We start from the raw sequence: 72089 nt of genomic DNA, 5'->3' as shown, positions 1-72089 counted from the left end.
ATTTTAAAATAATCTTTTATCCTCAAAGTCCAATAAACTCTCTATGACTATAGTGAGTTGAGATTTTTGAGGGATAGGGTACGCCATTTCAATCTGTAGTTTCAAGTCTCCCTATATATCCAAGAGAGGTTTTTGAGATACATCTTTAAACGTTCTCTTCCTTTATTCATGCTGTCTTCTTTAGGTCCTCTTATTTTTTTGTGCACTGAATTGTCTACTCCTGCTTTTATATTTATAAATTTCTCCCTGGGTACCTTTGCTTGTATTTAAATTTTGTTTTGTACCTTTTTTCTCACTTCTGAGCCCTAATAGTCCATAGTATGTATTTTTTTAAAATTTATTTTTAAGCAATCTCTACACTCATTGTGGGGCTTGAACTCCCATCCCCGAGATCAAGAGTCACACTCTCAATGGACTGAGCCAGCCAGGAGCCCCCCATACTGTATTTTTACCCTTGCCCTGCTGTCAGTTTTGCATACATCTCTCAATGGTTTTCTTTTTTCTTTTTCTTTCACTTCTTTCCTCTGTCAGCTTATATTTTATCTCCCTTAGTCATATCACCCCCACTTCTCTGAGTTGTTGTTTCTTTGTTTTGTCTTTTCTCTGGGAACAGTGGCTTTGTTATATTAAAAAAATTTTTTTAAAGATTTTATTTATTCATGAGAGACACCGCGAGAGAGGCAGAGACACAGACAGAGGGAGAAGCAGGCTCCCTGTGGGGAGCTCGATGTGGGACTTGATCCCAGGACCCCAGGATCACACCCTGAGCGGGAAGGCAGATGCTCAACCACTAAGCCACCCAGGTGCCCACACTTTTAAAAATTTTAAGACAAAATGTATGTTCAACATTTTCATCTGCTCTGAGGTAGACATTTTCATGGTGACTTTTCATTTGCATTTGTTTTTCATTTTTGTCTTTATGCCTTTGTTGGTTCCCCTTTATATTGCTCATCTCTGAATAAGGAGAGTTTTTCCTAGATTCACTATTTACAGGACGTTTGTTAGTCCCACTGCCTCTGCTACTAATAACCAAACCTGGTTCAGGGAAACTCATGCTACCAGCTTACACATTTGTATTACATAGCTAGGGCTGACATAACAAAGTACCACTGACTAGGTGGCTTCAAACAAATATTTTCTCTCCCAGTTCTGGAGGCTAGAAGTTCAAAGGCAAAGTGTTGGCAGGTTGGTTCCTTCTAGAAACTCTGAGTGAGAATCTGTTCCATGCCTCCATCCTAGCTCCTCGTGGCTGCTGACAACCTTGGAGTTTCTTGTCTGGTAAATGTATTACTCCAACCTCTGTCTCCATCTTCATATGGTCTTTTCCTCTCTGTATCTCCCATGTGCAGATTTCTGTCTTTTTTATGAAGACACGAGTCATTCCATTCGGCCCCACACTAAGCCAGTATGACCTCATTTTATTTTGATTCCATCTGCATACTCTATTTCCAAATGAGGTCAGAGGTACCAGGGGTTAGGACTTCAACACATCCTTTCAGGGGACACAATTCAACTGATAATACCACCTCATTCTCGTTGTTGTACAAACAGAACTATTGATTTTTTCATCTCAGTATATGCATCTCATGAGATATGTAGCCTTGGGTGCCCTCTCTCAGCTCCCATCCATGCCTTTGCTCAAACTCCACTGCTTTTGGTATTCCTTTTACCTGTTCTATGGTTAAGAGCCTCACTTGTTCTAAACTTTTTATTGAAGATGAGGTTTTTATTCCTGTCCCTGTTTCCTTTGTTTTTTGTTAGGTGGTTTCTGAGAGATGACGGAAATGCCAATTTTATGTGACATCTTCAAACTGGAAATGCCTTGGGTGTCCCTCATTCTTTAGGGGTCAGCGACACATTGAGTTGAACAAGAAAAGAATGTATGCTATTTTTAGTATTCATTTAATCAAAATAACCTTTTAGTCTCAGTCTAGCATGCCAATTCTACCAACATTGCCTCATAGATAGGAATTAATAATATTTACTTATGTCAAGACTTACAAGTATTTCATAAGGATCATATTGAGCAGATATACAATTGTAATTATTTTTTACTTTTATGTAACAGTGTTACACACTTCTTTAATTATATGATAGCCAGTTAGGAAGTTAATATTTATTTTTCTCAGTGTATAAAAACTCTGTGTTGTATCTTTAGAACTATATAGTGTTGAAAGGTTTTTTTTTTTAAGGTTTAGATTATTTTTACTCTAGTTGAACCTTTCTAAAAATAAACATTTTAAGAAATCTAAAACTATTCTGTCAACTTAAGGGATTCATTTCCAGGAATAGCCACTTACTTATATATAGAATACTTTAAAGATTCTAAGCTCCAAAATATTGCTGGAATCTGCTGATTTATTGAGATTTATTCTTGTAATACTTTCTACTAAGTCTACTAAATATTTGATTCCATTAAATGCTAATAACAGGCCTGACTTTTCAAGTCTCTCCAAGCTTGTCAATTTTGAATTATTACTACTTCAGCTTCGTGTGATTCTTCTGAATGGCTATGTCAGCAGTTACATTCTGTTAGGTAATGGAGGCACTCAACATACAGAACTGCTCAGAATTACAGAACACAAAGCAGCTCATTTTAACCGTTTGTCTGCTCAGGACTAGGAGAGGTATAATGTAGTTACACAAGTGATTTTTACCAGAGTTGGCATTTGGTGAAAACATTTGCTTTTTGACTAACAACACTCTTTGCCTACCATTAACCTAATCATGTGAGAGCTAAATTTAGCACAGTATTTAAGGATGTAGACTTGGAGCCCCACTAGCAGGGTTCAGATATTGGCCCTCAAAGCTGTGTTAACTTGGGCAAGTTTCTTAACCTCTCTGTGCCTCAGTTTCTTTGCCTGTAAAATGAGGACTGGTGTTGCATTAAATGGATTAACATATGGTTATGTATAACATATATACATATGTATATACATATATACATGTATATATATACATATGTGTATATATATATATATGTATAACATAATATATATATTACAGCACTTTGAACTGTGCCTGGCCCACCTTGGGCGCTGTATGTTAGCTATCGAGACAAACATTAGTTATTGTCTTCATTTTCTCCCCGGAGCTGCAGCCAAACCAGGAGTGTAACAGCTACTGATGAACTACACTGACAATCATTAGCCTAGTTATTAGTAGGTGTTCAGAAACCACGGTTGAAACAAGTCGCTGACTGGAGGAGTTGTGTGTGAAAGAGGGATACCAAGCTTGAACGCTCCCCTCAGTATCTGCCAGACAGGGAGTTGCATTCAAGAAGTGAAGTGCCTCAAATCCCCAAGAACAGTGTGTGGTACCTGGGTGCTCTGTAGCTGTCAGGGGATCTGAAGAGTTAATGATCCTGTTTCAAAGTGGGAATGTTTAAGCCCCTCATTCCAACTACAGGGAAGGAAGGGTAAGGTACTGAGCACCCAGGAATGGATAATTTCTAGAGGAAAGAAAGAAACTCGTGACTCTGCAAGCATAGAAAAATTGTTAGTCCAGGAAATAAGCAACCAGATAAGATGAAAGAGATTAAGTAATAAGATTAAATTGCCCTATCTGCTCTGTTCTGTATTTCACCTCTTGTGGGTAAAACTTTTTCCTTTTAATTCTACGAACTTAAGACTTTTTAGCAATTAAAGTTCTGGGCAAGGTGTTTGGCTTCCATTTCCATCTGTGTAGAGAAGGCTAATATATGGCAGTTGTGACTGTCTATCTCCTCTATATCCCCAATCCCTCCCACAGACCTCACCTCGTTGCTCCTTGTGAGATATTTCAGTTTTCTTGGGAGAGGACAAAGACCTGTAAAGCTTTGTTGGTACAAGTAATAGGAGGTCTGGGGATCAGATGGAAAATAAAAGCCCAGGTCTTATAGGTCCTTTAATAGGCCAGGTGGTATTATAAGAACAAAGGTTTTGGAGTTATAGGTTGAGCTTCCAATCCAGGCTCCAGGATTTACAAACTGGTGATTTCAGGCAAGTTATTTAACCCTTTTTAAAAAGAAATTAATTAGTTACTTTATTTATTTATTTATTTATTTATTTATTTATTTATTTATTTATTTATTTATTTTAAGTAAGCTCTACACCCAATGTGGGGCTTGAACTCATAACTCTGAGATGAAGAATCACATGCTCTACTGACTCATCCAGCCAGGCACCCCTCAAGTTACTCCATCCTTTTGAACCACATTTTCCCTATCTGAAAAATGGGGTTAGTATTATCTTCTGAGGCTGTGCTAAGGATGAAAGATAATCTCTGTAAAATGGTAGGTGCAAAATAGGCCCTCAACTAATAGTGTTTCTCATTATTAACTGAAGACAGAAGCATCTGACCTGATCATATTTGAGCCAGCTTGGTATTTTCTGTCTCCTGCAGTGAGGTGCAAACTAGAAATAAGTTTTTTTTTTAATATACATATTCTATCCACGATCTCTGTGCATTAGAGAATGATGGAGGAGCTATATTTTTAGAATATTATCCACTATAGCAAAGGATTAGCAATATTAGCATCCACGGTTGCTCACAATGAAACAAATGAATTTTGATGTTAGCTGCTTAGTGGTATGAAGTAAGATTTAGGTTCTGTGGGCGGAAACTATCTTCTTCAGGATTCCCGGAAACAGCTGCTCTCGTGTGGGGTACACAGGAAGTGCTGAAAAATGCTTGTGAAGTATTTTATTAAAGTGTACTTTATACATATTTATACACACATACATTTTTATAACTCATTTCTGTACCTTTGAGAATGAATCTTAAAAGAAAAAATGTAGTCAGGCAAAGCTTTTGCACAGATTGCCAAGACTAGGCTTGAACATCGATTCATCCTTTCTCATTGTCAAGAATTCCTAGTGCTTACAAAACAAGCTAGCCTGGGTAGCAAAAAAAAGGGAAGGAGGTAAACAATGTTAACTGCCTGGACTTCAAGTAAGTTTTTTTTACCTATGTTTTGATTTTAATGAACATATTACTTTTACAGTTTTAAAACTCTGATTTTTCTCCTCCAATCATGGACATATAAACATGGGTTTGTTCCTACCTCTCCAATATACATACTCTCTTTTTACAGCTACATTCTTGGCTAGGCTGAAGCTAAACTAAACTAAACATTAAATATAGAACTAAGGACTAAATGCAAGGATCCTTGTTCTCTTGAGATTTAAGTACTGATGTGCTAGGGCTAAAGCAATTTGGTTCTTATATATCCTTTATGTGTGTTACACACATCCTTATATAAAGGATGGATTTAGAACCCGTCCTTTTGTCCATAATCTTAAATTTTTATGTTGGTTGAGGAGTCCAAAAAAAATCATCGTTCAATAGATTAGGATTTTTAAAATCAAAGTTGTATGAGTATATAGTATAGTGTGAAATCATTTTTGATGCCATTATCTATGGCTGCATAACAAATTACCCTAAAATTCAATGGCTTAAAACCATGATAAACATGTATTATCTCACTATCTGTGGGCCAAGAATTTGAGACGAGCTTATTTCTGGCAGGTCTGGCGTCTTTCAGGGTCCTTCATGAGGTTGTAGTCAAGGTATTGACCATGGCTACAGACATCTGAAAGCTTGTCTGAAGCAGGAGGATCTACTTCCAAAGTGGCTCATTCTCATGGTTGGCAAGTTGGTGCTGGATATTGGCAGGAAGTCTCAGTTACTCCCCTGTGGACTTCTCCATAGGGCTGCTGGTGTATCTTCACACATGATGATTGGCCTCTCTCAGATCAACTGAGCAGGGCGGAAGCCGCAACGTCCATTATGACTGAGCCTCAGAAGTCACATTTCACACAATGTTCTAATGATTACACAAGTCAGGCCTATTCATTGTAGAAGGGGATGACAACAGACAAGGATTTTCAGGATCACCTTGGAGGCTGGCTACCAGAGTTCTACAAAGTTTGATACATCCCCATACAAATCTCTCACATCTGTGGAGTGGAGGTGGGGTTGAGGGAGTGTGTGTTGGCGGAGGGCAGATTTCTTCCTCTCCTGAGATAATTTTTTAAAAAACACTTTATTCATTTTTATTTGAGTGACTGAGAGATAGAGAGAAAATGAGTGAGTAGGGGGAGAGGTAGAGAGAGAGAGGGAAAGAAACCTAAGCAGATTCCACGCTGCATTTGGAGCCCACTTTGGGGCTCAATCCCATGACCCTGAGATCACAACCTGAGCCGAAACCAAGAGTTGGATGCTCAACCAACAGAGCCACCCAGGCACCCTTGAGATAATAATTTTTTATTTTTAGCTGATTTTTTTGGTATGCTTACTTTTGGTATAGATTTTCTCTCTTCAATTTTTTCACCACCCACTCCATGTATCTATTTCTAAGATGCTCTCTCTACTCTTCTCATTCATATTCTAATCTACTTGGATTTGCAAGCAAATAAAAGGTATGGGGTGCTGATAAAGGGACTGAGGTGCTCTTCTCTGAGTGAAACATTTAAATTTCAGGGAAAGATTTCTCTGCAATGATATTTAAAACAAAACACTTACAAATTGGACTGGTGCTTAAAATGAGGATGTACAACTCGTTCACCACAGAAAGAAGTAAAATTCATTCTCTGTATAATAAAGACGTTTTGGTATCAAAGACATCATGAAGTTAGATTTATTAGTTGTGATTCCTGGCCTCAACACCACTGACTACGGAAGAGCCAAGAGGAATTTAGATATTTGTGAAGACAGTTTGATGATTGCATATTCATTAAAAGTATATATCTACTTAGTTCCCATGTAAGCTTTTTGGTAGATTTACATTTGCCAACTCTACGGGGCTGTGTGCCATCTCTAGTGCCCTGGAAGACCCACTTCATGTGAAGATATCATCCTGCAGAGTTCATAGAAGGAGAGCTCCTTATTCTGAGGGCTGTCTGTGAATCAATGAAGAGCCATGGGAAGGGTGGACTCTGGACACCTCGAGAGTTCCCATGTCTTCCATTAACTGTTTCCAGGCTCCTTCTAACTCTACCAATTATCTCTCACGACTTCCTGAGGTCAGCTTTCACCTCACAGTTGCTTCCAAGTTTTTATTCCTTCAGAATTACTGTGGACCAGGAAGCAAAATAATCAAGCAGTATTTGATTTGAGTCTAAAAATTAGTATTAATACAATTAATAAAAGGAGACATTTAATGTTGCTCAGTCAGGGACCACCCGGGATCCAGCTGTAGGTTGGAGGGAATCCAGTGCTGGGTAGCTCAGAGTAGCCAAACTGTGAGCTAAACCAGGGAAAATTCTGACCTCCTAGTTTGGGTTACTGGTGCAGAGCAGCTGCAAAGGCAGCCTCACTGGGGCATTTCCAAGAGGGCAAATGTCTGGTCCCTAGTGTGTGGGTGGGGGAAGGGGTAATAAGAAGGGCCTTTGAACCTAGTCAGCGCAGTTGCTTCAGCTTACTAGCTGTGTGACCTTGAGCAGATGATTGATTGTACCTCTTGAAGTCTTAACATCACTTCTTAAAAATGGGAGATAAAGGGGATCCCTGGGTGGCGCAGTGGTTTGGCGCCTGCCTTTGGCCCAGGGCGCGATCCTGGAGACCCTGGATCGAGTCCCACGTCGGGCTCCCGGTGCATGGAGCCTGCTTCTCCCTCTGCCTGTGTCTCTGCCTCTCTCTCTCTCACTGTGTGCCTATCATAAATAAATAAAAATTAAAAAAAATATTTAAAAAAATGGGAGATAAAAAGTACCTAGCATGTAAGGATATTGTCAGAATCAATGAAAAACGTGTAAGGTGCTTAGCACACGGCCTGTCATATGATTAACATTCAAATATTAGCGTTTGTTAAAAAACACATATATGCACCTTGGATCCTCACTGTATTTTCCCCTTGGGAGCCCGTTTTTAATAGGTAGGACATTTTAAAATGAGGATCCTCTTTTGTTTTTCAACATTTGAAACTTTTTGGTTATGGGGCGCCTGGGTGGTTCAATTGGTTAAACATCTGCCTTCAGCTCAGGTCATGATCCCAGGGTCCTGGGATGGAGTCCCGTATTGGGCTCCCTGCTCAATGGGGAGTCTGCTTTCCTCTCTCCCCTCTGCTCATGCTCTCCCTCTCGCTCTCTCTCTCAAATAAATAAAATCTTAAAAAAAAAATACTTCTTGGTTAAAGAGCAATGTTAGAGCAAAAATAGGTCTTATGGAATAGCACTTGGGTTGTGATTATGGGATGGAAGGCATCCACATATGCATACATTGAAGATGCTAGGTCTTTGGAAGGCATGAGTTACTATAGGAAGGGTCTCTCTAAGAGTTAGTTTTTGACCTGAGTTTAAAGGGCTGGTGGGGAGAGTATGGAAAATTTTATACAAAGACCAAAAAAGGGCAGCCCAGGTGGCGCAGTGGTTTAGGGCTGCCTTCAGCCCAGGGTGTGATCCTGGAGACCCAGGATCGAGTCCCACGTCGGGCTCCTGCATGGAGCCTGCTTCTCCCTCTGCCTGTGTCTCTGCCTCTCTCTCTCTCTCTGTCTCTCATGAATAAATAAATAAAAATCTTAAAAAAAGACCACCAAAAAGAACCAAAAAGAAGGAAGATAATCATCTAAGTAAGTTAAGCAGAAGCTGAGAAGGGGATGAGGTTAGGTGTTCATTAGTAGGGAAGCTTTCAGGGAAAGAACCATATCCTATGTAGCTTAAGCCTAAGCAGGACTTGATTAGTTTAGCTCACGGAAGTGAAATCCAGGCTAATCTTGCTTGGCTCCAGCCAGGGCTGGATCCAGGGCTCAAATGATGTGGCATGGGAGGGCCCCTACCTCTACCTGTTGGACAGATTCTCTGTAAGTGGTGAGGAAGACTCATATTCTTTAAACTCAGTGACTCAGGAGAAAGCCTTTTCTGAGAACCCAGATTTCAAAGAGGTCTCTGGCTTGACATGGGTCGCTGATCCAACTCTCTCCGAGTGGCTGTGGTTACAGAGCAATTGGGGTACAGTGGGGAGGGTCAGCTGACTGAACCACATGGATGGGTTCACCACCACCAGAAGAGTTTTGCTTCCAGAAGACAGGGCAAAGGATGCTGGGTAGGCAAGAGGAACACAGCCAGCCACAGCAGGTAGTGCCATGCCTAGCCTCCCACACCATCTGCCCTTGTCTCATGGGCATACATACTTTCTGTTTCAGCTTGACACCAGCCCCCTGAGCCAATGGGACCCCCTGAGATGATTGTGGAGTCATGTGATCACATGGGTTCCTGGAAATCCCATCTTATAGCCATTAGTTGTTAAGAGGACTGGGTGTAGAAGGTTCTTTCGTTCCAAGGGATTTGGAGCTATGACAGGATTCACTGCATACAAAGCCAGCAGAGTGAAGAGTGGACTGACACTATTTCTCAGGAGGTATTAAGTGAATGCAGCCACGAGGACATTTGGGATCTGGCTGTAGGTTGGATGGAGTCTAATGCTGAGAGGGTCATAGTGGAAGAGTTGTGACTTAACCCAGGTAACATGTGACCTACTAGTATTGAGTTACTTTGTACAGCTTCATTTCCAGTGTCCTTTCAATGTGCCATATGTGATTTTAAGTTCAATAGAATATTATTCTTTCTCCCTAGTAGAGAAATCTCATGAGCAGTTTTAGAGAATTGTTTATTTACAGTAGGAATCAGCACACATCCTGTGCTTGATATGCATGCTTCAAAGACTTTTGGGTGAGGAGGTACATGGGGCCAGGGCATACATCAATGGCAAGAACAAGCACAGATTACTAGAATGCTTTAGAAAGCCTTTTCTGCTTCAGATAAGTGGCTAATTAAATTTGGGGTTGGCTATTGGAAAAGTGCCAATTATGGAAACGAGCATCTGTTGATCACACTTTGCCTCAAACGTTTGGCTCCTTACTAGAGCGCTGTTGGAGAGAGAGCAGGGAACCGCTGCTAGCACCACGAGAGGAAAACATGGTAGGAGGAGTGATTCATCATATTTACTTTCAGGCATTCATCTTGTAACAAGATTAATTCAGTAGAATTCAACTTCCAGAGAAAAATGGACCGTTTATTGTTTTAGATTCAGGCTTAGGCATAGCAGGTGGATTTTCCAAATTGCCTCATCTGACATTTCCTAGAAATATAAGCTAACATTATTCCATTTTTTGGCAACTGTAAAGTTATATTTGAACATGCTACAAGTCAGTTGGCAGGACTGGGAATTTCGAGCACTTAACTATCACTCTTGAGCTTGAGCTTGATTTTTGTCAAGTGATTTTCAACCGTGAGTGAGACAGGCCTTTTTTAAATCTGGAAATCATCTCAGAAAATTTAAGTCATTTGCCAAAGGTCACTGAATAATATACAGATTAGAGCTGGGAACTGATGAATATTGATTGTAAGCCAGTTCTCTTATGTCTCAGAGTCACTTGCAGCAAGTGACTGTAACTCATGATGTATATAACTTTGTTTGCCGTATGGAATCAGTGAAGATTTCTGACATCCATCTTCTTCTGGTGCTTCGAGGGCTTGCTTATTGTGATGTCTGCTCTTGTCACAAGTGAGAATGGAAAGCTGTATATCATGTTTATTCTTCTTCTGGAAGCAAACTTTCCTGCTGTGTTGGGCAGACCCAACAGGCAAATCCACTTTGCTAGCAGTGATACCATAGTCCAGGTAATGATGTCTTTTGGTCTCTTTAATTGCAAATGGTAGGCCTAAGCAAATTGAATCCAAGCAAGTATGATCAGTTAATGACTTCTTAATTGTTAGACATGTCTGATCTTCGTCAGTTGTCTCATCACTTTAATTCACTATTTTAATATATTCTTCTACTCCTTTGGTGTTTCTCTATTCAATAATCCTTTAGGTTATTCTTCATCATTTTTGCTTGTTTGTTTTATGGGTGTCACAGATTCCACCCATATTAATCTGCATTTTTGTGGTTATTTACGATAACTGTAGTCTTTTCTTGCTTATAGATTTCCGATATTTGAAAATAACTCTTAGCTTAATAAGATGCAGGCATTTGCCAGAGGTGGGGTTTGGGGTATAAGATGGAGTTGATGAGTTTGGATTTAGAAGTGTTGATATAGGTGCTTCCAGTACACCGGGCCAGATGTTGCCACTATGCTCTTATAAATGGTTTGGAATTCAGAAGAGAGCTCAGGGCTAAAGATCTTTGGAATAATGGGTTTATAAGTAACATGTGAAGCTGTGAGAACAGATGTGAATATCCAGAGGGAAAAAAGCTAGTGTTAAGAGCAGCCAGGTGAGGTGTGAATGGTGAAGAGAGAGAGGCCAGGGGAGTGTTCAGGACAGGGAGTGTTGCCAGTGTTTCTTAGGGAGAAGAGGAATAGGGAGAGCTATGGCAAGGGAGAAACTGAAGAACGAAGAGAATAGGGCCTGTTGATGACTTGAGGTTTCAGGATGGTAGGGTCAGGATCAGGAAGACTGTGGTGGGCCTTGCAGAGGGGCACGTGTTCCTGTAGCTGAAAGGCTGGAGGTGAGTGAGACTCTAAGTTAGGAAGTTGCAAGTAGAGAAGTTGAAAGAGTGATTAGTCCTGGTGCCCTTCCCCTTCTCAACAAGGTGGGAGGGGAGTCTGCTGAGTGCGAAAGGAGCATTATTAGTGGAGTTTGGGAGCATCTTTATAAATAAAAATATGATATGCCTAGATTTGGCAAAACTCATAGATTATATTTCCATATTGGAATCTGAGTCATTTTTCACTTCTTCTGAGAGCTAAAACATCATGATCAGAAGTCAATAACTTATACCAAAAGCCATGGAAGTATGAGGGTCTCCATCATGGATTGTAAAACTCATCCTGGGAATTTCTGACCAGCCCAAGGCTTGCCTTCAGATGCAGCCTGGTGTAATATGGCAAGTCTGTGCAGAGCTAAGCAGATCTGAGATGTAGAGATGGATGGCTGAGTAATTTACTCCTTAACTAACTCGATAAATTGACTTACTCTTTGAGAATGTTATATCTTCTTTGCAGATAGAGTAAAAACTCCAGGGGGTAGGGAGGTTCTCTGAGAAATGTTAGTGTTCCTGAAGTAATAATAGGCTGGAAGGCCTTTTATTATGGATGAGTGTGACAGCTAAGAAATGGAAAGAAATAAATGTGAGTCATAGAAAAGCCTTATTTTGTGACCTTCAACCCTTGTCAATCATATTTAGGAAGATATTGTAAAGAATATTAATATTTTATATTTTACCTAATACTTATAAATGCTATATACTTAAGCTTCACCTCTGATGAAGAATGAGACAATTATGTAGTTTTACTTTCTTCCTCTGTTTTAACAGTCTTGCTGCTGTGTGAGGTAGAAGCTTCTTTAGAAGACTGATCAACCATGAGGAAAGGAACCCGGAGGAGACGGAGGCTCTTGCGGCTTATTGGAGCCTTAGAATTTTAAAATTTGCTTATTTCTCTTTGGGACTTCTTACTTTGGCCTCAGGTTTCTCATTTCGGAGCTTAAGCTGGAGTATACCCAGAGCAGGCTCACCCCACACATCCACAGAACTCAGTAGCAGCATGCCTGTTCTTGTCCAGGCTTCACACAGTACCTCAGGGCTGAGTACAAAGTAGCTTTCAAAACCTCCTCAGGTACAGCCGCCAGAACCTGTTTATTCTTGGCCAGTGGCCAATGTTGAGGCCACTGGTTCCTGTGTCTATCAAGGTCCTGCTAACTGGCACAGTCAGTTACACACTGGCTGGGGACAGGGCAGGGAGGCACAGCCTAGGGGGGCTTTGTTCTTCCTTTGGCCAAGCTAACAGCACGAGACCCTTGAATATAGAGTGAACAAAGTGACAAAGTTAAGGAAAATTAATACAAGAAGCATTGGAAAGATTTTATCTTTAATTAAAATTTCCAACCTTTTTCTTTGTTCTTTATTTTTTTTAATATTATTTATTTGTTTATTTGACAGAGAGAGAGAGAGTGAGAGAGAGCAAAAGAGCATAAGTGGGGGAGCAGGGGGGATGGGGATTGGAGAGAGAATCTCAAGTAGGCTCCATGCTGGGCATGGAACCCAATGTAGGGCTTGATCTCACAACCCTGATATCATGACCTGAGCCAAAACCAAGTCAGGTGCTTAACTGACTGAGCCACCCAGATGCCCCCAAACTTCCTCTTTTTTAAAGAAAATTAGTTAATAAGCATTGATTGTACATTGATCATTTATGGCTTGTAAATACTTTCTAAGACTTTGTAACACTCAAAACTTACTAAGACTTTGTAAACTACAGCACAGCTGTAAGCTTTAATGTGCCCTTAGACCTCATCTATTTTTTCCCTTTCAGAACATTTGTCTCCTCTGTCCTGTCCTAGATCCTGATGAACCTCTAGGAAAAAAGGAGGTTCTTTTGTGAGACACAGATCCTGAGGCTTTTCCTTCAGTGCTGTTAGATATAAGAGAGGACTCCTTTCTTGTCTCCACCTATAGCACCGGCTCTGTCCACTCACTATGTCCATTGCCCAAAGCTGGAGAAGCAGCAAGGAGCATCACAGATATCAGAATGATATCTTGGCCATTGTCATGATACCTTGAATATCTTCATCCTGGGCCCATGAATAGATTTGGAAACAGTTTGTGAAACATCATTTGTCTTGTTTTTATAAAGAGTTATTAGCAGTCCGGGTGGCTTAGCAGTTTAGCGCCGCCTTCAGCCCAGGGCGTGATCCTGGAGACGAGTCCCCCATCAGGCTCTGTGCATGGAGCCTGCCTCTCTCTGTGTGTGTCTCTCATGAATAAATAAATAAAATCTTAAAAAAAAAAACAAAAAACAAAAAAGAGGTCCCTGTTTTCTTCTGACTCTTCAAACACATCTTGTGTCTTACTATTTGATGTATCAAGGATAGCGTTTTCCTGCTTCTGAAGAGCTTAAAAAACAAACCATATTTCTATTTTTCTGAGAGTTTAGTTCTTCTAAATGTAAGGAGATGAAAATACTTCCTAGGTCTATAGTCCTTCAGTTTATCTTCCCTCCTCAGCTTTCCCAGGAAGCCAACAAGACCCATGTGCCTCAGGGTGGAGGTAAGAGGTGAAAGGTAAAGTGAAAAGATTATTCTGAACTTAGGTGTCTGCCAAGCATTTCGGTCCCTGAGCCTGGAGGATTGCTACAGTAATCTAAAATCAACAGAAGAAGGAATCCAGGGCCAATGAGCAAGGCCAAGTGCATGGCAGAAATCAGGGTCATGAGTGACAAATTGATCTAGGAGTGAAATTATGAGCCTGCATAAAGCTTTTACAGGGCTTGATTCCAGGAAATAAAGGGAACACATTTCTAAGGTAGTTAACTTAAGGCTGGAGTTTTCAGAACTCTTAACATCCTTTCGTTTTCCCTGTTTGGGAATGTGGTGGGCACTCATCCATATTATTTTCTGCTCTGGAGGGAGGTCCCCATTGCATGTAGTATTGGAGAGGTGCAATGCTCTACATTGTATTAAGGGTGATCCCCCTCTCCCTAGCTCAGACATCCAGGGTAATGGTACAGGATCTAGGCTCAGCCAGTCAGACCCTCCTCTCTGGAATTTTGAATATCAAGGGAATGAAGCAAAGATTCAAAGATTCAAGAATAGTTCAGAAGCCACTTGTGGTGACAGTGTCATCCTGTGGACAGGAGTGGGTGTGTACACTGTCCTGTGGCATGACCTTGGCTGTGGTCCTTACTGCTCATTCTCTCTTGACTTCCAGCCCATTTCCTGAACCTTGTTCTCCAGCCCTCCTATCCATCCTGTGAACTATTCAACATCCTTCCACTATGTTCCAGCTTAGATAAATTTCACTAGGGTTTGCTTCTGTTGCCTGCAACCAAGAGTTAGATTGGGCCATCTGCTGTTCTTGCCTTCAAATCCAAAGGATTCTTCCTCTGTTCCTAGTTGGTCTCTGTTTGGAATGGTCTGGAAGTAAGCCTGCTATCCCCCTTTACATAAGAGTAGCTGTATGTAGAGATTTTAAGACAAACCTAGAGTCAAGGGTTTGGGGTATGTTCCCAGAGTGGATACAGGTAACTTAGTGTAGAGAGAAATTTTGTCAAGAATGGACTCTAAAAAAAAAAAAAAAAAAAGAAAGAAAAGAAAAGAAAAAAAAAAAAACAGAATGGGCTCTAAATACTCAGTGTTTGCAGGTGTGAATCCCAGGTCACAAATCTAGGAGGCAAGAGATACTGAGTTTTTTTCATATAGTTAAATCAACTTCATTTCAACTTCACATTTTCCTAAGCAGCAAGAAGGAAATGTACTCCCAGGCACAGTTGACTTTCTCTAGCGCTCCTTCACTCCAAGGGTGGTTTAGAAGCCCAGGGCCTCAGATAGACAAGATATGGGGGGAGGCCTTCTGGCAATCAGTCATTGACCTGTATGGGTGACTGCTGAGACACCCATTGTCTTGGCCAGTGCAGTCCCTTCGATCGTGCTGTTTCTGTTTTCTCCCTGAGACACTTGAAGCATGGGGATCTTTGGCATGGCTGCTACCTAGCTAGGGTCCTGTCTCCTCAGGTGTGCCACAAAGGTAAGCCATTGAAGATTTGGTCACCTCCTTGGGGCACTGGTATGGAGATGGCTCTGGTCCCTGATGCTTGAGGAATGCATAGAACTCTGTCCCTCTCCCTTACCTTCCAGAATGTTTTAGTGTGATGAGCATTCCATTCTCTTCATGTTTCCCTTATAGGACCCCCCAACCCCAATACCCGAATCAAAGGCTTCAACTTTTGAAAACAAAAGGCAAGAAGGGAACCATCTGACCAAAAACTTATGCTTTCTGCCCTGCCACAAACCTCCTCTGAGATAAGGAAGTACGGAACCTTTTCTTTGCTCAAATAAGAGAAGGGACAGGGGTCACCACATGGTATGGGAGGAGAATAAAAACCAAATTCATAGATTAAGAAAAAGCCTTGTCAATAACATTTAAAATTAATAAGGGGAAAAATAAAATAGAAGAGCTAGAATGCTATCTGCTGCCAAAGAGAAGGGTTAATTGTATTTGTGCTTGGTGTCACTGTCTTCTATGATTTCTTAAAGTTTCATAAAAGATGCAATCTCATCTCTGAGCTATTCTGGTATGAATAATATCACTCCTTCCTTTCCCATTCCAATTTTTTAGAGTCAGGAATGAGGAGTGTTTCTTGTCTATATTCTGTAAACCACATCAGCAATTCCAGCTCTAATTAATATGGGACTTCCACTCCAGCTGGAAGCAAATATTTGTGTTACAAGTGAAGTAGTGTGTAATCCATAACCAAGTTTCTTACCAAGTCCCATGTCCCTGCTTCTTTGAATGGAATCCACTTACTATAGGCTTTCCAACCTTGGATAATAAAGTGGCATAGGTGAAGTATCTCTGGTGGTATGTGAACCTAGTAATTCACCAATACATTTAAAATAAGCATATGCTAAACATTAATAACAGAAATATCATATGATCCAATAATTCTACTACTGGATATTTACCCAAAGAAAATGAAAATGCTAATTTGAAAAGATATGTGCATCCTTGTGTTTATTGCAGCATTATTTACAACAGCCAAGATATGGAAGCAACCCAAGTGTCCATCCATAGATGAACGGATAAGGAAAATGTAGATGTGATGAAATTTACACAGCCATTAAAAGGATGAGATCTTGCCATTTGGGACAACATGGATGGACCTAGAGGGTATTATGCTAAGTGAAATAAGTCAGGTTGAGACAGATACCATATGATTTCATTCATATGTGGAATCCTAAAAACCAAAACAAAATGGATAAATAAACAAAAAGCAGAATCAAACCTATAAGCACAGAGAACAAACTGATGGCTTCCAGAGGGGAGGCAGGTGGGAGGATGGGCAAAATGGCTAAAAGGAAGATACAGGCTTCCAGCTATAGAATGAATAAGTCATAGAAAAGTGCACAAAAAAAAAAAGAAAAGAAAAGAAAGAAAGAAACTAAGTGCACAGCATGGGGAATATGGTCAGTGATAATGCAATAGCATCGTATGGTGACAGACCGTGGCTACGCTTGTGGTGATAGCATAGCATATAGACAAGCTAAATCATCCTGTGGTACATCTAAAGATAATGTAACATCGTGTATTGACTATACCCCCAAAATCATAAAAAATAAAATAGTGTATGTTAATTAAAAAATTCATTAAACATGCTGATTCCAAGAAGCAAAGAATCCACATTTTGGGGAATTTGCAGGTCTAGTTCGCTCTCTAAAGATGAAGGCTGGATTCTGGTAAATTTGGTAAATCACTGGAAAAGGGAAGGTCACATCTTCATAAGCCCATCACCACTTCCTGATTATCATGTATCCAATAAAACAATATGTCTTCAGTGCCTGCTCTGGGCCTGAGCTGCTATAGTCCAGGGTGTAGAGTGGTGAACAAGCAGCGGAGTCCCAGCTCCCAGGGAGCCTGCGTTCCTGTGAGAGTGCTGTATCAGATATGAGTGAGGAGTCCTCTCAGCTGGAGCTGATTGCCTGTGTCTGCTCTTCTAGAACTTACATTGCCTACATAATGAAGATACAGCATTTGCTACAGGCAGAGCATTGTTCTACATGCTTAACGCATAATAACTCATTTACTCTTCACAACACCTCTCTGTGAGGTTAGGAAACTTACCATGGGTTACAAAGCTGGTAAGTGATGAGTCTGCTTCCTTGAAAGCCAGGAAAGTAAAATTTTTAACACATTCTGTTTGGGGCAAACATAAAATATTTAAACTTAAAATAATGTGAGTTCTATTACATCTATTTTTCAATGTTCAATATTTTCTCAACTACATTAATGTCCTGGGGAAAAATTGACCTTTAAAAAATACGCTGAAACATGTATATGGGGATGCACATTTTTTTCTTTTGCCTCAGGCTCCAATATGACTTGGCATAGCATTTTTGGAGTCTGTCTGTATTTAAACTTCTGCTATTTTGTGCATCATGAATTTTTAAAATATTGCATTTAAATACTATTTATCTTGATTACAGAGGGGATTATTTTTGGGCATCCTTTTAAATTCTGTGCCCCAGGTGAGTGCTTCACTCTAATCCTGGCCTGAGTGGCAGAGCTGGGATTAGAACCAAGGTAATCTGGCTTCAGGATTGTATTCTTGACCATTACAGTACTCAAGTCCTAAAATTATTGATTTTTTTTTCTTTTAGAGAAGTGGGGTGGACGACCAGAGGGAGAGGGAGACAGAGAATCTTAAGCAGGCTTCACATCCATCACAGAAGCTGACATCAGGCTTCATCTCACCATCCTGAGAGCCTGACCTGAACTGAAATCAAGAGTTGGATGCTTAACTGACTGAGCCACCCAGGCACCCCTGGAATTGTTGATATTTATATCTACATCTTTACATCATTGCTTTTTCTAATTAAACTAAAATACCCCTTGAGGGCACAGACCATTTATTATGCTGCCTTCTTGTATCCACAAAGTATCCAGCATGGTGTCTGTTTGGCCCATTAGGGTGCTTGGCTAAGAGAAATCAAAAGAGACTTTTCTAGTGTGCTGAAATTTACCATCATCACCAGCTACTTTTACCACAATTTATAGTTTTGCTTTAATTTCCCTCTTATATGTTGCATTTTAATTTTATGAAAATCATTAACTGAATAACTCATCTCACATAAAAATGATGAATGAACACATATAAATAAAAACATTATGAAAACAAAATGCTTTCTTCAACCCAGTGTTCTCTTTTTAAGTGAAACTCTACATTTTTTTTGGAAATCTATGGCCTCTGGGGAAAAATCCTAGAAGTTTTAGTTTTGTAAGTGAACAGACCAGTGTAATAAAAAGAAGGTGGCATGTACATTGACATAATTATCAACTCTTTGGTTACAGCCTGGGAGTTTCTGAAGTACAACAGTTATGTGACTTATGCTTCCCTTCAAGCTGGGAGCTCTGCTCCTCACTCCCACACCCGGCTGTGAAATCCTCCTCACCTGTGGGTGCACCCATCTCAGTTTAGTAATGTCATGCCTGGTTGGTTCTATTTTCTCCTAGCACTACTTCTGAGAATGACAGGAGGGGGTGAGCATTTTCTCTCCTGCCACTGAACTACTAGAAATGTGGCTTTTTTTAGGAAATGGGATCAATGTGGAATGCCAAGATTACTTCAAGATGCATTATACAAAACCCTTTGAGAGCTCTCCTCAGGGTGGGAGTCTTGAAGACAAAATAAAGGAAATGAGTAGCACTAGGGAACATTTATAGCAGGTGACTTCTCTGAGGGCTCCTCCTGCAGAGCAATGTCATTGTCAAAGGTTCCTAAGGTGCCTGTGTGGCTCAGTTGGTTAAGCATCTGACTCATGATTTAGGCTCAGGTCATGATCTCTGGGGTTGTGAGATCAAGCCCCAGCCTCAGGCTTTGCACTGGGCATGGAGCTTCCTTAAGATTCTCTCTCTCCCTCTCCTTCTGCCCCTCCCCCCACTCTAAAAAAAAAAAAAGGTTTTCTAAGTCAAAGATTCCTACCCCCTTCTTGCCAATCCAGTCCTGGGCTGGGTTGAAAAATATACAAATCACTTTGATTTGTTTGTCTGCATGTTAAAATCCTCTGAGCAGGTTTTTGCTCCTCTTGAGTTTTATTTTTAAGTATTCTATACTTACTAGTTTATTTACTCATTTTACAAAAGAGAATAGAGCCAGGCAAACTGTCACTTGCTTGAAATTTGGGAATCATATGGATGCTCCCTTATGCTCTTAGGTTCTGCAGGGAACAAAATACCACACTCAGTCTAATTCCAAAATCATATTATTATAGGATATAGTGTGAAGCATTGTGTATGGGTTATAGTGTGAAGCATTGTGTAAGCATGCAAACTGCAGCTATTAAAACTTATGTAAGGTGTTTTTCGCTATGAAGACATGGGGTGTAAGGGACACTGGTTAGAATTGTTAGTTTGCTCAAAAGATAGCTTTCTGAACATCACCCCATCAGATTTGTACCCTGAAAGCCCTGCTCCAACCCTGATGCAAACACAACTTCATGTATTTGGGGGGAAGAAGAAATGCTCCTGGAGAGCATATTATTTTCTTGGTGCTGTCATTAGCTACTGTGGGGACACCTCTATATTCATCACCTGGACCACTGTAGATTGTCATGGGGTGGCAAAAAGCTTAAGCTTAACCAAGATTCCACTCCACTGTAATTTCTGTTTTAATAATCTGAGAAGAGAAAATGGTCAATTAGGTCCATCCAAGTGAGGGTAAACTGGTGAGACTCTCCAAATACATGAAGGAGAGTAACATAAAAAAGTTGATACAAAGTGAGGAAAAAAGTTGCAAAGGGTGAACAGTGGCAGGGCCCAGGGCCAAGTGTTGGTACTGCCTGTCACCTCTCTGAGTTCTCAGGGAAGGCAAGAACAGTTTGAAAATAAGGCAGCCAGAACTCCATCTGTGGTAAGCCACACATAGACAGGGACACAGCAGAAGTCAGTAAGCATCTACTCATCTACCAGAGTCAAGGCTGGTTCTAAGCACAGTAGCAGAGTGCTTGACATTTAAAGACACAGGTCTTAAAAATAAATAAATAAATAAATAAATATATATATATATATATATATATATATATATATATAGAGAGAGAGAGAGAGAGAGAGAGAGAGAGAGAGAGATAGGTCTTAAAGGTGATAGCTAATTTTAGATTTAGATATCAAAAGATGAAGAAAATCACAAATGGGGACATCTGGAAGGCTGTGATTCAAGGAGTGTGAGTTGAAAGCCAGGCCTGGGACCAGGGCTGCAGACACAGACTCTTAGTTAGACATAATGCTGCCCTTACAGAGCTATGCTGTCTCCAGAGTCATGTGTCTCATACTCCAGCCCACAACAGGTTTCTGAGATTGAATGGTGTTAGATAAATTGCAAGTACGCTTTCAGAATCATATACTAATACGTATGGAAATTATTGGTAGAAAGATCTGCAATGATAGGATTCCCTTCACTTCCCTCACTTTAGTGGTATTGCCCACACTTCCAAATATTTTTGTATTTGTATTTTAATATTTTGTATTAAAGATCTCCCATGCAGTGTTTCTCCAATACCTGCCTTAACTTTTCTCCTGCTGAGTTCTGCTCTACCATACATTTGCTTCCCCAGAGAGTTGATTATAAGCCTGTATTTTACTTACAACAAAAGCTTGTGTCAAAAAGCAGCACATACCTATATAGAAATTTCAAAAAGTGTAATTCCAGAACAGTGATGAAGCAATGCTCTTGAATATGTTTGCCATCCAAGTGGTGGTTCAAAGAAGTTGAAATAGGTCTGGTCAGGTCTGTGCTGGCCACGTGGCTGCCTAATAAGTATTTATTGAGAATAACCATCATGATGATGTAATGACCTGTTACAAGCCTGTTTGGGACATTTTCTATTTATATGAAGAGGGAGAGAATCTCTGCATTCATCAAGAGCAGAGCTTGGGTTGCAGCAGCCTTGTGGGTAAGTTCACACCTTTACAGACCCATAAAGGTTTTCACCAGCCCTTCTCTATCTAAGAAATAATGTTTCTGATATAGCCGTGGCTTAGAATATTTGAACGTTGGGCATTACAATTTGGATTTTTAATCATAGCCTTTCTTGCTAATGTTACGATTTCTTTTAGGTCTTCTGAGCCAATTCTGATTTTCTGGGATGCTATTCTCACTACCTCTTCTCCATTTCACGGAGTAGAAGGTGGAAGGGGTGGGGGGAGTAGACATAGGAACAGTATAAGTGTTTATTTACCTACATCTTGGATTTTGAAGAGGAAACTCAGACCTCTTTATCATCTATTCCTGGTCTAGATTTCTGTAGAGATGCGCCTCCCCTTAATTCAAAACAAACAAAATCTCTTTTTGGAGCTTGCATGCACTTTCACATTTATAGATGGAAATATTCGTGGGACTAAAAATCTTCAAAATATCTGCCTTATTGCAGATCCTTAGTTTCTGTGGGATTATGTAAAACCTCGTGTCGCTAAAAACCCTCCTTCTGTCTTCCTTCCATCTTGAAGCAGGGTTGAGCAGTTTATGAAATTGACAGCAGAGGAATGTTTTACCTGCTTGACTTGTTCTTCCAATCTTATTCGAGTTTCAGTCAAATGTTTCTACTCTGTGCTGGGCGTGGGAGGCCATGACTCACCAGGAGAGGACACGGTTTTCGAGCACGTCCAGGGTGCTGCAGAATGATTGAGGGACTTTGCATTTGGGCTTCATGCCATTCTGTTCCTTCCCTTGTTCTCTCTTGGATATTTGCTTGCCACTTGTTCCCAAGGAGAACCAGTCAGTTGAGTATTCAAATATTAAATTAATTCCTCTTTCTGCACAAGTGGCCAAGCAAGTTTTTACTGGAAATGGATACCAGTGCCTGAGGAAAAACGGGGGTGGGGAGGGGAGAGATTGAGTATAAAAGGCAAAGGGACCTACAGAAAATTGCTTTTCTGTCTAATTACAAGTTTTATGACGCTTTTCCATTGTCTGTGATTTTTGTGCACGAGTAGACAAAAAAAAATGTTTCAGTGAGAGCAACCTTACATTAATCAGCTTGTGTCAAGAGGCTTCCTCTTTCCTGTTGGCACCATCTGCTTCGCACATTAGAGCTCCAAGAGGGACCTGACCCCTGGCCATCTGATCCCATGAGTCACATTTTGTACATAATACCTCCTCCTTTCACCCTTTTTCAGACTAAGGACTTGCCCGGAATTCTAGTGGCTATATACTTGGTGCGACTGCGGGGAGTAGCTGGCTGAGTTGAAGCAGCCTCGGTCAGGGAAGGCTAGAAGCTACACATCAGGGTACCCTGGTTCCTCCCCAGGCTGTGATGCCCTCCTCACCCTTAGAGGCTTGCTCACCCTGAGTCCCATTTCCCTCCCGCCCTCCCATTTCCCAAGTGGGCACTTCTGGCGCTAGGTAGCATTGTCATGTTTCTTGGTTATGTTTCTCCTTTTGAAAGCCTCATGTTGCTAGTTTGTCAAGAGTTAATATCCAAAAGGTATTCCAATTAGGTATTTTGGGTTACTGGTTCCAAACACAACTGTATATCATGGGAAGCAGGGAGAGGGGAGAGAAGCTGCCTTAGAAACACACAATTCTAGGGCCAGATGGCTTTTGTGGTGCATTCTACCAAAAATTTAAAGAATAATTAACAAGAATTCTTCTCAAGTTCTTCCCAAAAATTGAAGAGGAGAGGACATTTCCTAATTAATTCTATAGGCCAACTTTACTCTAAAACAAAAGCCATAAAAAGATGCCACAAGGAAAGACAACTACTGAACAGGGTCTGTTATGAATACAAATTCAAAATCCTCAACAAAATATTGGCAAATCAAAATATTGGCAAATCAAACTCAGCAACATATTAAAAGGATTATATACAATTACCAAAGGGATTTATTCCCAGAATGCAAAGGTGGATCAACATATGAAAATCAATCAATGAGGGATGCCTGGGTGGTTCACGGGTTGAGTGTCTACCTTTGGCTCAGGTTGTGATCCCAGGGTCTTGGGATTGGGTCCTGCAGTGGGCTGCCCACAGGGAACCTGCGTCTCCCTCTGCCTATATCTCTGCCTCTCTCTGTGTCTCTCATGAATTAATAAGTGAAATCTTAAAAGAAACCAATGTAATACATCACACTAATAGAATGAAAGGGGAAGAAAAACCCCACAAGATCATTTCAACTAATGCAGAAAAAGCATTTGATAAAATTCAACACTCAGTGAACTTGGTTCAGGTTGAAGGAAATTCCCTCAACCTAATAAAGGGCATATAAAAAACCCTCACAGCTAACAGTTGTGAAGGTCTGAAAGCTTTTCTCTCTCTTTTTTTTTTTTAATTTTTATTTATTTATGATAGTCACACACAGAGAGAGAGGCAGAGACACAGGCAGAGGGAGAAGCAGGCTCCATGCACCGGGAGCCCGACGTGGGATTCGATTCCGGGTCTCCAGGATCGCGCCCTGGGCCAAGGTAGGCGCCAAACCGCTGCGCCACCCAGGGATCCCTGACAGCTTTTCTCTTGGGCAGCCCCGGTGGCGCAGTGGTTTAGCGCCTGCCTTCAGCCCCGGGGTGTGATCCTGGATCGAGTCCCACGTCAGGCTCCCTGCATGGAGCCTGCTTCCCCTCTGCCTGTGTCTCTGCGTCTCTCTCTCTCTCTCTCTCTCTGTGTGTGTGTGTGTCTCTCATGAATAAATAAAATCTTTAAAAAAAAATGAAAGCTTTTCTCTTAAGATCAGGAATAAGACGAGGATGTCCACTTCTATTAAACCTAACATTGGAAGTTCCAGCCAGCACAGCGAAGCAATAGAAAGAAATAAAAGGCATTCAAATTGGAAAAGAAGGAATAAAATGATCTCTGGTCACAGATGATGTGATCTTATATGTAGAAAATCCCAAGGATTACACACAGAGAGACGCAAAAACATCTCAAGGTAATAAACAAATACAAAGGTTGCAGGATACAAGATGGCACACCGAAATCAGTTGCATTCCTATACAGTGGCAATGAAAACTCTGCAGTGACGGCTCCTGGTTGGCTCAGTCAGTAGATCAGGGATGAGACTCTTGATCTTGGGGTTGGGGGTTTGTGCCCTACTTTGGGTGTAGAGGCTATTTTAAAAAATAAATTTTTTTAAAAATAAAATCTTTAAAAAAAAGGAAAGAAAAGAAAACTCTGAGAGGAAATTAAGAAAATAATTCCATTTACCATGATATCAAAAAGAATAAAATACTTAGGAATAAATTTTTAACCAAGGAGGCTAAAGACTCATACACTGAAAATTATAAATCATTGCTGAAATGAATTAAAGAAGATATAAATAAATGAAAAGCGATCCTGTGCTCATGTATTGGAGGACCTAACATTGTTAAGATGAAAATACTAGCCAGATTGCTCTACATAGTCAATGCAAACTCTATCAGAATCCCACTTTTTTGTAGAATAGAAAAACTCATTCTAAGATTCATATGGAATCTCAAAGGATTCTCAATAGTTAAAACAATCTTGGGGCAGCCCCGGTGGCCTAGCGGTTTAGCACTGCCTTCTGCCCGGGGTGTGATCCTTGGGACCTGGGATCGAGTTCTGTGTCCGGCTCCCTGCATGGAGCCTGCTTCTCCCTCTGCCTGTGTCTCTGCCTCTCTCTCTCTCTCCTTGTCTGTCATGAATAAATAAATAAATAATCTAAAAAAAATCTTGTAAAAAAAAGAACAAAATTGGAGGTCTCATACTTCCTGATTCCAAAGCTTACTATGAAACTACAGTAATCAAAGCAGCACGGTACTGGCATGAAGACAGACAATATAGACTGATGGAATAGAGTAGAGAGCCTAGAAGCAAATCCTTGCATATAGGGTCAAATGATTTTTGACAAAGTTGCCAAGAGCACTCAATGGGGGAAAGGACAATCTTTCTGACAAATGATGTTAGAAAACCTGGACATCCACATGCAAAGGAATGAAATTGGGCCCTTACGTTATAATTTTATATAACTCAAAATGGACCAAAGGGCTAAACTTAGGAGTTAAACTATAAAACTCAAAGAAGAAAACATAGAAAATCTTTATGACACTGGATTCGATAATTTCTTATACATGACACCAGAAGTACAAGAAAGAAAAAAATAAAACAACTGGGCTTCAACAAAATTAAAAACTTTAGGGAACTGAAAGATACTAGCAAGAGAGTGAGAAGGCAACCCACAGAGTGGAAGAAAATATTTGCGAATCATATATCTGGTAAGGGATAAATATCTAGAATACATTAAAAACTTTTATATCTCAACAACCAAAACCCAAAACAACCTAATCAAAGAGTGGACAGAAGAGGGACACCTGGGTTGAGCGTCTGTCTTTGGCTCAGGTTGTGATCCTGGGGTTCTGGGAATGAGTCCCACATCAGGCTCCCTGCATGGAGCCTGCTTCTCCCTCTGCCTATGTCTCTGCCTCTCTTGCTGTGTCTCATTAATAAATAAATAAATAAATAAATAAATAAATAAATAAATAAATAAATAAAATCTTTTTAAAAAAGTGGACAAAGGACTTGGATAGACATTTCTCCAAAGAAGATATACATTTGCCAATAAGCAACATGAATAGATGCTCAAGATCGTTGATTGTTAGGGAAATACAATTCAAAACCACAATGAGATATCTCTTCACACTCCTTAGGATGACTATTCCAAAAACCAAAATGCACCCAAACAACCCCCCCACCCTGTGCCAAACAGAAAATGACAAATATTCGTGGAGAAATTGGAACTCTTGTGAATTGTTGGTGGAAAAGTAAAATGGTACAGCTGTTGTGAAACAGTTTGGTGTTCCCTCAAAAGATTAAATATAGAATTACTATATGATCCAGTAATTTTACCCCAAAGAATTGAAAGCAGGTACTGAAACTGGTATTTGTACATCAGTGTTCATAGCAGCCTATTCACAAAAAACAAAGGTAGAAACAACCCAACTGTCCACCAATAGATGAATGGATAAACAAATTGTGATACATACGTACAATGGAATATTACTCAGCTATAAGAGGAATAAAATCCATTACATTTTATGACATATATGAACCTTAAAAACTTATGGTAAGTGAAATAAGCCAAACACAAAAGGGCAAATATTGGTGATTCTATTTTATGAGGTACTTAGAAAGCCCCACAGAGGTTACTAGGAGCTTTGGGGAAGGAAGGTGGGGAATTATTTAATGGGTACAGAACTCCTATTTGGGATGATGAAAAAGTTCTAGAAATGGATAGGGATGATGATGGCTCCTCATTGTGAATGTACTTAACGCTACCAAATCATAGACTTCAAAACAGTTGAAATCACAAATTTTATACTGTGTATATTTTACCACAGCAAGAAAAAATATGCTTAATACACATCTCGGGCCCTATTAATGAGGCCAAGAGCCTTATATAGTAAATACGAGTTGGGAACCTGGAATGTGAATTTTTTTTTTTAAGATTTTATTTATATGTTCATCAGAGAGAGAGAGAGAGGCAGAGACACAGGCAGAGGGAGAAGCAGGCTCCATGCAGGGAGCCCGATGTGGGACTCAATCTCACGTCTCCAGGATCACATCCTGGGCTGAAGGCGGCGCTAAACTGCTGAGCCTCCAGGGCTGCCCTGGAATCTGAATTTTTAAAAAAGATTTTATTTATTTATTTGAGAGAGAGTGTGAGTGAGTGAGCAGAGGGAGAGGAAGAGAGAATCTGAGGCAGACTCCCCACTGAGTGCAAGACTGATATGGGCCTGGATCCCACAACCAGGAGATCATGACCTGAGCCAAAACCAAAGTCTGTCACCCAACCAACTGAGCCACCCAGGCTCCTCTAGATTCTTTTTTTTTTTTTTTAAATGCCTTCCTGTCTTTGACAGGCATAGCCAGGCTTAGAAATTTATGATTTAGTATTTGCCTGTTCTTTCCAAGGGGACTGGTGCCAGTCTCTGAGGAAATGTTCACCAGTCCATGTGAAATATGTGTGTATTATTCGTAAAACTGAGTGTATTAAATTTAAAGTGCTGTTTTGGAATCTGAGATCACCATGATCACATTGTTTTGGTGTTCAGATGTCTACTCATTTATGAAGTGATGGGGATAATCGTTCAGGTTGTTTTTAAAATGCTTATACATGGCAAAGTATAAAGATGAATAATCCAGGGGTGCCTGGCTGGCTCAGTCAGTAGAGCATGAGACTCTTGAGCTCAGGGTCCTGAGTTCAAGCCCCAGGGTTGGCCCTGGAGCCTACTTAAAAAAAAAAAAAAAAGGAATCCTGTGTTAGTCTTCTCAAAATTTTTTGAAATTTTAAGGGCTTGTTAAAATTCCAAAGTCTGGGAACCTTTGCAACCACTTGAAAATAGTGTAGCAGAGACTGTTCCTGATATTAACTCATTTGTACAATAAGAAATGGAAAGGATCTATGCATTTTCCTATTGTCCATAGGATCCTTGGACAAAAGATGGCAGAATTGAAATTGACAGTATTAAGATGTTATTTCTCCTGCTGCCTGTTGCACGGTTCTTCCTCAGAAGAGGGAGGAGGCTGGTCGAGGTGAGGCCAGGACAGTAAAGAATGGTAGAACTCTTCTGGAGAACATACTGTAAGAGGAAGTTGTTGGCCTGTCCTAGGTGGTGCGCTGAAGGCCCTCCCCACCTTGCAGAGTTTGGGGGCTGAGGTAGGACAGGGGCTGAGGAACACCCATTTCTAGAGGATGCCTTTGCATTCCAGAGGAGGGCAGCTGGCAGCAGGGAGTGCCCAGTCTGTGGGAGCAACGCCTGCCTCGCCCTTTAGGCGGATTAGTTAGTTATTGAAAAGTGCTTTGGAAGCACAAAGGTCTGGAGAGACTCCATGTGCTGTTGCTCAGGCCTGTGTGGGAGCTGGCATTTCTGAGATGCTGAGGCTCTTCTAGGAGGCTGTGGGACAAGAAACGGTTCTTTCCTGTTGTGGTGCAGTCCTCAGGATGCAGAGACAGTTCTAGAAACTTCTTATGCAGTGCATTCTGTCTCAAGAGAGAAGTTCACTTTGTGGTGGGATTTGTAAGACATTTAGATAAATGAACCACATCAGATTTCAATTCTGTTTTCATGTTTAAATCTTTTTGTTTATATTCAAGTCATTTATATATATAAACAAGATCGTTTAACATGTTATATTCTGTGACATACTTTTTTTTTTTTTTTTTTTGCTTAACGATATTCCCTGGAGATCTTTCTGTGATAGTGCATTTAGGCTTCCCCATTTTCTTTTCTTTTCTTTCTTTTTTTTTTTTTCAATTTTATTTATTCATGAGAGACACAGAAAGAGACAAAGACATAGGCAGAGGGAGAAGCAGGCTTCCCCTGGGGACCCTGATGCGGGATTTGATCCTAGGACTCCAGGATCATGACCTGAGCCAAAGGTAGCCACTCAACCACTGAGCTATCCAGGGGCCCAGCCCCCGCCATTTTTTAAAATGGGTATATTGCTTCCAAAGTGTATGGCCCATATTATAGTTTCTTTACCTGCTGTAGGACACATAGGTGGTCTGCTGTTCTTCCCCATTACAAACAGTACTACAGCAAACATTCTTGTACAAAAATTTGTGTGCTTATGTATAAATATTTTTGAAAGATGTATTTCTAGAAGTGGAATTTCTGGACCAAAGGGTATGCAAATTTCAGTTTTTGGTAAATAATACAGAGGTTGTCTCTGAAAATTCTGGTCTGATTTATGTAGCTACTATAATGATCATCAACACTGGACATAATCAATTTTTTAAATGATTGTCAGCATCAAGTGTGGAAAAAGTACTGCCATTTAAAATTGCATTTCTCTGGTTTACAAGTTAGGCTATGTATCTTTTCACCTAGCGACCATTTGGGGTTTTTTGAACTTTTCTCTTGAAGTACAAAATTACAAAAAAGGTACACAAGTCATAAGTGCACTGCCGAATGAATTAACACAAGGTGAACTCTTCTTATATCCACCCCCCATGTCAAGAAATGGAATGTTATCAGACCTTTTCCCAACACCCCAAAATTAATCACTATCCTGATGTCTAACCCATTTGGATTAGTTGTGCCTGTTTTTGGATTTCATACAAATGGAATTATAAAATATGCACTTTTACATCTAACTTCCTTCAGTCAGCATTATGTTTCTGAGTCATTCAGTCATTCATTGCTTGTAGCTATAATATACTCATTTACATTACTTATTATATTTCATTATATGAATACACCACAATTTGTTTATCAATGGACATTTGGGTTATTTTTAACTTTTAGCCATTTGCAAATAATGATCCTGTGAACACTGCTTATGCATGTCTTTTAGAATACATGTGCATACATTTTTGTATATATCTAGGGATGAAATTTTGGGGTCACAAGCCATGTTCTGTAGCTTCACCAATTATATTTGTGAATTTCCTATGAATATTCCTTGCACATTAGTTATTGCATGGTTTGTGTTTTATTATTGATTTGTATGTGTTCTATTTATCCTGGATGTTTATTCTGTGTTATTCTATTGGAAATATTTTCTCTTGGTTTTTATTTATATTGCTTTTTATTTCACAAAGTTTAAAATCCTTACACAGTTGAATATGTAAATCTTTTTACAGCTTTTGGTTTTTTAAAAATATACATTTTATTTATTTATTCATGAGAGACACACACAGAGAGAGGCAGAAACAGGTTCCATGCAGGGAGCCTGATGTGGGACTCGATCCCGGGTCTCCAGGACCACAGCCTGGGCTGAAAGCAAGCACCAAACCACTGAACCACCCAGGCGTCCCATCTTTTGGGTATTTTATCTTGCTTAGAAAGTCCTTCCCTATCTCAAGATTATAAATATTCTCTTATGTTTCCTTCTAAAACTCATTTTGATTTTTACACAGGCTTTATAATTGGTCTGAAACTTAATTTATTTAATTTATTTTTATTTTTTTAAGTAGTCTCCCCACCCAGCATGGAGCCCAAGGCGCAGCTTGAACTCATGACTCTGAGATCAAGACCAGAACTGAGATCAAGAGTCAGACGCTCAACCAACTAAGCCTCCCAGGTGCCCCAATCAGTCTGAAATTTTAATCAGTCTGAACTCACCCTTTGTAAGAGCGAGAGACAGAGGCTAATTCATTATCTAACACTTAGGGAGATGAATAAAGTTATACCATTTGCTGCCTTGATTTTTTAAAAAATATTTTATTTATTCATTCATAAGAGACATAGAGAGAGAGGCAGAGACACAGACAGAGGGAGAAACAGACTCCCTGTGGGGAGCCCCATGTGGAACTGGATCCCAGGACCCTGGGATCACGCCCTGAGCTGAAAGCAGATGCTCAACTGCTGAGCCACCCAGGCATCCCTGTTGCCTTGATTTTTTAATATTTATTTTCAAAATAGGCAATAACATTAAAGAACTAAGAAAAGGTCAAAAAGAAATGTATTTATTTTACTTTGGAATAGTCTCCTTTAAGTTAAGCCTGAGTTAGATTCTAAATGGAGCTAATGTTCTAAGTCGATGGTTGCCATCCCAAATGCCAGGCATATTAATGGTCAATGACTATTTATTCATATACTGTGTATTTATGGGATTTTAAAGTGATATTCTTATGGACTTATGGTCCAATGAGGAGGAAGAAAGACCCCATTCTGACATCCTCAAGATAGCCTGACTGCACACTGGATACAGAATCTTGGGTCAGGAAATCCATGGCAGCTTTTTTCCTCTGAAGGCCTCCCTCCGAATCTCTGTAGATGCCCCACAGTGGATTATGTGCTCTGAGCCCATCCCCAGTATAAACAGAGGCCCAACTCCAACTTTATTGCAACTCTCCAAGGTCAGCTTCTGCTTACAGACATGACTTCCCCAGTCAAGCTGGCCACTTGATGAAAACCACTTTCTTGGCTGGCCAGGTGATTAGTATAGGATCACATAATAGGAGAAGGGGGTTTGAACCTGTGGGACTAGCAGTGTTCAGTACTCAGCATGGATTTTTTTGGTTGTGGGCTGCCTCTCTGGTTGCTCAGTGAGAAGTAGTTTTATTCTGCTTGTTCCTCTTCTTTCCTTCTTCCTCACACATTTTTGGGAAGGCCAATAACTTGTGATTTAGTTAACATGTTATAGGACTGGAGCTTGCGCAAGGGTAAAGAGAAGCAACATCCCCCTTAGCTTGACAGGGAGCTTGGTTTTAGGCTGGTGAGCTGAGCATGCAGCTGTGAACTGTCTGAGCTGGTTTGCTTGGAAATTGCTCTGCTGGCCAAGCTCCAGAAATGCAATCAAAAGTGGCCTAAAATCACAAGTTTTTTTTTTTTTTTTTTTTTTTTTTTGCTTTCATTCTGGGTTTCACAATTTAGGGAGTTGGCAGGTGCCTGTCCTAAAAGCATGGAATTTTCTACCTTTGTAACAGATGATTTGTGTGTGCATGTGTGTGTGTATGCATGTGCAGTGAACATGGGCTTGTCTGCACAAGGCATGTTTTACAGCTAAACCGTTTATACCTACAGGCAGGGAATGATTAAAGAACACAATGTATGGCAGATTTTCTTTGATTTCAAGCATCAAATATCTGGATTGCAGGCTAGTGTCTTTGAAGAAATGCCATGGAGAATCTTGTGTATAAGTACAACTGATCCATTAGGTACAGGACCTTACCTCAGAAATACCCGAGGATAATTTACTTAGGAGAATTCAGGGTGCCATTTTTGGAGGAACAGGTGTATTTGGCCACACATGGGGGGAAGTGAAGACCTGAGCTTTGAGGAAGTCAAGTTTGAGGCCATCGGAGGCTGTTATTTATATCAGAGTGATGTGTATTGAAAGCCGAAGACTTTCATTCCACCACTGTCACGGAACTAGTTTAGAGAAGAGGAAGGGCATGCATTTTTGCCTTGTTAAATATCTACTACACTAAGAGCTTCTGGTGTGGTTCAGAGTTTTGGTAACTTGTACTCAGGCTCTGCTATGGACAAAAGGTGCTTACACTCTCTTCCTCCAGTCTACTTTGTGGATAAAATGGCTCATTTATGATTGGTTGATAGATGTGTGACTTGATTCCTGCCCCCTTTCCCAAGATGCGAGGAGCCTGGTTTGTGTGTTTTGGGGGAGTGGAGGAACCTTGCATCTCTAAGCTCAAGATGAAGACATGGACTCTAATAACCAATGAAAACAGTACATTAGGGACTTTTGTGTTTGCTATTATAATACGTGAAGTCTCACATAACTCGCTTCTATTTTTAGATCTTTTGAGTTCTAAAGACTCCCTCCACCCCTCAGCACACCACAAGGCTCTTTGGTTATGGGAAATGAGTGTGTTTTGGGACAAACATGTCAGAATTATGAGGCAGAAACTTGGCAGGGGAGCAAACCATGTGATATGCTTGACAAGAATTGAGAAACAATACATCTCAGATTTTCTCTATCTGTCTTTAATTTTTGGTTCAGAAATATGACCAAAAAGCCACAGAAAGGGAAGCCCCATTGCAGCCCCATTAGAGCAGTTAGTTTTTCCTAAGGAGCCAACAGAGGGTATTTCTTCACAGAAAGATCAGGTATCTATCTGTAGGAGAACTTAGTCCAGGGGTAGGTGGAAATTGAAAAGAAAAAAAAAAAGACTTATGGGTTCTTGCTCTAAATAAAATCGGGAAATATATTTCCAAAAAGCAGAATATCCAGAGTGGCCCCAATAAGGAAGTGGTAGGTAGCGGGAAACAAGAACACGTTTTCATAATGGTTGAGATTTTTCTGGGCTTGCCTAATCCCAGTCCTTTGGAGTTGGCCTTTTACGAGGGTAAACATGGTTTAATAGTAAGCAAATATTAGTTCACGTAATTAAAACCTGTTGAGTGGAACAGGAAACATTCAAGGGGAATCTGCAGGTGCCTGCAAGCAAGGGTGACACTAGAAAGATCTTGGTATGTCAGCTCCTTCTCCCCCAAGGGGAGTGGCCCTGGAATGAAGCCACCAACGACAGGAGAGGAAACATACGGCTTGCAAAAAATAGGAGCAGGGTGGCAAGATTCTGAACTTATTAATAATCTGCTAGCCCCGGGGAGAGTGTAAAAGGCATCTGGGGTATTTGCATTTTTGTTTATTGAAGGCGGAGAGGCACTTCACAACTCTCTCTCTCAAATTTATCCAGGAAGGAAATTTCTGAGTTGACTGCCATCTTAGGGTTGAGCTGTTTTGAGCTCACTCCGGGTTCCAGTGTGACTTAAAAAAGAAAAGCCAGCCTGACTCTCACAATCCGGTTTTTGCATCGTGGATGCGTTTTCCTCCTTTCCTGCCATGTGATCTCTCCCCTTCTCACCATCCTGCATTCTTTTCATTCTGAGGCCTGGTCACATCAGGACAGAAGCCCTCATCCTCAAGCTCCCGGTGATGAATGGGAGGCGTGCCCCACTCTGGCTCTGCCTTAAGAGTGGAGACAAACGGGTGTGTAACTCAAAATAATCTGTGGTAAGATATGAGCCCGACCATGAGAGAAGAGTAAACAATGTGCTGATGGAAAATGAATCTTATTAGGGGAGATTTATTTGTGGTGACATCTGAAACGAGCCTGGAAAACTAGTAGGATTTTGATAGGTGGTAAAGAAGGTCACTAGTATTATTATGGTATTCATGTCCAATAATAGCTCCAATAATAGCTCAATGATAGCTGAATGAATCTGTGTCTGTTTAGGACATTTGGAGCTTTTGTGAGCCCTGGCCTCTGCACAGTGTTCTGCTGGCAGGAATACCCCAGCTATCCTTTGGAGGATCACCTTTCTCTCCCTCTCAACCTAAGTGATTGAATGGGGCTGACCCCACCCCCTGGGTCCCTTAGGCATGTGACCCAGACTAGCTAACATGAAAACCATATTCCCTTTACCACAGTGATGGGTTCCAGGGTGTGTGTGTGACCCAAGTTGGACCAGTTCTGGAGCTTTTTCTGGAACCACAGCCTAAGAAGCATTTTCTTTCTGCTGGTAGGTAGTAATTTAGGAGCTGCAAGGGTCCTGTTTTCTTACTGCAGAGAAGAACTGGAGAGACGGAGAGATTCCTGAGCACCTGGATCCAGCCATGCCTGAAACTCTACTGTTGGAGGTTTTAGTCAGTCAAGCCAGTAAATTCACTTTTTTTTGCATTTATTGAATTTAAAGCCATTTTGTGCTCTTGCAAACAAAAGAAGTCCTAACTGATCCAGAAGTTTTAAGTAATCGCTTAAGCAAACACAACCCGTGGGGGTAGGAGGTTTGCAGATTCACAGAAAAGTTTCTAGCAAAAAGAAATCTTTCTGTTTCTAACATTTTCCAGGTCAGCTTTCTAGATTCTGGTAACTAAGACATTGGAAACTTTATTCTTAAACCTCCTGGTCTGAGGCTTCTCACCAATCTAGCTGACTCCTGTGTGCTGGATATTTTTCCATGAATCAGAAGTGAAATATGCAGAGCTGTTGCCACAAAGGAATGAAAACAGTTCATTTGCCTTTTGTATCTCTCCAAGCTTTGTTTTTTCTGGGTCACACGTTGTAAGTGAAGAGTCATAATGATAATGCTGTTTGGATTTATGAACAGTTGAACAGACTATTGAGAAAAGACTCATTAATCAGCAGAAGCAAATTCCCTGTGGAAGAATTGCAGACAGTGGGACAACTACCTTGAGCCAACTAATTTTCTGCTCCTTTAGGGAAAACTGTTGGATGTTTAAGTGCCACATCTGCAAATCTGAGAAAAAGAATTATTTTTATTGTGTTCTTACTATGTCCTTGGTACTAAGAACAGTATTTTGCCTACATTTCTCTCTTAATTTCATCAAGGTGAGGTTGGTCCCTGTTTTGGGACATGAGCGAATTAGGCAGACCCTACCAGTTGCTACCCAACATTCATCCTTTCCATGTCTCCTATGGGACAACTCCAAGCAGTTACTGTTTCTTGTTCAAAGTTCAGGCTCTCTGGGCAATTACTGCAGGTATTTATCATTTTGCAAACATTTTTTCATTTCTGCCCTGCAGCCATGGATAGCCATGTGATAGTGTTCTGGCCAGTGAGTTTTGAATAGATGTCTTCTGAGGATTTCTGCAAAAGTGTTGCTCTCCTGATTTGGGCATTGCCCCTTCCTCCTTGTTCATTTGTTCATTCTTCCTTTCTTAAATATTTTATTTATTTATTCATGAGAGACACAGAGAGAGAGAGAGGCAGAGACCCAGGCAGAGGGAGAAGCAGGCTCCCTGTGGGAGCCTGATGTGGGACTCGATCCCAGGACCCCGGGATCATGACCTGGGCCAAAGGCAGATGCTCAACCACTCAGCCACCCAGGTGTCCCCTGTTGTTCTTTCCTTCTCCCTGCTTGGAATGTGGGTGCAAGGCAGGTGGTAAAGTAGCCATATTGTGACCTCAAGGCAACCATGGGGAGGACAGCCATATTCTGAGGGTAATAGAGCAAGAAGATAAAAGGAAACTAGAATATCCTGGTGTTGCAAAACCAATGTTTCTGTCCTGGAAGTCCTACTTTCAGATTTGTTATATGAAAAAAGACAAAAAGCAAAAAACCACAACCATTATTTGGTTAACTCAGTGAGGTTGTCTTTCTATTACAACTGAATGTACTCCCTAAATGACACAGGGAAACTGAACTAAAGGAGTTTAAGGACTTACTTGCATTTCCATATAAAGTGATGCCTCAAAGCTGAATAAGACAGAATCACCCTTAAATAGTTGAAGCCTAGTTTGGGAGGCAGAGCATAAAGAAACAGTTGCCATGTAATGTTGTTAACTCAATGATAGTGATTTGTCTAAAGTATCATCGTGCTTAGGAAAAAAAGAAAATGAGACAAAAGTGGAACAAAAGTTAGCCAGGCAGAGGAGATAGGTGGGAAAAGAGATTATGGCTTGAATAAAGGCATGGAAGTGAGACACAGCATAGTAGGTGCAGAAAGCCACAGGCTGGTCTGACTTGTTCAGCATAAAGTATAAGGCAGGTGGTGGTGAGCCATGCAGCAGGGGAGGTGTTTCATGTAGCTTGTGCTGCAAGGTCAGCCCCAAAACTTAGTGGCTAAAAACTATAATACTTTATCCCTTCTCATAACTGTACAATATGAGTTTAGCTGGGTGATTCTTCTGTTCATAGAGTATCTGTTGGGGTTGAAACATCCAAGAAAACTTCCTAACTCCAATGTTTGGTGCTTGAGCTAGGATAAATTGAACAGCTGGAGCTGGCTGGGCATTTCTCTCTCTCTCTCTCTTCTTTTCTTTCCATTCGAGTAGCTAGGATTTCCTTGTAGTGTGATAATCTCAGAGTAGTTGGACCTCTTACATAGTTGATGGTTTCTAATTAAGAAGAAGAGGAAGCTGCCAGCGCCTTTAAGATGTAGGCTCAAAAGTACCTGAACATCATCACTTCTACTGCACTTGGTTGATCAAAGCAAGTCACAAGGCCCATCCTGAGTCAGGGAGACAAAGTAGCTTCTACCTCTTGATGGGAGAAGCAGTATGCACATACAGGAAGAAATGAATTAATAGTGATAATCTTTGGAGACTGCCTACCACAAAGATAAGAAGGGTGCAGATGAAGGACAAACTTGTCTGCTTGTCAGGTAGGTTGATGTGAACACCGGACCTGGGGGATATGCCCTGCTTCATATCTGGGATTGGAAAAGAGAATGCCTCTCAGATTGACCTGACCCATCTCAGTAAAACAGACCAAGAAGACTGATTAGGCAGAGAAAGGGCTGGCATTTGGCTTCTCTGAACCTTCTTCTGTTTCCATTTGGCATGGACAGGACTCAGAGGTTCCCATAGGTCATGGGAGATTGTTGAGTTGAGAGTCAGAGGGTTTACTCTGGAATCTGCAATGGTGAAGGACCAGGTGAGCCCATAGCAAAGGCTGAGTGGACCACTTAGGCCACAGGCTGGAGGGGAGACAGGCAGAGAGCCCCTGGGGTTAGAATGGTAGAGGAAGCTGAGTAGGGTGACTGAGCCCTGGCTAAGCCGAGAGACCAGGGGAGGAGTTCCCAGCCACCCTGTAGCAGAAACCAGTGAGGATCTGGAAGACATGTTATGGTTTTGAACACCTTGTCTTCTACCCTCTCAGCCTCTAGTTATAAGGTCGTAAAGGACAGCACCTCTCCCACCCAGTGAATTACCCGGACACCATGTTAGAGAGCAACAAGGGGGAAGAAGAGACAACAAGGAATGTGCCCAAAGAGACTCCGTATTTCAATGAGATCATCATAGTGTTTCCTGGACTGTACCAAAACCAAAATTTACCCAGCAGAAGACATTCACAAGGAAGAATAAGTTACAAGGAAATAAAGAAGCCATGTTAAGTAAAATTACAAAGAAATAATAGGAATAATGACAATGCAGGATAGCAGTCACTCCTGTGGGAGAGGAGGGGCATGTGGGAGTCACCCAAAGCTTTGGCTGTTCTAGTAAGGTTTTGTCTCTAAAGTGAGGGGATGGGTACATGTGTGTTGCTATATTCCTTCTTCCTTTTTGTGGGCTTTAAACAGTTTGTAATATAACTTTGTAAAAAGCTGCACTTCTGAATAGAATTGTGAGCTCCCAACACCAGGTTTAGGTCTTGAACGTGTTATATGGGGATGGGGGGATAGAGAAAGAGGCTTAAAATAAGTCAGATTTGTGTGTTAGGAAAATTACCTTGGCTGGATTTGAGGAAGACAAAAGTAGAGAAAGGGAGGAGGCTGCCATACTAATCCCGTGAGAGGTGATAGTAACCTGGCAGTGGTTGGTGTTGCTTAGGAGTTAAGTTGGCAGAACTTGGTAATTGGCAAGATGGGGTTGGGAGGGTGGGCAAGGTCACCCATTTGAGTGAGCTGGTGCATGTGAACCCCTCCATTGACTGAGATGAGAGAACGCAAATGGAGGGTGTATTTCATTATATATTTATTTATTTTTAATTTTTTTTTAGATTTTTAAAAAAATTATTTATCCATGAGAGACAGACAGAGGCAGAGACACAGGCTGAGTGAAAAGCAGACTCCCTGTGCGGAGCCTGATGCAGGACTTGATCCCAGGACCCCAGGATCATGCCCTGAGCCAAAGGCAGATTCTCAACCACTGAACCACCAAATGGGGAGTGTATTTAGTTGGAATGGCAAAGGGTTCAGTTAGGACAGGTTGGGTTTGAAGGGCCTGTAGGATGTCCTTGTGGGGATGACTGGCTAGAGGGTGTGAGTCTGAGCCCCAGAGAAGAGATCTGGGAAACCTCAACATTGATGCAAATTGGAGCTGTAGAAGTAGGTGAGATGCCCTGAGGAAAACTGAGTAGGAGAGGAAAAAAGAGGACCCAGGACAGACCAGATGCAGCATCCCCTCAGCCACAGAAAGGGAAGCTCTAGCTGTCCCTGGCTCTGTAGACACCCACTTGCCATCTCTTCTGGTAAGTGGAAAGAAACACCATCCACCACTCCCTACCACACTCACCACCACCCCTGCCATGAGTGCCCTCCTCTGGCCTCTCCTGTGATGGTCCTTCCCTGCCCCTGCCAAAGTGCTGTCTAGGTTTGCCTGCCTGCATGGGGGGCCTGCTTTCCTTTCTCTCCAGAATTATTAAAAGACACAGAGAGGAAGGCTTCCCTCCACAACCCCATGAGGTCCTTACCCAGGAAACAGAAGACCCAACAACCCCACAGAGTCCAGTGAGACCCCAGATATGGGAGGCTTCTCTGAAGTATGGTCCTTAGTCTTCCAGATTAGATGGCAGTTTTCTCCTGGAGGGTCTGTTCTGTAGAAAATGACAGAAAATGAGAGGATGAGGGCTGCTGAGTCCAGCTTGGAGACCCTTGGGTGCCTTGGTTTCTGTCAGCTTCCTTGGCCACTGGGGGTGCCCACTTTTCTGTGTGTGCCAGGAATTTCCAAGCTGATGGCCTCTCCAACTCCTTCATCTCCAGACAGGCCTTTAGGGATTCCTCTTGCACTGCCACAGTGCCTTCAATTTGAATTTCTTTCTTTCTTTCTTTCTTTCTTTCTTTCTTTCTTTCTTTCTTTCTTTCTTTCTTTCTTTCTTTCTTTCCTTTCTTTCTTCTTTCTTTCTTTTCTTTTTTCTTTCTTTCTTCTTTCTTTTCTTTCTTTCTTTCTTTTCTTCTTTCAATTTTATTTATTTATTCATGACAGAGAGAGAGAGAGAGAGAGAGAGAGAGAGGCATAGGCACAGGCAGAGGGAGAAGCAGGCTCCCTGGGGGGAGCCCAATGTGGAACTCGATCCCAGGACTCCAGGATCACACCCAGAACCAAAGGCAGATGCTCAACCATTGAGCCACCCTTCAAATCAAGGGTGATTTGAGTTTCTGAACGCAGGTCTCTGTGGAAATCTCATAGGCCCAAGTAGCCAACACTTGGTGGGATTTTCTCCTCTTGACCCCTTCCTCTTTCGAAGAAGAGATAGAACATTTCCTTTATGATGGATTCATTGGCAGTAACGGAACATGCGGAAGTTGGTCAGAGCAGTTTGGGTTGATGGCAGGCTTAGGGGAAGTGGATATAACAAAGACTTACAGCCTGGCCAGGCCCTTCCCATCAGCCTCCCATCCCTCTTTAGTTTTTGTTATCCTAAATGCAAGACAGTGTGTGTCAGCCTGTGTTTGTCCTTGTTGACAACCTGGGTGTCTTCTTTTCCAGCCTATCCTTGCAAATCTCTTTGCTTTTTAAAATGTGGGGTCTGATGTGAAGTTTACATTCTGGGTTAGATAGGGAACTGCTCTAAGCACTAGAGAAAAAGTGCATCTGCCCCAAATTAGATGAAAAAAATTTGGAAAAAGCCAAAACAACAAAGTTGATTTCAGAAATACCAATCTCTCAAAGCATTTCTCTAAAAGTCTATTTCAATGTATTTGTAGGAAAGTTAGAGGGTTTTGGGTTCCTAAAACCAACCCTATAGGCAATACAGCTACAGAATAAGATAGTTGAGAAAGGAAAGCTTTCATATAGAAAACATGTTAATGCATTATTCCAAACCCTTGTGGTGCGTCTACTCTTAGAATGGCTTTCAGAGTGATATGTGTGCCAGCACTTTAGAACTTACCTGTACAAAGTGTAAACTTCTGGTATAAAATATATGCCAAGAAGAAGAGGCATGTGCAAATAAGCCATATCCATTCTCAAGATCTTCATTTTCACCCTACCATTGGACTTTGATTGAACTATGTAGGAGATAGTCAAAGAAAGGTCCTTGGGTTCGTTCCTCTGCCTTGGGACTGACTCTAAGCCACTTCGCATAGCAGGCAGCCACTCCCTTTCAAGGACTCCTCTGGAAACCTGTCCACTGCTTGGGATTTTGTTTTCCTTATCTTGAGCATCTGGTGATTTTTGACAAGTGTTCTAGCTCTCAGGACATTCATTGGCACCACTCTTATTCTGGGCTTGCCCTTCTGGGATGGTAGCCCTGCCCCAGACCTTCCATCTGTCCTTATTCTGGACCAGACATTAACAGCAAGCTGATTGGAACATGCTAGTGGGTTCAGTGTGGTACTTTTCCCAGGTGATATATTTGTATTTTAATAGGAATCCCCTGGATAGGGGGGTAAGTGTGGTGGAGCATGTTAATTTAAAGAGATTTAATTTAATTTAAAGAGATTTTCAGGCTTTGGAACCAACTGGGGCCTGTGTGTGTGTATGTGTGTGTATTATGAGAGGAAGAGACAAGAGAAGGAGGAAGTGGAGGAGGAGGAGAAAGACAGTGGCTGCCATTTATCAATGTAGCAAAAACAACATAGAGAACCTTCTTTGTCCCTCCCATCCAGAGATGACTACTGCTAATATCTTGGTATATATCCTCTCAAGCACCTAGTGTTGTAAACATGAATGAACATCCTTATCTCTAGCAAATTGAGACACTTTTCGGAAACTCCAAAGTTGCACACATGGTTTCTATGTATACCTTTTAATAATACTCCCACTTCTAGGAATTCCACTTCTAGGAATTTATCCTAAAGAAAAATCTAGAATAAAAAGACTAGCATTAGCTATCGTGTATTGAATTTAAATTGTGTACCAAGAGTTTTACATTAATTGGTTCATTTAAGTCTTGTGCTGAGCCTGCAAAGCAGATGACACCATCCCTTCCCTGAGGCTGAAGAAGTGAAGGACCTTGTCCAGGGCTCTGTGCTAGCCAGCTGGTTTGGAGCTGGGGCTCAGTGTCAGGGAGGGTACTCCAGGAAAAGGCATCATTCCACCTGGATACTCTCAGAGGTAAGGCTTTCCTCTTGTCCCAGAGTCTCCCATCCTCCCCAAATGTTCCAAAGGCCCTGGGTGGGAGGAATGTGGTCCAGTATCTTGCCCTCACCTTCACGGGTGGGTGGCAGCAGGTAACAATGCCTGTGTGCCTCCCTCCTCTCTCGTTTCAGCTCTTCTTTGAAAGCTCCTCTTCTGTTAAAGCTTTCCCTTGCCTTCTCTGACCAATTCTGTCTCTCCTTTCTCTGTCCTACGTCAAAATAGCCTGGAAGATATTCTACTGCCTTCCAGCTCATCACAGTGTTTCTCAAGATGTGCTCCTAAGATCCCTATCAGAATCATCTGGGGAGCTGTGAAAAGTGCAGACCAATTAAATCAGAGTCTCTAGTGGGGGATCGGGGATGGGGGTTGGGGGGCGTGGGGGTCCAGGAATCTGCATTTCACAAGCATTTAGTGGCGCTGGTATCACGCTGGAGCAGGAGAGAAACTGCGCTGGCATTTATGTCTTTTCAGAGCTGGGACTGACGCATCGCTCTTATGTTCTCTGTGGCTTTAGCACAGTGATGTACAGCACATGTAAGTGGTGGATTCCATGCAGAGGTGCATTTCTTAGTAAGTAAACAAGAGTAGAGGAGGTGGAAAAGGTGGGATAATGGGTGCAGAATAAACGAAGAGGGTGTAACATGAGAGCTTTTACAGAAGAGTCAATGAGATGGGAAAACTCAGGGCTGATTTGGGAGGCCCACTCTTGGGGTCCTTTGAGGACTACCAACAGATACGCAGTCAACATCTTTTCCCCTCCTTTTTTTTTTTTTTCTTTTTAATTCTCACAGATGCGTACTTTAGTCTCAGGAATTTTTTTGAAACCTGAACTTTCAATGCCAGCATGAGTAATTGTGTATAAAGTGGGTCACAAGGAAGTGATAACTAATGCACAGACTATTTTAACTGCTGAATCAGAAATCTCTATGCTATATTATGAAATATGCAGGAAGGAAAATAAGCAGATGATAGGAGTGGAAGGAATCCTAAAATAATATTTTTACAAACAAATTCTGGCCTACCATACGCCCGGGGTGGTGGTGGTGGTGGAGCGGAGCTCTGATGATACACACTCCTGAGAGTTAAAGAATTGGAATAAAATCACAGAGCTGGAAATCTTTCCAAATGACATAGGACCTCTTGAGGCACATGACCACACAAACACACAGCTTGAAAGGCTTTGGCAATATTGTGGGGGCATCTTACCCTGCTTCATAGCATAGGCAGGTGGGGCTTAGAGAAAGCAAAGACAAACAAAACAAAACCCACAAAATTGTAAAATCTGTTCTATTTGCTTTTCCTAAAACACACAAACAAAACCCACCATTTCTTTTTTTAATAAATTAATTTTTTATTGGTGTTCAATTTACCAACATACAGAATAACACCCAGTGCTCATCCCGACAAGTGTCCCCCTCAGTGCCTGTCACCCACTCACCCCCAACCCCCACCCTCTTCCCCTTCCATCACCCCTAGTTCGTTTCTCAGAGTTAGGAGTCTTTATGTTCTGTCTCCCTTTCTGATATTTCCCACACATTTCTCCTCCCTTCCCTTATATTCCCTTTCACTATTATTTATAATCCCCAAATGAATGAGAACATACACTGTTTGTCCTTCTCCGATTGACTTACTTCACTCAGCATAATACCCTCCAGTTCCATCCACGTTGAAGCAAATGGTCCATCCACGTTGAAGCAAATGGAAAACCCACCATTTCTGATTTAATCTGTTTCATCAATTTTTTTTTCATTTGGTAAAATATACACAATAAAAATTACCATTATAACCATGTTTAAAGGTACAATTCAGTGGCATTAATTGTAATCACAATGTTGTGCAACCATCACCACTATCTATTTCCAGAACTTTTTCATCATCCCCAACAGAAACTCTGTCCACAGTGAACAGTAACTTCCCATTCCCCCATCCCCCCATCCATGGTAACCATCATTCTACTTCCTGTCTCTATGAATTTGTCTGTTCTAGGTACCTTGTATGAATGCAATATTTATTTCTTTACACAAAAATATTGCAATATTTGCTGTATTTTACTTAGCACAATGTTTTCAAGGTTCATCCATATTGTGGCATGTATCCGAATTTCCCTCCTCTTTATGGCTGAATAATATTCTACCTTATATAGAACATTTTGCTTATCCCTTCATATACTGATTGACAGTTGGGTTGTTTCCACCTTTGGCTACTGTGAATAACGCTGCTATGTACAGGCATCTGGTTCAGTCCTTATTTTCAATTTTTGAGTACCTGCCTAGGAGTGGAATTGCTGAATCCTATGGTAATTCTATGTCTATCTTCTGAGGATCCACAGGCTGCTTTACACAGTGGCTACACCATTTAACTGTCCCATCAGCAGCGTACGGCAATTCTAGTTTCTTTCCATCTCAACACTTGCTATTCTCCTTTAAAAAAAAGATCCTATTGGACATAAGATGGTATCTCATTGTAGTTTTGATAGATTTTTATTTATTTATTTATTTATTTGTTTGTTTATTTATTTATTTATTTATGTATTTGATAGATTTTTAAATGACACATAATATAGTTAATTTCACATAGTTTAGGTTTTAAAAGCAAACTGGAGTCATAAAAACTACAGAAAATAATACTAAAGAATTACAGGGTTTTTTTTGTTTTTTAAACAAGTTTGTTCTAAGATTTTATTAATCAATTTATTTATTTGAAAGAGAACGAAAGAGAGGGGGGGTGGGGTGGGGGCAGAGAGAGAAGCAGACTCCCGGCTGAGCAGGGAGCCCAGTGCAGGACTTAATCCCAAGACTCCAGGATCATGTCCTAAGCCAAAGGCAGACACTTGACTGACTGAGCCACTCAAGTATCCCAAGAATTACTGTTTTTAATTCATCTTCTTGTACATCGTATCTTTGTGTTTGTCCTATTTTGGTAAATTTCTAAATTGCCCTCCTATATTCTCATCTTGTATATTTTTTTCTTGATAAAAATTTCACATTTTGTCTAATCTTCCAAACATAATTTTTATAGATGACATTAAAGATATTTTAATCTCTGGTGACAATTGTTATTACTTCTGGTATCATATTGAACCAGCCTTTGAGCTCGAGCTGATTCTTTTAATTCCATTGTTATGTTATGCAGCATTTTGTAGTAATTAGGGACAAAGATAAGAAGTTGTTTCTTTGAAGATGAGCTGTGATCTTTTCTCAAAACACTTACTGTAGTCAAATGATTGATCCAGTGTGTTGAAATACTTGTTAAATCTTAATTTTGGGGGGGTCAACACATTTGAAACACACTTGACAAAGAGAAAGAATTCGTGAACACTTGGTCAATAGATACTCGAGGTCAGGTACTTGAGGGCCTACTATGAGCCAGCTCCAGTGCTGGGTGGGGTACACACAAGTGACAAAAGAGACATTGTGGCATGTGGTAGAAGTTTGAAGAAAGAGTCCTATTGCTTTTATTGCCTTCTTGACTAATAACTGAAGGGATAACTTGTAGAAGTTCAGGAATAAATCTGGCCCAGGACTAAATTGCATTTATTGGATTGATTTTACATGTCTTTCCCAAAAGGATTTGAATTAGCTTATTAGATAATGTTAATACACAGAGAGGTAGAATCAAGACCAAGAAAAAAGAAAGGTAGTAACATATTAGAGTCCTAGGATGCTCATGTTTGACCCAATTGCCATCATGTAATTATTTTTTTTTAAACATTTTTTTTATTTTATGATAGTCATACACACAGAGAGAGAGAGAGAGAGAGAGAGAGGCAGAGACATAGGCAGAGGGAGAAGCAGGCTCCATGCACCGGAAGCCCGACGTGGGATTCGATCCAGGGTCTCCAGGATCGCGCCCTGGGCCAAAGGCAGGTGCCAAACCGCTGCGCCACCCAGGGATCCCAACCATCATGTAATTATTATGTTACTATGTTTGATGCAAGCTCTAGGCATGTGTTTGCTTGCGGGGGAGGGGGAGGAATTTAACATCGACTTGAACAAGTAGAGCTCATTTACCTTATATATCAAAAAGCCTGAAATTTTGCAACCCAGGGCTAGCACAGTAACTATCTATCAGGCACCCAGTTTCTTCATCTTTCTGTTCTGCCATCTTTGGATGTACACCTTTGTCTTCATACGTCATGACTATATGATCCCCAAATGGTTGCTGTGTCTCAAGGCAAGAAGAAAGGAGAAGGGAAGGGGCAATAGCTTTTTCCCCATTTTCCTCTGACAATCTAGATGGACCCCAGAAATGCTTGTATACCCCGTGAGTTGCCTTACAGAAGAGGATCGTGGCACTTAGGGACCCCAAACCTTATATAATAGGCAGTAGGCAGGCCCTCTTTGCTCTGGGGTGAAACATTGCTCTGTCTTCCCGGGTTCCAAGCAAGCCTTCCCTTTGCTCTGGAGAGACAGTTTGTCTGTTTTCCAAGGTTATATGCCTTTAAAACATGCTTGAGAAAATAATCTGAAACAAAAGATGGTCAGTACCTCCAATCACAAGATATACAGAAATGTGAGACCACAGAAAATTGCTTCCCAACAATACCCTCCTCGGGGACTTTTGCTGTATGTCACTGGCTGGAACTGTATCATATGGCCACCTCTACCTGCAAGGGAGGCTATGAACTTGAGTATTTGGGGTTGGGCACATTGTTGCTCTAAATAAAATTGTGGTTCTGTTAGTAAGAAAAGGCCAGAAGGGATGGAGCTTCACAAGAGCAAGGAAAAAACTGTGCCCAGCTGTTTTTGTGTGGCCAATGTCTTTTCCCCATTGCTTAACAAATTTTATGACACTGTGTTTTTTGATCCTGCCAGAAATAATTTGTATGACTGAGACAAAAGAAAATTCTCAACCACCATTTTACAAATCTCAATACTATTGGTAGTTTAGTGCAGAATTTTAATGTCACAATTGTGTAATATCCAAGTGAACAAGTCCATAATTCTTAGAATTCTTCCCATTTAAGAAAAAAAAATCTGTATTAGTTGTTTTGACAAGCCATTTTTTGGGGAGTAAGAGTTAAAGTTCCTTTAAGAAAATGTTGAGGTCATGACACTTCTCCCAATCTTTGAATATCTATTGCTTAAAGAACACATTCTACTTTGTGAACAGATAGGTGTTTGATAAGAGGTTTATAAATATACCTTTTCTGGTTTCATTTATTTTAAGAGGATTTTTTCACCTCATGACAGTCATTTGGGGCTGACAATGTTACCATGGTAACCATGTTCCAAATGCTGGTTGCCAGTGAATATTGATCCTTAGCACCTCAGCACCTTTCACTACAGTGCTCACTCCCTTACGCTAAGGAGGCTTTGCTCAGAGCACATTTAGGCCAAGGAGTCCGCACTCGGTGATATTTAGGTACTGTCACAGGAATCTACTGGATTTTTCTTCCAGGAACCAATCTAAGGATTCCAGTGAGAATCCAGTCCCACCCCACATCATTTTGGCTTGTGTTTTTACTGCAACAGGTAGAGATGGAGATAGAGGCAAAACTTCTTTGTTTCCCCAGTTAGTTTAGAAGCTCAGTCAATACAACACAGGAGGCCTTGGGGGGAAATTTTGCACGCGAATGGACACGCCTTCCCCAGAGGCAAAGAAGTTTGGAAACTACTTTTCAAAGCCCATACTATGTGATTTTGAAATAAAAAATGCTTCTCCTGAAAGAGAGGGCGATATTTTAATCTGGGCAGTGTACTAGGGACTTAAAGGTTGAGCCAAATTGGAGTCCAAGAGTGTCGTGGAGGTGACGGTTCTCAGGGCTGTGGCAGGAAAATTGCAGATGGACTTTGCCTTCTTCCCCATAAATGGGGGACAGCCCCTCCCTTCAGCAACGTTTCGTGCCTGAGAAAGGGGAGGCTTGTTAGAAAGAGCAGCTTTGAAACTTCGTTCTCTTTGCCAAGAACTAATGGACTGTCTTCAACGTGCATGAAAATATGTTCAGCACGGTGACCAGAGAAGCCAAAATGAGGCCTCCGCAGACCTAATTTGGCATCAATTTATCTCCACGTGAGAAGATCTGGATGCACTTATTTTACTCTCTGCTGTAACTAAGAAAAAAACAAACAAACTCTGCAAAGATTCACTGAGACAGCAGTCAGTCACTAAAAAGGAATTTGAACCAAGATAACGTGAGTTACATTTTATCCACATGTTCCTGAAGCCCCAGCACTACCAGTTGAACAAACATGATTTAGCCTTAAAACTTAACCAAATCAGCATAGACTTTGTGTAATTCTAAGAATCTCATGTACACAAACACATGTGCACACGCGGACATCTTTTAATACCTCAAGGATTCTGACAGAATTAAGGGACACCAAAGACAAGGTGAGATGTTTCACTTTCTTACCATCCATCTTTGTCCTGTGTTTGGAGAGGCCAAAGTGTGTTTTCTTGAAGTGGAAATCCAGGGAGAAAAGGTAATGGAAGAAATTGCTCACCTATTTCTCATAGCAAAAGCGAGCCTTAATGGAGCTCTGACTATGAGGCCGAGATTGCTCTTTGAGAGGATTTCGTTGTCTGCTCATTAACAGTCCCCTCAGGTAAATGTGACTGTAAAAACCATTTCACAGTCATGGCGGCTGAGGCACAGAGAACTGACGCGATTTACTCAACATCACACAACTCGCGCAGGACCCATACATCTTGCGTCAGATTATAGACACCCCCCCTGCCCTCCCCCCAGCTTCATGGCTCAGGGTCCTCTAAGCAAAATGCTCCAGCAGGAAGGGGAGAAGGAGATCAGGCTGTGCTATATGGGGAGGGGATGGGATGGGGTGGACAAAGAGCAGCTCATAAAGTCAAGGCAAGCACAGCGTCTCCAAGGACAGTGCAATTTCTCCTCCGTGAAGTATCGGTCAAGTTCCCCAGCCTCAGAGGCCTGTCCAGGGTTTCTCTGCTGCCAGGGTCACATTGCTCAACCGCCTGTAGGGGTTCTACAGCCCTGGAAAGAAGCCCAGGCTGTAGGGCTGCCAGGCCCTGCTGGTCTTCCACTCAAAGACACAGGAGAATGTCATTCCTGGGTAAATTCTCCTTCAAATGACCTTTCTGAAATATGTCTTGTCTGCTTCAGTGTCTGCCCTCCTTAGCGTATCTCCTCCGACTCCAAAATGACATCCTCTGATACCCAACCACTTCCCCTGATGTGCTTGGGTACTGGTTGACCATGTGCTCCTGGGAGTTGGGGGTAGGGAGTTGGGGGTGGTAGAGTCATTCCCACTCTTGTTTTTCTGCAGTGATCCTGTCCTACTGATAGTGCTGTGACACCTGGTACCAACTGGCTTATCAGCAAAATGTACCTCTTCTTAATTTATGCCGCTGGTTTTCCCTGAAGAATAAAGCTCCATCTCATCCAAACAATATATGGGGATTGTTTGTAATTGTGATGTCACTGTCTGTTGTTGGAAATTAAAAAGCAGAGAGGACATATGCCAACACCTTCCCCTGAGATTTCTTTACCTGTCTCTCAATATAGCAGCAAAGCCTCTTAGATCTCAGACCATTCACCACTTACCATTGGTCATTAAAAAGATGAATACTCTAGCTCTAAAACATGCACTATCACAGTCATTTGGTTTAAAAATATAGTTTCAATAAAAGGGGTGATTAAATTAATAAACTTTTTTTTTAAGACTTATCTGAGTGAGAGAGTGAAGGTGTGTGAGAATGGGGAGGAATAAAGAGGAGGGGGACTCCCTGCTGAGTGCAGAGCCTGATGCAGGGATCAACCCCAGAGTGGGGGGCTCAACTAGGGGGAGCTCAACCCCATGACCCTGAGACCCTGAGATCATGACGCTGAGATCATGACCTGAGCAGAAATCAAGAGTTGGACCCTGAACTGACTGAGCCACCCAGGTGCTCCAATCAACAAACTTTCTGAATCCAAAGTCAAGCCTTCTTGGTTAAACCTATAATATAATAGACTTATAAGGTCTCTTAGGTTTGCTTGTTTTTGTTTTCAACAGAAAGATTCCTTCATAAGGGTGAATCTGGAAACACAGAGTGCTGGAGTACAGCCTCAGTCACGGTCCCACAGGAGGCAAGAAGGGAGCAGTGAGAAGAACCAGCACATTCCAGGGCTCACATCACACGGACAGCCAAGCCAGGGATGACTGCCAGGTACCTCCCTGAAGCTCCGCCCACCTGCTACTGCAGTCAAGAACTGCATTGCTTTTAATTTGTCATTTTTGCTCATGGGAGATAAAATATACCATGATGACAGGATTTGAGCCCAACAGTCTCTTTCCAGTCATGCTAGATATAGACATCCAGCTCTTGGTGAGAAACAAAAGTTCAGTTGAGTTCTCTTGCAAGGACCAGTGAGAGAGAATTTTTTCTAAATGATCTGTCGAAATATTTGTATATACTTGGAAAAAAACACAAACCCACCAGGACAACTAACAGTCCACCCTGTGCTCTCTATCCCCAGAAAAACTAAGAATTAACACACTTCAAAATATGCAATAAAAATTGTAGTGTAATACTCAGAAGCAGATGGTGGACTTGCCAGGGTGGGCAGGGGGAGAGAAGCAGATGCTCTGCTTAGGAGCAGGGGGTGGCCTTTGGGAAAACTGAGTGGACACGCAGACAGAAGCATCAACAAGAGGACACACTGCCAGGGAAGGCCTGTTCCCTTCCGTGCTCTCTCCTCCAGGTAGGAGGCATCTCATCACCTGCATGTTGACTTCTCAGGACTGAGGAGCCTATCCCTCCCTCTCCACCCACTCTAGTGATCTGCACGGTAAATTTTGTGGCCTCTGACTAAAACAGGCTTAGGCCAAGAACTGAGGTCTAACTCTGGAGGACCCCAGTAGGCTTCCTTCAGGCTTTTCCAAGCAGGAAGTGCATGGGATGCTCACTTCCCCAGGCATCTGTGAGGCATGAAGGGAGAAGGCGAAGAAAGGAGAGGCCTGATGGCAGAAGTGACTAGAACCACAGTGACTCTGGACCTGGCTCAGTTTTGTGGGTAAGACCTGCTGCCCCTGCCACCTTATCCTTGTGCTGAGGACAGACTGTGATAGTCTTCACAGCTAGGAGTGACCTAACTATAGTCCATGCTGCTTCCATATGTGTATACCAATATACATATTATTTTTACCTGGAATAAATGCAACAGATTCAGGTTCTTTGCTGTAAATGTTGGCTTTCCTGCCCTGAGGACTCTGCCTTCAGGCCCACCACCAGGCGCATGCTAGCTTGTCATCTGCCCTGCCCACCTTCCCACCCACCATGAGAAAGTGGCCCCATGATGGGCAGAGAGGATGACACACAGCACAAGAGGTGACTGGAAGGAAGGGCCACCTCACGAGATCCCTAACTCTGAGAACCTAAGGAATTGTGAAGGACTCAAAGAGGGAGCTGAGAATCAAGGTCACTGGGTTTTAACTGCAATTGAATCACTCAGACAGGATGATCTTAGTCTCCAGAAGGGACAACCTAGAAATCAAGAGAGCACTCATCACAGGAACCCTGTCTGCGGGTCTAGTGGCAGTGCCTCAAAAGCTTGCCCCTGAACTCCTTCTGGCCACTGTGGCAGTGTAAGATCTCATAATCAGTTCCTAGCCATGCCAGGCTGGCTGCATCTGCCAACCAAACCTAGTAGTACATCAGTGGCTGTCACCACGGCTCCCATGGTATTCCATTCTGCACACCCTCGCCCATCTTCCAAGAATCCTGCCATCACTGTCCACCTGTGTCCCAGTAGCATCTAACTGGTTTCATAGCAGTCGTCCCACACCCACTTGGGCAGTGACTGGGTCTTGGATGAACCGCTGTCACAGAAGCCACCCCATGGGCCTGGCAGTGGTGCTTGGTGTCATTATCTTTAAAGGATGTAGCTCACTCATCGCAGCTCTAGCAGGCAGGGGTGATCTGGTCCATCAGCCAGAAATCACAGCACTGATGGGCCCGTGGCTGAGCTCAGACACCAACGGAGCCACAAAGATCAACGCATCCAAGAGGCGCCAAGCAACACAGTGGTTGTCTTTCAGAAACCCATCCATTGCAGGCCCCACAGGCACAGTCTCGGTCTGCACTCAAGTATCCACAGGATCTTGGCTTCCAAACTACTATTGCTGGCTATGACAGACCACATCACACTTCGGACATTCGAGCGCATACCCAGACCAGGCACAATTTTTGAGACCCATCCAGGGGAAGCTGGTGGAAGCAGATGTCCTGGGCACTATGCTGGCTTCCTTGCCATTCTCACAGCAGGCCTTGTGGGTATAAACTCAGTTGGGAGTACCTGCAGTGGCCCCTGACTTCATGAAGTACTCCTTTCCTATGATTCCTGTGGTCCTTACATTCAGCCCCACAGCTGAGGCCCCAGGAGGAGCAGGAGAAGTACTCATCTGGAAAATAGGAGTTGTGTGCCATCTGGGCATGGGTCTCACTGCTGAAGCGATTGGTCGCTCAGTGCCTTCGGGGCTTTGAAGATGGCTCCAGGGTGCCAGGGAGAATGAGTAGTGGTGCAAAGTCTGCTGAAGCCCAGAGAAGTCTGTGAGAGGCTTGTAAGTCTCGTTCCCTTCTAGTGAATGGAATGGAATGCTTCAGAGAAGCAACCCAGCTTCCAGAACTGGTCTTGGCAAGCTTCTCTGGCACCTCGAAGGCTGATCAGAGCCCAGCAGATGAGTATGCTCAGTGTCATGGAAAGTGACAATAGCAGTGCCTCAGGAGGACAAGGGGACATCCAGGACACAGCAGGCAGGAGTAGCCATGAGCTCCTGGGTGAAGTGCTTCCAATAAGCTTCAGAGGTGTCCCCAAGGCACCCGAAGAGGTCATTATGCATCCCACCTGCCTGAGTTCGAAGGATGGTGAGGTCTGGGGTGGCCAGGACCCTCGGCAGCAGCTGTGTTGCTTGGTGGGCTGCACCGGAGCCCCAAGGAGCCTGTTCCCTCCTGCTTTGTGGCCTGGGTCCGCACTGCCCATACTTGCTTGGTGCAGGGGTCCCAGGCAGGGGAGGTTTTTAAAGGCTTCACAGCCATGAAAGAAAGTATGGTTGAGGTGTGAGACTTTCCATCACCAGTATTTCAGAAAATGGAAACCACCTTCCAGTACTGACCAGGTCTGCAGTCCAATTTCCTAGTTGTCCTCTTCACCAGTGACTGGAATGTGTCTTCTTCTCTTTCCACTTGGAGGAAACTCACAACTTTCCCAGTTGTCTTTTCCTCCTTGTCTCATCCTGCTCTTCTTCCTTCAGGAATCCCTGGACCTTGGTGACATGGTACACAGTAAGGGGGTGTCTCCCTTTGGTACCCCTCACCCCACCATGGTGAGTCCTCTCTTGCGCCCTGAGGCTCAAGGTGATCTTACAGGTCTGGCACCTCCCTGCACCCTCTGCTTCACTCCTGGCCCTGGTGAATGCCCCTTGGGGCCCTTGCTGGGGTCACTAAGGGGTGTGGCCTGCTTGGAGTCCTATCAGCTCAGGGTTCCTCAGGTGCTCCCGCCAATGGTGCTCCTTTTCATACAGGAGACACTGCTGCCACTGTACTCACCACACCAAAGCCAGCTTGGTCAGCCCTGCCACAGGCCTAATTTTCCTGCTACATCAGCTGGGAGTTCAGGCCTTTCTCTGCTGGAGGAGTCTGAGCACTCAGACTCAGATCAGTAAGGAAACCATCCACCATACAACCATCCCTGGGCTTTCCCCATGAGTGAAGACAATGGCTTTGAGTCTGAAGCCTGCATGGAATTTCCACAGGGTTCTGAACACCTTAAAACAAAACAAAACAAAACCCTTTGTTATTCTATTAGAATACTCACAAATGTTCAAATTTAAAATTTTCTGCTTCCAAAATTCTTGTATCAGCAGCAACGTTGATTTGGTTTGATCCTCTGTAAGGTGTAGGCAAATAGGTGGTCACAATGAACTTGAAAGGGTCTTTTATGTTTTGGGGAGATCTGATGGGTACACTAAGGTGGGCTTATCAGTTGGGTCTCAGCCACAAGGTTTTGGTAATGAAAGAAAGGCATCAGGAGCTTTTCAATATAATCCAATCTCAAGCCAACATTTTGAGGGGGCCCAGAGCACCTGGGCAAGGGCCAGGTAGGGTTCGGCAACAGTGGGGCACTGGTGGGGGCAGGGGCTGTTCCTGGGGGCACCGGTGGACCCATCCTCATCCCCATCTCTGTCTCCCTCCTCCTTCACTGCCTCCTGGGCTCCTCCTCCCTTGTTGTCAGTTGGAATCTGCTCATAGGTTTAGTTTTAAACCAGTGATTCAAAGCACAATTTAGCTGTTCCTCTGCAGACTTTAACTTAAAAAAAAAAAATCCACTGGGGGATAATTGTTCACATCCGCCTAATGATGTTTCTATGTGAAAAGACATAATAGAATGTACAATTTTGAGTTACAATAGCTTTCAGTTTATAATTTAAATCAAAAGGGTAAAATTCAAGAATGAAAGAACTAGATACTTCAGAAAGGTATTCTTCACATGAGGACTCAAGGCAACATGTTTTGTTAGCAGTATCAGACTTTGATTTTTTTTTTCCTGATTTTTTTCTACTTTTGTGCAGGTAAGGTATGGTATGAAGGAGCAGATGTTTTGTGTCCAGCAGGACAATAATTCACTTCCTTATGACTATTTGGCTTCCCCTTGTTTGTGCTGTTCATTGCTAACAGAGGCCCATGATGCTGTCAGTGGGGCCTGAATATATGATTTGGAGCCAGAAAACCTTGGGAGAACTGCCAAAGAAATCATTGCCCTGGGCTCACTCAGGCACCTGTCGTCCATGAGGATTCAGAGAAACTCAGCTTTGACTGAACTGCTGTTACTGGCCACAGCCCTTGTTGCCCTGGACCCACAAGGATCTCGGCCATAGGACTGAGAATGCTAATGCCAAGCAGACACCAATGACTGAAGGTCAGGCTTGTGTTGGAAAGAACATAGCTCTAGGGCAAGGCTGGTGAATGAAGAAGGGTAGGGGTGGATAGGCTCTGACTGGGGCATCATGGAGAAGTCCAAATGTGCTGACTCCAGTGAAAGACTAACATGGTCTAATCATAGACAGTAGGTGCTCAATGAATGCTTCTTAACTGGATAAATCGGAAGACGTTGGTCAGATGGTCCTGGGTGGGGTGGGCTAGGGAACCATCTGAGGTTGTTAAGGGTCTGTGGAAAGATATATTGCAGCTTGAACCAGGGGGCTTCCTTAGAGGAGCAGGCACCAAGCTACAGTGGGTTTTTTAATACAAAAGCTGGGCTTGTTTAAGTAAGGTTGGGGTAGAAACTCCTAGTTGCCAACCCAGCATCTACTCTCACCTTTTTCCTTAATAACACAACCCATATTTTAATTCAGGTGGCAATGTGCCCAGTTGAACGATACATTCATCTGCCACATTTACAACTGGGATGGTCATTGAGGTATAAGCTTAAGCTGTTGGGTGGGTCTTCTGTGAAGATTCTCTAAGAGATGCTAGTCTACTGACATACTCATTTTTCCCCCTTCCCCCTTCCTCCTGTGCCTTCCTGGAATAGGAAGGTCAGTGTGATGGCTGGTGCTCTAGCTGCCACATTGGACCATGAATTGAATGTGAAGATGGAAGCTATATGCCAAGAATGGTGAAACAAAAAAATAGAGAGAAACTGGAACCCTGATGACACTATACCAGCCAGACTCTAGCCTTCTTTTATGTGAGAGAGAACTAATTTTCTCTCTTGTTGAAACATCTGTTGTTCTTCATTCACCTGGGACATCACAAGCCTAGCAATCCTGAGAAGACTTTTAAGAGGGAAGAATTAGGGTTTTTATTCATTTGGGAGGTTTTTTTTTTTTTTTTGGTGTATTTACTTATGTTTAGTAAGCTGTAAGATAAAGGTGATTTAAAATTACAAAATACAGTCTGGTTCTCTAAGCTCAGTCACAAAAAGTAACGAAGGGGTTGTGTATTATCGTGTTACATAATTTTTTGGCTTAAATAAAAATAGGCTTTCTTCTCTCATGTAATTGAGATGTCCAGAGGTCAGGTAGACTTGGGATGAGGTCCAATACTGTAGCTGGACAAAAGAATGAAGTCTCAGTATCTTTGCATGTCAGTGAAGACATTAGTCTCACCTGACCACAAAATCCCTGAAGCTTTTGGCAAAGTCTTCTTGTATCCAGACTGGGTCCCCAAGCCAATCACTGGGGCTAGGATGGCTAGGACAATGGAGCCCACTAGATGGTCCACTCAGGGGATTGTAACAAGGTTTTTCCTCCTAACAGAATGGTTGGGGAAGTTTGGGACCTTGCTGGGAGGAAGGCAAAAAAGGGAATGTGGGTGAGGAGGCCACCATGTGTCCTCTACTCCTCCCGGCCATCCTCACCAGCCAGTATTATTTAAAGGAGGTCCAGTTTTTAAAAAGACAAAGGTCTTTTGCTCTCAAATGCATTTTTGCTAGCCTGGAAGCCAGCAATAGGCTTATTGGTTTGAGGTAAGCATAGATTTTCCAGACTACCTTTGCTACTCTTACTTTCATTCATTGATTCAATAGTAAATATTTATTGGGTGCTAGTTATATGTCGTACACAGCCGGCAGGTTGTGCCCAAGAGAATAGGCACATATTAAGCCATTAGGATTGATGGCACTAGCAGACGTGGATGCTCAGACTCCTTAGGAATGTCAGAAAGCATGAGGGCATGGGAAATAGGACAGGTAAGTCTTTCTAGTGATAAGGGGAAAGGACTAGCAGTTAGGCATAGGGCGGTGCCCAGAAGGAGCGCACCTGGGCAGCCTGAGTGGCTCAGTGGCTTAGCGCAGCCTTCAGCCCAGCACCTGATCCTGGAGACCTGAGATCGAGTCCCACGTCAGGCTCCCTGCATGGAGCCTGCTTCTCCCTCTGCCTGTGTCTCTGCCTCTCTCTCTCTCTCTCTCTCTCTCTCTCTGTGTGTGTGTGTGATAAATAAATAAAGCTTAAAAAAAAAAAAGAGTGCACCTATATAGAGCCATCAGCAAGTTCCCTGGGTAGGTTGAGTTTCATGAACCTGAGAAAGGGAAGGATGGGGGGGTTGTGCATATGGAGACTTCAATCTATGCTTGTTTTGCAGTCTGATCAGGGCTGGCTTGGTGATTAGGGTTCTGGATCTCCCTGGTTTGAAAATCTCTGGGGGGAGAATGGGTCGATAGTGGTTCCCGGTGTGGGCTTTGGGGGTAAAATGCTAGAAAGTAAGAGTAAATCCCTGACACTCCCAGGAAGAATTTTTCCCAACCTAGCTAATTTGCTGCTCTTCTGACCCTGGAACAGCTTGGGGGTTTTCAGTTTATCATGACACAATTCTTTTTTCCTGCAAGAGTCAGAGAATAGGGCTTCGTTAACCCAAATAGTTCGCAGTATGGTATTTGTCTCTATTTAAAATCATCTCCCATGGGGTTCAATTAACAATGTACATGTCAAATTATGTCACACCTATTACTTGCTCTAATTTGGTCAGGCTGGGTCAGGCAGTCCCTGAACTGACGAGAGCTGCTGGGCTCCCAGCAGACAGCCAGAGAGGCAGTGCCCGAGCTGTCCTTGGCCCAAGCTGTGTCAGGGTGTAACATCCCACTAGGAACTGCCAGGCAGCACTACGTGAAAGGTCAAGCTCATGACGACAGTGCTCGGTGATAAAGCCCCCTTTATCAGAGCTTTGTCCCTGGAGACTGTCGTATGTGGGTCTGAATCCTGGCTCCATCATTCCGTATGTGATCCTGGGCAAGTTCTTTAACCTTTCTGAATCTCATTTGCCACACCTGTAAAGTGGGAATACTCAGAACACCTCATTTATAGGGCTGCAGCTGAGGATTAAATGAGATAATGCATGTAAAATGTTTGGCAGAATGCCTGGCACTTAGTATAAGAACTCCGTGCTAGCCACCAGTAGTAGTAGTTAATTTTTTATCTTGTTCAGTCCCTCAAAACTGGGGCTCCTCCCAAGATGACCCACAGGAAATATTTCACCAGCCCTCCAGAAACTAAGAGTAGACAGGCAGTCCTTTCTGGAGGTTGTGCAGGGTAGCCAGAGAAGCCACAATGGTATTTTGACATCAGAATTATTAAAAATGTGGCAAGAGCAGCCTTGACCTCTGTGCGGGTACAGAAAGCTTTTATCTCTGTCATGTGTGGCTATTCGACTGTTCTGCAGAGTTCCAAAGAAGCAGACGTAAGGGGGCCTAGTCAGTCATTCTCTCCATTTTAAATAGAGGTAAACTGAATCAGGGAGAAGTTCACATACCCAAGTACAGTTCTTTGCCCCACTTCTCAAAGGACAAGTGAAACTGTGGTAATTATAGAGCTAGAAGCAGAAGCTCCTGCCCAAATGACTTGGGACTGAGGCATCTGGGTCATCTACCACAAAGGAAGCCAATGTAGGGGAAATTATCTGGGGTTACATACACAAAAGCTATGCTTCTTACTCTCTTCCACATCCCAAATCTCTAGAGTAGTGCGGTGGCCCCTTTGTGCGTATATCCAGGAGGTGGGAGACCGCAGAAAAAGCCCTGGATTATATTCAAGAGACCTGTACTCTGACCCGAGTCCTGCCAAACCAGCTGTACGACCTTGGAAAGATTATTTTACCTCAGATTCTCCATCAGAAACGGAAGTGAAGGGTTTGGATGGCATCAGTGTTTCCCAAGCCTGAAAGCTCATGACTGTGCACTGTGTGTGTCCGGGGAAGGGTGGTGGTTGGAGATCTGAAGCCTGGAAATCTGTATTTTGCAAGTGTTCTAGGTGATTCTAAAGAGCAGTCGCCATTGGGAACTCTGGACCGATGCTATCTGAAGTGCCCCCAGCTCCAATATTTTCTGACTCCAAACCCCTATTAGCACATTCCACACAATTCCACACAGTTCAGGCCACAGGTGGCCGCTCTCATAGTGAACCTCCATGAGAAAGTCAGTGTGTAAGCCCGGGGAACGGCCAACTCGGCGGAGCATCTGGCTAGGATGGTGTATGGACAAGGTGGCCGCATGTGCTGGGACTTAAGATCTCTGCCTGTTTCTTGGCCTGTTGAGTGTTGGAGGCTTCAACCTGGGCTTGCCAGGGGCCAGCAGTCCTTTGACCCTGACTGTGACCATTCATTGCCCTACTCCAAGGGCCCGGGGCCTTCCCACCATGAGGGTGTGGTCTGGAACCCCAAATACACCTGTCCTGAGACTGAAAAATACATCAAGAATCCCAACAAGCATCCTTGCATCCTTGAGGCTGGCATCCTTCACATGAGCTTTTGAAATCAGTCATGTGTCTCCAGCTGTCCCAGAGTTACAAAAAGTCCCTGTTTTAGTGAGGAGCTGTGGAATGCTAAGGCTAAAGCTGCCTTTAGTTCTTTCAAAAGTTTCAATTATGGGTTAATCCTGACATTCTTTGGCTTTACTAAATGGGCAGGAGGCTTTCGTTGGCAGGTGGAAGTGGGAGGAGGGGAGGGCAGGAATAAATTCTGGCTCCCAGGTCTGAATTTGATCCAGGAAATGTGTGTTTAGGCATCCTCTGGGTGGCAGAGAGAATAGGGGAGTGGGGATCCATGGCAGGAGCTGTGCTGTGGCCCTTCATGCCTACAAGATACCCTAGAAGGAGGGGGATGCTGCATGGGTGCGTTGGTGGGGTAGAGGGAGGGTGTGCCTTGGCTAATGGGGTTGGCCACCACTTGCTCATGAACATTACTGCCATGCAACAATGAGATCCTGGCGTTGCAGACGCTTCTGATTCTTGAAAAAAATTCAGAAATCTGGATTTTACCTGAATTCTACTAATTTTAAAATGCCAAAACATTTAGTCTAGAAAATTCTTCAGACCAAGTGAATCATACCATCTAGCCACAGACTGAGACTCTGAGTGGAGAGCCTGGCCTCAGGAACTGATCTAGGTGTTGCTCTAACATTCAGCTTCCAAATAAGCAGAACCCTCAAAGGAGATTCTCAAGTCTTAAGACCTAAATCCACCTCCTACTTGGCAATTTCTATTGTTGGCAGGAAAGAAGGCCCTAGCTATCTGAAGTTCTAGATATTCCCCTTCTCTGCTGCAGTGTAACACCCTACTGCAGTGCCATGGATCTATAGCCTGTACCTTCCCTCTCCCTCTGTCTGCCCTTCCTCCCAGGAACTCCCCAGTAACAGAGAACCCACTCCCTGGACCACGTCAGGTGGGTGGGACACCCAGTATACAGGCTATATCACTGTCTCCATTCCCATGCCAGGAAAAATTCAAACCCAGTGAACAGAGGAGTACCTTATGGACAACCTTGAGCTATCAACTTATTTTTTAGAGGCAAAGCGCCTGCGTACTTTGGTACTCTATCAGAAACAACTTACTCATCACGCATGTTATAGAGGATGAGTAGTGGCTCTAGAATTTCTATAGAGGAAAGTCCTGAAGGTAGCTTTTGTTTGGAAGCAAGGAATAGCCCAAAGGACTTTTCCTAAAACTACATTCTATATTAAACTTTCTTTGTACTTAAATTGCACATTTACTTAAAAAAGCAAAGAAAACCTCCAGAAGCCCTGTCACCATCATTGGTCAGGACATACACAAAGGCAACAAGATAGGGAGAGACATACCCCTGCTTCTACATGGGGAGGGGAATGGGCAGGACGAGGTCCCAGAACAATCCAGGTATAACATAAGCCCCACAGCTCAAGAAAATATTCAAATTGGAGGTTGAACATTTGAGCCTAGTTCCTGAAAATGTCCTAGATGAAAAGGATGCATTCTTACCAACAGGCTGAGCCATTCTGGACGAAACCAAACTTGCTCCTTGGCAAAGGTCAGTGGTAATGCCAGAATGTCCCAGACACCTGCTCCCATGGGCTTCTTCCGCCAGGCAGCCAGATGGCTCATTATGACCAACATGCAGCCCTCCAGGCCTGGTGCCCTGGCTTGTTGGCAACAGATGGCCTGGGGGACAGGGACTTAACCCCATCGCTCAGACTGTATCCCAGGGGATCCTGTCCATGGTCCCCTTCTTAGGATCAGCCAACTCAAGGACACCAGGGAAAATTTTCTTAGCATTTACTTCAGAATAACTTCCAAACCCAAAAAAGTAACATAAAATGTAATACTCCTGACTTGCCAGGAAGTGGTCAAATTCTCTCTGTCACCATAATGCTACTATTTGGTATTATTTCAAGTAAGTGATCCATGTATAACGCAGAGGGTTTCAATATTTAAAAATAAACAGGCCATTGACCCTTCACTAAATTGGTGGCTGTCATCACACTTAATGACTGCCTCACGAGCACATCATTCCCTTCTGGAAAATCAGTCATCAGTGACTGGCAAGAAATCACACTGTTCTTGTTTAAAGTTTATCTATTAATGGAAGGATTGACTTTACTTTTTTCCTTCGACTTTTTAAACAGTAGTAATTCAACACAGAAAGAAATGTGATGTTTGTAGCTTATGTTTCTCCCTGGGGAACGAAGAGATCTCATAGGACATACACACGGGTGTGAACCTGCCTTCACAGTTATGCACTATTAGTATTTTTTAGTTGGAGCATGTCTGGGGGATCAGGGGTCAAGAAAGCCATTGCAGCAGGGTGGTCCCCAACTGCGGCTTCCTCTGTCCTCAGCCACCGCCTTGCTGTCACCTGTGGGTGTGTTGCTGCCATCTGCCTCACTCAGCTCCCCACAGCACTTCCTCTACCACCACTGCCGCCCCCACCCTCAGGGCTGGGAGGCCAGGAAACCCGGCCCCAGCAGAGGCTCCCAGCTGAGCATCCTCAAGGCCCCTGAGCAGGGCAGAGGCAGCCAGTGACATCAAGGACAGGAGGAGGGCTCTGGGAGGGGCTTGTGGCCGCTTGGCTGGACGATCATCTATTTTTTAACTTTTCATCTTGGTTTAGAACGCTGTTGGATTTCTTGGTCTCAAGCGCCTTCATCAGTCTGCAGGTCTCCTGGTTTGCTCTGTGTGAGTCTGCTAAACACAGATGAGAAGATGACAGATGTGACACGAGTTTTGGTAACATCAGTTCCTGGTGATACGAGACGTAGATGATATGTGGGTACTCTTTCAACATGCATTTAGCCTGTTTAAGAATCAAAACTCACCTAAGTAAATTTCAAGATCTAATTGGCTTTATTCAACAATTTGTGAATCAGGCAGTGTCCCATCTAACAAATAGGAGGGTGCTCTGAGGAGCTGTACAAAATGGAAGGTTTTTATAGGCAGGAAAGGGACAGGACAAAGAAGTTATTAGTGAAAGAGAAGAAAGGATTGATTCAGACAAGGTCATCTTCCCTTAGGGGTAAGGGCAGGGGTCTTGGCAGATGCCCTCACTAGTGCTGATCAGGATAACACAGGCTGATTGGTTTAAAATCCACTCCTGGGAAAAAAAGACTGAAACTGTAATAAGGTTAGGTGCTAAATCTAGAGTTGGACTTAACATAAGTGACTCCATTTTGGATCTGTAGTTTCTTTTTTTTTTTTTTTTTTAAGATTTACTTATTTATTTTAGAGAGAGTGAGAGAGCACGGGGAGGAGCAGAGAGAAAGAGAGAATCTTAAGCAGACAGACTCCCTGCTCAGCTTGGAGCCCGCCAGCGAGGGGCTCCATCTCATGACCCCGAGATCGTGATCTGAGCCAAAATCAAGAGTCAGGCACTTAACCAACTGAGCCACCCAGACACCCCTCTGTCGTTTCTTTTTCTTTTTCCCTTTGTTTCTTTTTTTTAACAAGCCTAAACACTTGTACAAACAGCATATTGAGAGCAGAAACTGACTTTAATTTCTTCTCTGAGGTAATGATAGTAAGTGTTCTCAGGCAATTTGTGTGTTTTGCATTCCTATTTTCCAGCCACTACTGCAAGACCATGAAATTCAATATCAGAAAGGGACCTGAACTGAATGTGAAAGACATTCTGGCTAGCAAGTACAAATCCAAATTAGTCTTCTTCTCATGGGTAGGGTCCCTATAAGCAGGGGAAAGAAACAGCCTCCCAAGGCAGGGCAAGCAGCATGGAGCCATGGGCTACACATGGTCTATATTTTCTTGGAATCAAAGGTCCTTCAAAAACCGGCTGGGAACATTAAGATGTTTTTAATTAAAATAACCACAAACCCCTACTGTGGAATAGCATGCAAAAATCAGAGAGCCCGCCCCACCCCCATTTGGAATCCCTCCTCCACCTGTGTCTCCTAGTGGAAAGGGGGCTGCTGCTCAGGACCAGGGATGGGGGGGGGGGATACAGTGGTGGGGAGGCAGGAGGGAGCAGGGACAGTCCGAGCTGCGGGTGGGAGGAAGGGCAGAGGCACTAGAGAAGCTAAGCCCCTGTCAGGCAGAGGTATTACTGTGGAGGTCTGGAGGGCCCTAGGTTAGAGGGGGAAGCACAGAAATGCTTTGGGGAACACTGAACTTCAGCAGGGCTTCACGTTTCAGTAGTGGGGGAGAGGCAATTGCTTGGAACTGCAGATTTGGAGAAGACCTGTCTTTGAAGCAAACCCAGGGTCCTCTCAGTGGGGGCTTGTCTGCTGTGAAGTTCTCCTCCCCTCTCCTAGGGAAGTGGGGAGGCTTGCAAGTGACTGAAGCAGAGAAGTTTCGTAGAAGAGAAAGAGCCCAAGGAGGGGCCTTCAGTCCCCCAGTACGTCACCGCCAGCCACCCAGCAGGAAGCTCTGCTGAGTAACTTTGGTTTTAGTTGGAAATCTTTGGTCATGTTCCCGTTCACTCAACAGCGTGGGGGAGTGTGGTTAGATTTCCTCCTCCCTTGGGGCAGGACAGGGACGGTGGGGTGGGGGCATGAAGCAATGGGTAAGTGGTATTTGCCTGCGGAACATGACACTGGAGATTTTAGAGAAGGGATCCACCCAGTCCTCCTGACTTGTGGCTTTAATTATCCAGTTAGTCACTGGTTTACTGTCATCCAAGTTTTATAAGCTTGACTGTGACCTGTGAGCAAAAAAGGTTGGACAGGTGGGGGGGGGGGCTAGAAAAGCCATTCTGGGCTGTCCTGAACGAAGGCTGAGGCTGGATTCACAGAGCCCACCAGCCCTGGGGGAGTGGGACTGCCTTCCTTTTCTTTTCTTTCTTTCCAGCAGTGATCTCGAACACGGGGTCCCAGGCACTGACCAGGCCAGCTAAACAGGAAAAATTTAAGAACCAACAGCTTCTAACTAATTGCTCAGAGGGAAGTTTCGTGGGTACAGAGCACCTTAGGAAAGCAGAACCTGATTTACAAGCCAGGGAGGGTGTGGGTGAGGTGCTGGGATCCTGACTGCTCACCTAGTTTTTCACAGGAAGCAGCAGATCCCCTTGGCCCTGGCCCCTTGTCCGGGCCCTGGAGGAACGAGTGTGTTTGAGTGGCATCCTCCTGGAGGGGGATAAGTAGGGTTTTGTCCCCCTGACCTTGGAGCAAGGCCTGAAGTTCAGAATGCACAGGGCCTGCTTCCATTTTGAGAAACCTGATCCTTTCGACCTGAACACACTGCTCTTTGTGTTTTGCACAACAGGACAGTCCTGCTCCTAGTTCAGCTCAGTCAATGTTCTGGCTTCCAACTTCCCTCCTGAGCACCTGGTGGCTGTCGGTTTACTGTGCCTCACTGCTGTGATATCTGCCTAGGCTTCCATTTCCAGCATCTCACCAGAGCTTTCTACACAGAAGCTGCCAGGCCAGCAGGAGAGGAGACCTCCAATCCATCTGTCAGCATTTGAATAATTTCATCCACACATACTTCTCTTCCAACCACCGGGACTATTTTAGTTTCCCTGAACCATGCAAGCCAAAGGCGCCTGTCAGCCTGCTCCCTCTCAGAAGCAGGACACATCCCCCGTGAGCGCTCCAGGAGCCCCACCACACTGGTTTCTTTGTGAGGTCATCTTTGCAGTGGTTTCCGGCTACTCTGGCCTCCTTCCTGGTAGCTTCACACATTCTGGTTTGCCAGAGTTCAATTCAGTAAGAACATAAGGGCCTTCAGAGGGCTCAACCCTCTGCTGCACATGGTGGAAGATATAAAAGTCACCACAGGGCCTTTTGGGGGATATAGTGTAGTCAAGAGTCATCTAAGGTGTGTCCCAAAGAGAAAGAATTCCATTGTCAGATTGGGGAATTTTGATAATTCAAAACACACATTTATATACTAAAGGTTCTAAGAAGTCCTGTCATAAAGAAATCTTGTTCCCCAGTTTTAATCTACCATTTCCCCAACCCTGCATACTATTGACCATGAAACTCTTCGTATCACAACTGCTACATTTCAAGGAACTAATTCATGTTTTTTGTAATATATTTTAGGAAATGATGGAGCAATGGTTTGCAACCTAAGGAGGCACCTCAATCTCAAGAGTATATGATACAGGTGGGGGCATTTTGGGCTGTCACAAAGATGGGGAGGTGCTCTGGGCATTTACTGCACCGGAGCTAGCAAGGCCAAACCCCTCGCGGGGCAGCCCAGGCTGTCCTCACTAGGCCTGGGAGATTGTCCTGCCCCAAATACCACAGCGCTCCTCTCCCCCACTGAGAAGCAGTGGTTGGACAAATGCTCAGCATCTTCTTTAAAACCCTCTCCGCAGGTCCAAACACCTCCTTGCTATCTTCCTGGCCTCCAGATTCCTAGGTTCCTTGGTTGGCATGCCTGCGTGGCTCACTCCTGGTCTTCAGTGAGTCTGGTCTGAGTTGGCGTCCGCAGAGGCTCCCAGAGGGCAGGGCTCCCTGGTTCCGTCTACTCTGGAGATGAGAGAAAGGGATGTGCTCAGGTGGCCCTTGGGCGGGTAGGAGAAGGTGCGCCCACCTGCAAGTCCTCTCCCCTCACCGGGCAGAGAAAAGGCGCCTCGGGGCTGCAGCCTAAGTGAAAACACCTGGCGCTCAGCCCAGGTCAGGGGACCTGAGAGAGACCCAGAGAATGGCCCCAGGGCATCCCCCCACCCACATCCCGCCCCATCCTTCTGGAGTGAAGCAGCGAGGAGACGCGGACGTCCACCGCCCGCAGCTCCAAATCCAGGGATTGGCGGTGCCCCCGCTTCTGTCAAAACAGAAAACGCCCATGGCGACCGGCAAGTGTGGCCTGAAACTGCCGAGTGTGTGTTTACCAAAACAGGGGTGGCTCATTGACAGAGTCGCCCAGCGGGAGCTGGCCCGGCGCCCGCGGGGGGGGGGGGGAGGGGGAGCGGGGGGAGGAGCAGGGGGGAACAGGGGGGAGGGAGCAGGGGGGCAGGGAGGGTAGAAGAGGCGGGGGAGGAGAAGGGGGGGCAGGGGGAGCAGGGGAGGTAGAAAGGGCGGGGGCGGGGGAGGAGAACGGGGGAGCAGGGGGGTAGAGGGGGCCGGGGGTGGGGGTGGGGTGGGGGAGGAGAGGAGCCCGCGCGGCCGCGCCCGGAGCCGCCGCCCCTGGGGCCGGGCGGGACCCGCGGGCCGTTGGAGCAGAGGTGCGATGGCCTCGGGTCAGCCGCGTGTCCCTCCGTCGCCGGAACCGGGCCGTTTCCGTCCTCACCGCCCGCCGACCCGCGACGTTGGGCGGGGTTTTCGGGAGCAGTTCAAACGGTCCTCTCCCGGGTCGGAAGGTTTGCACGGGAGCCGCTTCTGTGCTGTTTCCCCTTCCTCTTTCTCTCTCAGGATTAGTGTGGTGAAGGGGGTCGGCGCAGTTTTTTATTTTGAGAGTGACTTGGGGCGACCGTCGTGCCAGGTGTGCAGTCGAATAGCCCCATTTTATAGATGAGGACACTGAGGTCGGGGAGATCAGATTTGAAGTCAGGCTGCTGGTGAGCGGCCACCCCAGGTGGAGAACCCTGGTGCTCGGGCTCCCTGGGAGTGGCCCCCCACATTCACTATCGGTTTCCCTTCTTTAACACCCACTGAAGCAAAATGCCGTTGATTTTTCTCTCTTAAGAAATATTTTCAAAACTTGGCAGAGGGTGGGAGGGTGAGCAAAAAGTCCTTTCAGTATTAGAGCAATGTCTTAAGCTCACCTGGGAGCCTTCTGGCTCTCTAAGGGGAGGTAACTTTGACTTCATAGTTACTGTTAATTGGAGTCCAGGCATGCATAGCTCCGTAAAATTAGATGACACTGTGTAGAAACTGTTAAAATGTAAATGACTTCTCTGTTCAGTAGAGATGCAAATGATTTCTATCTGGTAGAAAAAAATAACCCTGAAGGTTATAGTTTTGTTGTCCTGTCTTGGACTTTGACCAGTTTTGTATGGGACTTTGCAGCCTGTAACATTCCTTTTTGTGCTTTGAGTACACAAAATCTTTGTTCTCATATCCTATTTTAAACCAGTGTTAAAACCCTGCAGGTTTTCCCATTAATGGAGTAATTAAATCACTGGCACATACTCATCATCTCTTGCCAAGGCTTCACGTTCCCCTTCCTCCCCACTTCCTACGCCCTCCAACCCACTATCAGCTGGAATACACACTGAACACCCACTGCTGATTTTCTGACCCAAGTGGAGCATACACATGACATCAGGGGGACCTGGGATATGCGCTCACCAACTCTGCAGAGTAAAAGAAATCTCTACATTGTTGAACACACTAGGACTGTCAGAAGTGTACAAACTCAACATATTATTTCAAATAATCTGTTCCCCTCCTCCTGTCTCATCTTTTTAATCATGGCATGTCTATGACTAGGGGCTGCGGGCTCTGGCCTGCAAGACACCTGCTCTGGTCTCAGTCCCACAAAAAAAAAAAAATCTCTGCCCACACACAGAGCTATACCTATGACCTCACCACACTGGGCTGGGCACCTGGTCCAAGCAGCAGCCCACTTACTGATTGGTTGGCCAGTGAAGGCTCAGCCTAACTACGCTAATGAGATCTTCTCTCTTGGCAAACTTGACAAGGACATCCTAGAGTGAACACTTGGTGGTAAAGGAACCAGAGAAGGCAGGCATTTGGGGTCCTGAAGCAGCTGCATAAATAAGCAGCAAGAAGAGCAGTGGCAGAGCATGAAGGCCAAGGATGGATGGAACCTGCTGCTGGGCTGGCCAGGAGCTGGAGTGTCTGTGTTTTAAAGCTGTTTGATCTTGAAAGACCTCTTGGTTCCTGACCTACATCTAGGACTCTGTCAGGCTCCATACAGGTTCTGTTGCTCCTGTTCCTCCCAATAAGTGGGCTGTGTGGCTTGTCCTGGGTTGCCATTAGGTCTGTCATTTGGTCTGTGGCCTTTGCCTTCTTATTTGTGGGTGGCCTTAAAAATAAACCCCACAACACTGGAGGGAAGCTAGGCGGTCTCTGCTCCTTCTAATCAACAGACCTTGATTCATCCTCTCACCTTTTCTAATAACTTAATAAATAATAGCACATGAGTCTTTATTACCTTTTGTTCAGCCAACTCTGCCCAAGGACATCAAGAATTTTCTAGGAAAGAGAAAGGTTTTCTTGGGTAGAGCTGTCCTACCCCTTCTGCCTCCCTCCACTGATGTTTGATCATTCATTCATTCTCTCCACAAGCACATCATTGATTCTAAAATAAATGAGGCAACATTCATGCTTTGAAAATGGATGCAACAATCTTGTAAGGACAGGGTTAAGGGACTGGGGTCAGTGCAGGAGTGAAGTGAGAGGATGGGTGCTACATGCACCCCCAAGGTGGGGGTGGGGAGGGACACCCCCTGCATTAGCAGCTTTTCCTCTTGGCTCTCCCACGAACTCTGGCTTTTATGCCTCTGGCCTGGAACCACATGTAACCAAAGCCATATGTTCAACTTGGATTAATTAAATGGAGGCTTCAGCAAATTTCTGGTGCTGCTTCTGGTGCTTTTGCACTATAATATTTTTAACATTTGTTACTATATGTTGTTTGTTATGTTTAACCCTGCGGCCCAGATTCTATTAGTCTGTAAAGTTTAAATGGTGAGAGACTTCTGGTCTTGAATTTTAAAAATTAGGAGTACTTTTTGTTTATTCCATGAGAACATGTTGTGTCTACTCCGGGTTTGACAGGAGAAATTCACAGTCCTCATTTTTCTGGGAGATGACTATAATCTTCGTGGATTTTAGGAAATGCTGTAAGAAAAAGCTGTGCTATAAACTTAAAGTCCTGATCCTCAGTTCTTAGCCCCAAAGTGCAGAAAAAATTCCCAATCTAGTTTCTAACCATGGGTGTCCAAGCACCCAAGATGTCAGGCAGAAGGGAAAAGGAGGTGCTTTTTCTGGGAATAGGCATCTGAGGCTTGCCTCAGCCCTGGGCAGGCAGCGGAGGCTGGCAGTACTTGCTCCCTGGCCTGCAGATCTTTGCAGAGGCAATGGTGCTGCTTGCTCTGGCCATTTCCCACTCTCCTACAAGGACCAATACCAGTGCTGGTGATGTGATGGCAGATTTGGTCATTTTTTATTTGGGGAAGAGTTGTCACAGTGATGAAGAGTCCCTTTGCCTTGTGCAAGTCCCCGAAACTGCAGGTCAAAGCCTTAGCTTCCTCTTCTGCAGTATGAGCAAGAACGCCTGCTCTATCAGGTGACAGTGACAGGGAATGGGGGGCGTGCAAAGAGCCCATGGTGCTCACTAGTAGTATCTTTGGGAATAATTGTGGGTAAGGGGTGTTTCTGATCCTCATATCTGTAAATGTGACCTGGGGCAACTTTCAGACACAGACAGGGCACTCTTGGGTGTGAGGCCTAGTATCTTCCTTGAGATGGGACATCTAGGCATTTCCCTAAGGCTTCTTGTCCTTTTTTTTGGCTGGGGGTGGGGTAAAGGAGGGGGTTGACAGCCCTGCTTCCCACTTTGCTGTGTGTGCCATGGGATCTAACTGTGAGTCTTACTGGGCTGGATCTACAGGAGCTGGGGTTCCCCTTGGGCCTACCCACAGCAGGCTCCTCATCCCCTCCCCCAGCTCTTCACATCCAGCTCTTGTGTCCAGGGAAATTTAGCAGCGATTTCAAATAAGCAATTACGATTTCAGAAGACATACTTAGGTATAGTTAGCACCCAGGCCCCTGCTCCACAGTACTAGTGGCTACTCCTTTAGCATCTCTCTTGATTAACCCTTTGTAGCTCTCAGCTTGGAAAACAAGGAATTCCTATCTGTATGGGCTCCGTCTTTCCCTCCTTCTTCTGTTTCCCTTCTGGGTCTCTACCGAAGAACACTGAAATTAGTAAGTCAGGTCTGCCTCCTGGGCAGGATTTATGAAAGCCAGGTGCCCCTGGATGTAACAGACTTAAGCACTTTGGTTTGGCTGCTCTGCACTGTCCTGATTTTTCTTGGACGGGAGGGACTGGTGACAGGTCCCCGCCCAGGCTCAGGGCTGACACATGACCTCGTCCTGGCCGGTCAACATCCATCCACGTGCCCATCAGCAGTGCATTCAGACACAGGCCCCGGCTTCAGTCACCGAAGAGGCAGTTTCAGGATTTTTGCTAAGAACTGAGAATGAGGTCCTGGCTTTCTGCGGGGCTTGCTGAGCCCAAAGAAGATGGTCCTAAGGCCCCTAGTGGCTGTCTTGCCACTGCTTGGGTGGGGAGAGCTGAGAGATAACCCAGTGGCCCTGTGTAAGCGCCTGAACCCTGCTAAATGTGAAGCTCCTGGACTTCCCAGCTATATGAACTGATAAATTATTTTGCCTTAAGTCTGTTGATTTGGAATTTATATAGCTTTCAATTTAAAAAGACTTGACTGCTATCTGGCCAAAGTATAAGCTGATTTCTAGCAATCAAAGATGTGATTCCCAGGTAAAGGAGAGAAAAGAGAGGCAGAAAGAATAACAGAGAAATCTCAATGGAGAGGCTTGAGTCTGGAAAATTCTGCCTTCTGTTTTCTCATTACATACTAACCCCCCCGCCCCCCCGCCCCCGCCATAACCATGTAATCTGTCTCTATTGTGCTTCTTGGAACATATCCTTGAAAAGGAGGCTGAGAGACTTGCTCTGGTCCTGCAGAATTTATAGACCATAGTGAGGTTTTCTCCCCAAGGATTCTTTCTTCAAGAATCCCCTCTGGAGACTATTCTGAACTCCCACGCTCACCCCAAGCAGATCTGCATCAGCCCTTTGACTTGGATCCCCCTGCAACGACTTGGAAACCAATTCTTGGAGTAAAGTGTTCCACTTACAGAAGTCTTCAAATCATCGGTGGAACAGCAGCCCCATGCCCTAGCCAGGTGCCAGAGAATGAGATTCAGTTTTTGACAACCCCACCATCCACCCCTAAATGGCTTAATCAAGACAAAATCTGTTTTTTCTCATGTGAATGAAATCTAGGTGTAGGCTTCATGAAGTTGTCCGAACCCACTATCTCCCTATCCTACCTTCTCACCGTCCCCAGCAGTGGGCATCTGCTTTCCACTACTCCCTCCCCCCTCCAACTGCCTCTCCTACCCCCCATACCATTTTCACTTTCATCATTGGACAGGTGTAGAGATGCAACCAGCCAGGAAGACTGGAAAGGCACCCTTTACTCTGTATGCAGCTAAATGTTGGAGGGGTCCACTCCTAAGGAAGAAAGGTAAAATGAAAACTGAAGGACACTAGGAGTCTCTACCATATGGGTTACCCCATGACGTGCCACAGTGAAACCCCTCACAGAAACAGCGCCACTGCTGGTGGTGCCCATGAGGGCCATGGGGGGAAAATCATTAATTCCAGATACATCAGTACAGATACCTTCCTGTTCTAAATGCTAAGAGAATGGCCTGGGACCACCTGGAGAAACCTTCCCTATCATTATCTATCTTTGACATTCAGGGGTCAAAGGGCCTTAGGGAAGAAGGTTTCCAATCTCATCTCAGCTCCTCAAGGACGGCTGGACTAGCAATGGCATTAGAGCCCCAGAGACATCTTAGGGAACTTCCAGGGAGCCAGAGAGCAGACAGAGGAGCCCTGTCCCTACATGACCCCATCTCAGCGGAGATTAGACAGTAGCAGCTTTCTTAGGGAAAAAATAAAGTGGGGTGTGCTTCTTGATATATCCTACCATTTGATGTGAAGGGTCCGGTTTTGAATAAGGGAACTGTGGGATTCTGTACAAGGATGTTTGATCCCAGGGCTCCTTTTGCAGCTCAGGAGAACTGGAGCCACATTGGCAGGTCACCCACAACCATGTGACAAACTATCTTTAGGGAAGGATCCCAACCTCCCCCACTCACTGCTTAACATTTGCAAAGCTCTGAGAATGCTGGTTGGTACTTGGTAGGAGCTCAGTAAATATTAGTGGAATACGGGTCTGAGGGTTCTGGGTGAGGAAAGCACTTATTAGTTTAGGGGGAATTTATGACACGCCTACTATAGATAAGGGATTGGTCAAAGTGCCATGGTGGGTCACAGCGATGAAAAAGACACCATCCTTGCCCACAAGGAGTTGACGTTCTAACAAAAGTTGTTTCAAAAGGCTGTTTATTTCTTTTTTTTTTTTTTTTTAATTTATTTATGATAGTCACACAGAGAGAGAGAGAGAGGCAGAGACACAGGCAGGGGGGAAGCAGGCTCCATGCACGGGGAGCCCGACGTGGGATTCGATCCCGGGTCTCCAGGATCGCGCCCTGGGCCAAAGGCAGGCGCCAAACCGCTGCGCCACCCAGGGATCCCAAAAGGCTGTTTATTTCATGTCAATTATCAAGACAAAGCAAAAAATAATCCACTGAAGCTGGGGGTCCCATTTCCTGCATTTGTCATTG

The 72089-nt window shown here is 43.6% G+C and overlaps 1 pseudogene; it reads right to left on the bottom strand.

The window, feature by feature from the left end:
• Window positions 1-49562: 49562 nt before the first annotated feature.
• Window positions 49563-57385, bottom strand: LOC129496392 (zinc finger FYVE domain-containing protein 1-like; annotated as a pseudogene).
• Between the last annotated feature and the right edge of the window lie 14704 nt (window positions 57386-72089).

This window comes from Nyctereutes procyonoides, unplaced genomic scaffold (genome assembly GCF_905146905.1).
Source record: "Nyctereutes procyonoides isolate TBG_1078 unplaced genomic scaffold, NYPRO_anot_genome, whole genome shotgun sequence".
In the NCBI taxonomy this organism is placed as follows: Eukaryota; Metazoa; Chordata; class Mammalia; order Carnivora; family Canidae; genus Nyctereutes; species Nyctereutes procyonoides.
This window is presented reverse-complemented; position numbering and strand designations above follow the sequence as displayed.